At 40.2% G+C, this 71,758-nt stretch overlaps 3 protein-coding genes across 3 annotated transcripts; 2 read left to right on the top strand and 1 right to left on the bottom strand.

Annotated features, from left to right (window-relative positions):
- The first annotated feature begins 4,598 nt into the window (after positions 1-4,598).
- On the top strand, positions 4,599-13,091 carry LOC101974256 (rhox homeobox family member 1). The gene is made up of 3 exons (XM_078033980.1): positions 4,599-6,174; positions 9,204-9,249; positions 12,842-13,091. Exons 1-3 carry the CDS (start codon positions 5,756-5,758, stop codon positions 12,956-12,958), a joined length of 582 nt encoding a protein of 193 aa, XP_077890106.1. The 5' UTR covers positions 4,599-5,755; the 3' UTR covers positions 12,959-13,091.
- Positions 13,092-52,136: 39,045 nt separating this feature from the next.
- On the top strand, positions 52,137-58,555 carry LOC144371614 (uncharacterized). The gene is made up of 4 exons (XM_078033979.1): positions 52,137-52,353; positions 52,477-52,975; positions 53,455-53,500; positions 58,000-58,555. The coding sequence occupies exons 1-4, from the start codon at positions 52,209-52,211 to the stop codon at positions 58,426-58,428; spliced, it is 1,119 nt and encodes a 372-aa protein (XP_077890105.1). The 5' UTR covers positions 52,137-52,208; the 3' UTR covers positions 58,429-58,555.
- A 6,249-nt stretch (positions 58,556-64,804) lies between these two features.
- Positions 64,805-71,352, bottom strand: LOC144371613 (rhox homeobox family member 1-like). The gene is made up of 3 exons (XM_078033978.1): positions 70,828-71,352; positions 69,023-69,068; positions 64,805-65,068 (listed from the first exon to the last, which is right to left on the bottom strand). Exons 1-3 carry the CDS (start codon positions 71,262-71,264, stop codon positions 64,952-64,954), a joined length of 600 nt encoding a protein of 199 aa, XP_077890104.1. The 5' UTR covers positions 71,265-71,352; the 3' UTR covers positions 64,805-64,951.
- Between the last annotated feature and the right edge of the window lie 406 nt (positions 71,353-71,758).

Below are 71,758 nucleotides of genomic sequence, written 5' to 3'. Positions count from 1 at the left end.
TTACAATCACAGAGCTTGGAGGCCTGGAGGAAGGACTGGCAACGGAAAGCCAGGTGCTCCAACTCACAGCAGGAGGAACAACAAAGCTTCCAGATCCCAGGGAGTTTACTGGAGCATGGATCACCATCCAGGCACTGGCTATAAGTTCTTCCCTGTCCTGGTAGACTCCAGGTTCCAGTTCATTAGTGGCTTCAGCTGGGCTAAGACTCCATGCCCTGGGTGCTGTGGTCAAGCTGTGTGCCTTCCCAGACTCTGGGCTGTGATCCGCAGAGATCCTCCACAGACAGGAGAGTCTGGAAGAGTACTCAGTATTTGGATTTGGTCATCTTGTGACTGTTCCCGGTGACGAGGATGCCTACCTAAGGTTGGAAGCCAAGGTACTAATTCTTACTCACCAGCTACTGGCTGTTTTTACGTTGCTGGTCCTTAGAACTGCTCGTGTAAAGATGTAAAGACATGGCCATAAAATAAGCACAAAACATGAGAAAACGGAGTGCGAGTGGGTTGGGGGGTGTGTGTGCCCTCAGAATGGGAACTCTGTGTTGCAGAGCAACTTGTGGGGATACCCAAGCTGAGAAAGGGGCTTTGCTTCCTTCCTCCCTCCCTCCCTCTGAGGGAATGGGGATAGGAAGACTTCACACCACCGCTTAGTGAAACTTTTCCACTGTGCATTATCCACAGCCCTTCATATCCTACAGCCAATAATCCAGCAAGAGTCAGTATTTAAGTGGAGGTGATTTGAAAGCTGGCAGCTTGCTTTGAGTATTTGCGGTGATGCTCAAATCAGAGCCTTCCACACAGTCGGGAGCTCTGGGAGTGGAATCTTAGGGCTGGGTTTGCCCAGCAGTTAGTTATAGGGATCTCAGATGTCCTGTGAAAGAAAGTCAAAGAACCTCTTGAGGAGTACAAACCAAGTACTCCAGGTTTGTAGCAAGGAATTCAACACCTCATGGTGCAAGTGTAGACCCCTGCCCAGTGCTTAGTGCGTGGAGAATGCTCACGCTGCCCACACTCTGGGTGCAACAGTGGCACATGCGTTCTGTGCTGTACTTCACCCACGCACTTCTGGTTGCTGGTCCTCTACATTACCTCAGGTGTTCCCTGTGCTGGGCTTCTGCTGTGGACCAGGGTGAGATTCCACCCTTCCCCTGCCTCTTTCTCCTCCCACCTGCCCTTTCTTTCTCTAGAAATATTGACCTGATTTCTTGTTGAGAAATAATCCAATTTGATTGCCAAATAACAGAGCACCAGGACAGATGGAGGGCGTGTGGCTCTTCTTTTAAACCATGATTTGTGGATGTTCTGGGAGGTGTATGTGTCCCGAATATTGAAAATGACTTCTAATAATGGGCTCTATGCTCGATATCATACTTTGATATTGATTTCTCCTGTCTTCCCCTTCGTAACCACCTTTATCTTCAGCACCATTTTAGGAAATAAAATAAAACCATTTTGAGGAGCCCTAAAGTATCATGGGGCTTAGGGACCTCACCTCCTCTTCCTCATGCATAAGTGGTCCCTGCCTCATGTTTCTGCAGTCTGGCTAAGAAATCTGCTTACAAAAACTGGTGACTGACCAGTTCACACCCCAAAAGAGGTCAAGGGCTGGCAGTCCCACAGCCTCTCTCTGACTGTCATGCAGGTGCCTCCTCCTGAGTCTGGTTCTTGCTGGATTCTGCCTCCTCCCACTGTCTTAGCTGCTCAGTCCATGATCCATTTGCAGCTTTGGATCAGTTGTGACATGAAAGACCTCCAGGGGTTGTAATAATGGTAGACTGGCTGGGACATGTGTGACAGCTCAGTGTTCCCTCACATCTCAGACCTGCATGGTGCACTCTGGAGTTATCTAACCTTCAGTCACCCTCAGGTGCCTTAGCTGTGTGTTACCTTTGTGTCAACCAGGCATGCTAGAATTCACCAGAATGTTTAAATTGAATCATAATGTACATTTGAAATGTGAATCACCCTTTCAGTGTGTTAATTACCCAATGGATGTCCATCCTAGGCAAAATTTGCTGCAAATCACATTCTGACATAGAGGTAAATGAGCAGGCCCTGTATGCCCTGTATCCAGTCTGGTGATATATCAATCCTGCTTCACTCAGTACTTGCTGCCTGGCTAATCTGGTGAGTGTCCTATTCTAACGTTGCCTGAGTTTGATCTTTTTTGGGGGGAGGTACTGGGCATTGTACTCAAGGGTGCTCTATCACTGAGCTACATGCTTAACCCTTTGTATTTTTGTAATATTTTTTGAAGATGCAAATGATACCTTTATTTTATTCATTTATTTTTATGTGGTGCTGAGGATTGGGCCCAGTGCCTTGCATGTGCTACACAAACACTCTACCACTGAGGTACAACTCCAGCCCCCTTTGTATTTTTTTAAATTTTGAGTTAGGGTCTTGCTAAATTGCTGAGGGTAGCCTCCAACTTGATCATCCTGCTTTAGCCTCCCAAGTATCTGGAATTACAAGGGTGTACCACTGTGCCTGGCTCTGAATTTAATAATCTTTAAAATGGAGAAAACATTCATTCCTCATTCATGGATGTGCTGTGAGTATCAATTGAGGTGATGATTACAAATAACCATGTCATGCAGCCTTGCATTTCCTACTTCAGTCATTTGCATTTTCCTTAGTTTTATCTATTTATTTTTAACTTATAAGTGCTCAAGAGAGGAGAGAGAGATTGTGATCTTCTGGCAGTGTGTGCTAAAGAAAAGATTTTATTTTCTTTCTTACTTTTTTTTTTTTTTTTGGTACCAAGGATTGAACCCTGGTGTGCTTATCTACTCTGCAACATCCCTAGTCCTTTTTTATTGTTTATTTAGAGAGAGGGCCTTGCTAAGTTGCTGAGACTGGCTTTGAACTTGTGACCCTTCTGCCTTAGCCTTCAGACCGGCTAGGATTACAGGCATTCGTCACTGGGTCCAGCAAGATATTTCTTGTGGAAACACTGCATAGACCTGTCTGTGTTTTGATCAGGAAGCCTCTGTTGGCTGCTGTGTGTGCTGGCCCTGTGCAGCAAGTGTGCCAGGAGAGTGTGTGTCCCCTCAGCAGATGGACTTTCTCTCTTGACCTAATGCATTATATTCCTAGAACACAGAAAATTATACCAGTTACCAAGAATGTGGTGCCTTCTCTGGCCCAACCCAAGCAGCAGCATTATAAAAGTTGAAGCAGGGGCTGGGGCTGTAGCTCAGTGTCAGAGCACTTGCCTAGCATGTGTGAGTCACTGGGTTTGATCCTGCACAGCACATAAAAATAAATAAATAAATAAATAAAGGCATGCTGTCCATCTACAACTATAAAAAAAATTGAAAACAAAAAGTTGAAGCAGGAGCACGGCAAAGGCTCATTCATGTTTTTACTGTTGGGTCACTGGCTGCTAGTGGAGAATGGTGCCAGGATGAAAAGGGGGAAGCATGGGGACGGGAGGCTGATGCACTATTCCAGGCTTAAGGTGGTGGTGGTGAGTTCTGAAGTGTGTTGCAGGAAACGGGAGAGGTGTGGGATGTTGTTCTGAGGTGGAGTCAGCAGGGTTTGCTGACAGGTTGGATATGTGGAGTTGAAGGAGATGACAGTGTACAATCATATCTCCTTGACCCTCATAAATACTTGTGAGGTGGACACTGTAGATATACCTGTTCTTTAGATGAGAAAGTTGAGGGTCAGACCAATTCATCCCATGTCCAGGACATGCGGGGATACAGGCTTTAGACCTGTGCTCCTCCCTGCCACTCCCACAACTGGTGATCCTTTCTAGCTCCTCACAACACGCACCTCTTCCTATGCTTTTTTCTCTTATCAGTGTTCTTTTTTTTTTCCTTCTTCTTCTCTCTTCCTTGCCTAGGGATAGAACCCAAGGGTCTCATTTGTCCCATTTGGTGGCATTCAATTATTTGGACAAGTGGCTGAACCCTGATGTCCTGATATCCTGTATGCTGCAATGTGCAGAGGCCTGCCCATGCTCAGAATCACCCTGAAGACCAGAACTACCTCTATTGTTTGTCTACAGACTCAAAATTTTGCCTTTTTCTATATGCTGACAAAAAGTTTTTAAAAATCAAGTAACCAGTTTTTACAGACAGAATTTTTAGAACGTGAGTGTGACACCACTTGGACAAAATAAGGAACATATTCATTGTCTACCTTCAGAAACATCCTCCATATCCTTTCTCATGACAGACTCTCTTGGTTATTAGATTTGTTGCAGTAGAGATGTTAGACAGTTATGAAGCCCTATGGTGCAGAAGGTACCCCAAGTCTGGTAAGATTCATATCAATAGATATGCCAGGTCCTCATTGGTGATTTGTGGCAGATATGTGCTTACTGGGACTCTACTTGTACCAGCCCCCAGAATTTTTTTTCAGTAGGGCCATTCCTGTCCTTGAATCCTGCTTGCTTGTCCTAGTAGCACTATTTTCCATAAGTGCAGGACTCTCTTCCCTAGCCAAAGATATTCAAACTCAAGACTAGCATGTTTCAATAGCATTTATTCTCATCCAAAGTTTCTCTAATTTTTAAAATGCCTCCATCATCATACTTAACTAAAGATAAATCTTTTTAAAAAAATTTTTTTAGTTGTAGTTGGTACAATATCTTTATTTATTTATTTTTATGTGGTGCTGAGGATTAAACCCAGTACCTCACATATGCAAGGCAAGTGCTCTACCACTAAACTACAGTCCCAGCCTCAAGATAAATCTTTTTAAAGGTCAGAAAGCATCAGCTAGTCAGCAAACAGCTGTCTTGAAAAAGTCCATTTTTTCTGTGGTTTGGAGTTCACATATGCAGGATGAGGTATTAACACAGGAATATTTTTATGAATCATGGGGATTGACCTGCAGTTCCATGTTTCTATCACTTTGTGTTCCAAATAAGCTTCTCAAGCCTAGGAGTTTTCTATATTGACATCTCCCCACACCCTGCAAACTCACTACAAACCTTTTGTCTGCATTGATTGTAGGTGGGCAATATCCTCCTCATATTTATTTCTTTAACAGACTCTTTTACCTTCACTACAACAGAGGGAAAGATCCCAAGCACTGTAAGCATCCTTGGATGTGATCAGCCCTGAGCAAGTTACACTTGGTCTCCAATATAAACTGAGCATCAAGAATGTGGTGTATTTGTACTTCCTAAAGGACTCAAGAGGTTTTTCTTTTAAGGGTGTGTCTTGCCACATGATCCCACAGGGGTGCTTATAGGAGCTTGGCTTTGCTTTCAGTGTCCTTGTAAGAACTCTGTATGCAACCTCCTAGTGGGTCAGGTTGGTTTAATTCCTAGCCTTAGGCAGGTTGTGAATTATGAAGAGCAAGGCTAAAATTCTCTAGATGTTCACACAAAGGGTCCTGTGGTCAGTGTGAAATCTCCCCTTCTCCCCTCTAGGTCTGAGTCATCTTAGAATCCAGAGTAGTCCTTTCTGCAGGGTTACAACTCAGATCCAGGTGGCTTATTCAGCTAAGTGGCAAACTTGTCCCCCATTCCTTGCACATCCCCTGTTGGCCCATTTCCTCACCACACAATATTTTTTGGCTCCGCCCCATCATTTACATATCTCAGCAGAGAGCCAATAGTAATCCTGGAAAAGGGTTGCGTGTGCGCATCAACCGTTAAACATAGGAACGCCTCAGAACCCCTGTAACCCGAAAGAAGCTCATAAGCTGGGCTAGCTCTGCCCTGTGGCCTCAAATTTGTTGCCACACCTCATCACATTTGTAGAGGCCACAGAGCCTCTGGTGCTTTCCAGCCATGGCTAGCTGGTATCACTACTATGATACTGACTACTATGTTCTGGAAGAATATGAGAGGGAAATAAACCCTGAATCTGAGCAAAGTGCAGCAGCGGCAGCAGAAGGTGGCCACTTCAGTGAAGGAGCTGTAGGCCTCATGGACGACGTGAAGCCTGAGGGCCACCTGAATCAACTGGATGTGAACCAAGAGGGTGAAGTGAACCAGGAAGGAGAGGTGAACCAGGAAAACAACAGTGACCATGAAGATGATGAAGATGATGACGATGACCAGGATCCCCAGCAGGACCTTGAGGAGTCAGTGGCTCCTCCGTCTCGTCGCAGCAGGCGGCCACGAATCCCGTTTCAGTTCACACCCTGGCAGTTGGATGAACTGGAAAGTGTTTTTGAGGAAACTCAGTACCCTGATCTGCTCACAAGGTAATTGACTGGCTCCAGGAGGAACCTAGTCTTCCAAGGAGTACTTTTCCAGGGGGATTTTCCTCTCTCCTGTGCCCTTCAGGACCCTGTCTTCAGTAACCCCCTTCCCGCCCCACCTCTCCCCCCCACCGCCTCTCCCCCCCACCGCCTCTCCCCCCTCTCCCCCTGCCTCTCCCCCATCTCCCTTACTCCCCCCCTCTCCCCCTCTCCCCCCCCTCCCCTTGTGCCTCTCTCCCTCTCCCCGCCTCTGCCCCCCTCCCCCTGCCTCCCCCCTCCCCCCTCCCCCTGCCTCTCCCTCCCTCCCCTGCCTCTCCCCCTCTCCCCAATCTCTCCCCCTGCCTCCCTCCCCCTGTCTCCCTCCCTCCCCCTGTCTCCCCCACTCCCCCTGTCTCCCCCCTCCCCCTGCCTCCCCCTCCTCTCCCACCCCCCCTCTCCATGACAGGTGGGGGTATGCCATGTGATTTTCATGTAGGATTGGTATGAATTAACTCTCAAAACTGTTTGGTGCCAGTTGTTTATGTTTTTGTTTTGTTTTTAAATTGTAGTAAAATACACAGAAACATGAAATTTACTATCTAACTGAGTTGCTTTTCTTTTTTTCCGTACTGGGGATTGAACCTGGGAGTGCTTTACTACTGAATCATATCCCCAGACCTTTTTATTTTTTCTTTTGAGACCGGGCCTCCCTTAATTGCTGAGGCTGGCCTCGAACTTGCAGTCCTCCTACCTCACCCTCGCAAGTGGCGGTGGGGGTGTTACACTCATGTGCTACTGTGCCTGGCTCTAAATCACTTTTGAAGTACAACTTAGCAGTATTAAATATTTGCATGTTACCGTGGGACAGATCTTCAGAACTCTCTTCACGAGGCCAAAATGAAACTATACCCATTGAACAATACCCCTATAACCCTCCCCAAACCCCTGAAAACCAAATTTCATTCTATGAATTTGATAATTCTAGGTATCTCAAATAAGGGAAATCATATGGTATTTCTGATTGGCTTATTTCATTTTGCATAATCTCCTCAAGGTTATCCATGATGTAGCATGTGTCAGCATTTTTTTCTTTTTTAAGGCAGAGTAATATTCTGTCGTGTGAACATAACTATTTTGTTCATCATTTGTGGAGGGACATATGGCTCTCATGAATAATGCTGCTATGAACATGGGGTATAAAAATATCTCTTCATATCCAGGTTTTCAATATTGTGAGTATATACCCAGAAATAGAATTGCTGGATCATATGATATAATATTTTGAGGAAACTTCATACTCTTTTGTAGTAACTGCATTATTTGATATTTCTACCAAAGTGCACTAGGGTTCCACTTTCTCCATGGGCTTATTTTCTGGGTTTTAATAGTAGGTATCCTAATAGGTATGGTATAATGTCACTGTTGTTTTTTTATTTAAAAAAAGTTTTTTTAGTTATAGATGGACAGCATGCCTTTATTTTATTTACTTATTTTTATGTGGTGCAGAGGATTGAACCCAGTGCCTCACATGTGCTAGGCAAGAGCTCTGCCACTGAGCTCCAGCTCCAGCCCTCACTGTGTTTTTGATTTGCATTTCAAGAGTGATTAGTAATGTTGAGTATCTTTCCATGTACTTTGTGATCATATGTATATATTCTTTGGAGAAATGTCTCTTTATCTCCATTGCCTGTTTTTAAAACCCAGGTGGAAATTTCAATCCCCAACTTATCAGGGCTGCTCTGTAACCTATTGCAATACCAATTTGCAAATGTTTTCTCCCATTCTATGAATTTTTTCTAACTTCTTGATTATGTCTTTTGATATATAAAAGGTTTTCATTTTTCGAGAGTCCAACTTATCTATTTTTCTTTCATTGTGTGTGCTGTTGGCCTGATTTTGTAATAAAATTTTTTATTGAATTCAGGGTTAGGAGCATGAAGTCCTCTCATGTAACTGTAGTGCTATAACTTTCCTGTGTTTAGTATTTGTTCAATTTATCATGGGTTTTTCCACTAATTTTAAATTTTATGTTTTTATTAGTACATTATAGTTTTACATAATTGTGGGGTTCATTTTGACATATTCATAAATCCACATAGCATAATTTGCTCCATTTTAGTCCCCAGCACTACCCTCTCCCTCCCCTCCTTCCTCCCTGATTCCCTTCCTCTAATCTATTAGTCTTCCTTCTATTAATTTTTATTTATTTATTTATTTTTAAAATTTTTAATTTTTTAAAAATTATTTTTATAGTTGTATATGGACAGAATGCCTTTATTTTATTTATTTATTTTTATGTGGTGCTGAGGATCGAACTCAGTGCCTTACGCATGGTAGTCAAGTGCTCTGCCACTGAGCTACAGCCCCAGCTCTATTAATTTATTTTTAAAAATTGGATCATTATAGTTAAAAGTGGAATTCATTGTAATATATTCATATGCATATATAACATAGTTTGGTCAATTTCATTATTCAGTTTCTCCCCTTCCCATCCCTCCTTCGTCCCCCTTCCCCCCTCAATTCCCTTCCTCTACTCCATAGTTCTCCCACCTATTTTCATGAGATCCTCCCTTTTTTAAAAAAAAAGTCCATATTTTCTGTCTAGATTCCACCTCTAAGAGAAAACATTTAACACTTGACATTCTGAGTCTAGCTTATTTCTAATTTTTATTTTTAAAAATAGTACATTAGGGGCTGGGATTGTGGCTCAGTGGTAGAGCGCTCGCCCAGCATGGGCAGAACCCAGGTTCGATCCTCAGCACCACATAAAAATAAAGGCATTGTGTTGTGTCAATCTACACCTAAAAAATAAATTTAAAAAATAGTACATTAATATTATCTGTCTTGACATTGCATTGCTAACACTACCTTCAAGTTTGTGGTGAGATCAAACCATTTCTAAAGAGAGACTGGATCTGAGTATCATATAAAAATATATTTAGGGGGGATTTCAAGGAGAGATTGTATATTTGAGAACTAGCACTGAACCTGTATACTATATTTCATTTCATCCATAATACTGAATACTGAATATTTGTGTTTTTTCTCCACAGAAGAGAGCTTGGAAGACAAATGAATGTTCCAGAAGCCAAAGTGCAGGTCAGTAAATCTGAAGAAACAATTTGGCAGGGCAGTAATTCTACCTGCTTTATGACATGGATATTTTTATCTTAGACATTTGCAAAACGGTTTGTTTTTGTTGTATTTGTTAATTGGGCAAACAAATTTTGAAATTTAGTCTTTGTGGGTGAAAAATGGAATAAGTAAATTCAAGTTTGTGGTTCTTTTTCATTATTAGAGGGTATGTGATTTCCTATAAGAGAAAACAAAGGAAAAAGCTGTTTTTCCTATTTTGTGTACAGAATCAAAGATATAATTATATACACATATGATACATTAATATATTCAATGTAGTTCAAGTTTTTGACACTAGTATACTTTATGGAGCATTTTTTTTTAAGATTTTTGAATTTCAACTTTATTACTATTTGTATTTGTGTCATTTACAGAAGTTACTTAGCCTCTTTTTTTTTTTTTTTTGTGGTGCTGGGGATTGAACCCAGGGCCTTGTGCATGTGAGGCAAGTACTCTACCAACTGAGCTATATCCCCAGTCCCCTCTTTAAAAATAAATAAATAAATAAATAAATTATATACATATATATATATATATATAATTTATTTATTTATTTTTGGTACTGGTGATTGAACTCCGGGGCACTTAACCACTGAGTCACATTCCCAGCCCTTTTTTGATTTTAATTAGAGACAGGGTCTCACTGAGTTGCTTAGCATCTCACTGAGTTGCTTAGTGCCTTGCTAAGTTGCTGAGGCAGGCTTTGAACTTGAGATCCTCCTGCCTCAGCCTCCTGAGCCCCTGGAATTACAGGCGTGCACCATCACACCTGGCTTCACTTAACCTCTTTATGGAGCATTTTTATGTGGAGTCAGATTGCGGCATAACCTTACCTTGGAAGCATTCAAATTGATGGAGGAAGGAGCAAGTTATAAGAGGATTCAGTTGTACTAAATTATTTAAAACTAAGTAAGTATAAGCACTTTATTTTTTAAATTTTTTTGTAGTTGTAGATGGACAGAATGCCTTTATTTTATTTGTTTATTTTTATGTGGTGCTGAGGATCAAACCCACTGCCTCACACATGCCAGGAAAGCACTCTACCACTGAGCTACAGTCCCAGCCCAGCATAAGCACTTTAAATAAATGGATTTATAAATACTGGGATGAGACAGTAATTCATCCAAAGAACACATTCTATGAATAAGTAATGTATGTATCAATTGAGCTGAGACTGATGTGGGAAGATACCTGAAAAGCCCAAGTGTCTGATCCTCCTCCTTTTAGTTTGTAAATTTTTGGTAAGATGAAATGGAAAATGGCAATTTTCAATTTGAATTGCCCACATGTTATGATATGTCTACTTCAAATTATTGCCAAAGAAGTTACTTTATGATTGTGATAGGACAAAAGGTTTCAAGATTTGAAAATTTATCTAAAGAGTGAAATGAACAAAAAAATTATTGAATTAATTTTATTTAACCTAAGAAGGATGAGAAAGGTATAGACAAAGTTACAAAAGGCAAAATACACCTTGCAGGTGGAATGTTAAATGCATAGATGAATCCTCTCTTGAATATTTGCTAACTTGGAAAAATACGTTTTTTTCCTTTTTGGTGGTAGTATTTTGAAGAGGCAGATTTTGTGGAATTTGTTTTCCTAAACAGAGCCCTCATTTCAGGGTAAATTTGTACCTATCTTGGATTGAATACTTTTTATTCCTTCAGGCAGTGATAACTAATATGTAGGCAGGTCATGGAATCAAACAGTGATTACACAAGAGTAATAACCAAAGTGATAAATTCAAAACAACAACAACAAAAAAGGAAAGAAACATCAGGATGACCTTACTATTATTATTAGCTTTGTTGCAGCATGCATGTATGAATGCAGTGATGGAAACAGGCTGTGGACATGATGGTGGATGCCCAGAAAAGTAGCTTCACAAAGCAAGCCACTGAGCACTGGTGTACTAATGCCACATGCCAGGCTCCACAGTCAAACCTGGCTCAGGTGGGAGAAGTTGGGAAGTGGTTGTGAGCATTTCTTAGGGTGGTAAGGCACGGTCAGAAGAAAAGAAAATCTCAAGGTATGATGAGTTGCTTTTGCCCTCCCTGGATCACATGTCTCTCTGTGGAGTTCTAAAGGGAACTTGAGCTACAGGAGACAAAGGAGGGAAAACCCCAGATGTTCTCAACTACTTCCATACTCTGCAGGGGGAATTTCTCAAGATACTTAACATGTGATTTCCCCTTCTCTTTTGCAAATATAATAAAAGTGTTTTAGGAAACCAGTCTTGGGAATACCAACTTGATAATAGCCCACACCATCAGTCCATTGTAAGCTTTCTTTTTTTTTTAACTTTCACATTTTTTTTATACTTTGTTTTTATGTGGTGCTAAGGATTGAACCCAGTGCCTCATGTGTGCTAGGCAAGCGCTCTACCACTGAGTCACAACCCGAGCCCCTTTCTTTACATTTATGTAGACTTGACCAATGTACCTTTGTACCCCACTTCAATGTGAGCTCCTTTACAGTGACTTTCTTTAGATTATATGTTCTTGTGTCACCATTTGCAATTTGGGAACTTCCCAAATAATTAAATACAATGGAAATCTCATTTGGTAAGAGGATAGTGATATACAATAGGTTGATTTTTTTTTTTTTTGGTACTGGGGCTTGAACCCAGGAGCACTTAACCACTGAGCCATATCCTTAATCCTTTTTATATTTTATTTAGAGACAACGCCTCACTAAGTTTTTGAGGCTAGCTTTGAACTCAAGATCCTCCTGCCCCAGACCCCGCAAGCCACTAGGATTACAGATGTGCAAGCCATGCTTGGCTGACAGGTTTTTAAAAATCTATTTGCATTTTAATAATTGGCAAGAAATTTACAGAAGAGCCCATTTTGTGACTCCCACTCATCCCTCATTTTGGTCAGGATGCAGACTGTACTTTATCTGGTTACCAGACGGGTTATCATGAGTGACCAGGAGCAACTCACAAGCTAGACCTGCATTCAATACCTAAAGAAATCATTAAAGAATATTAAAATTGGAAGGAGGGAAACAAAAGTATTCACTCTTTTCCAGAGGGTACAGGCCTGGTGCTCACTAAGGATGAGCTAAAGAAGGTCAGTTGTGTTCTTATATTTCCTAATATTTTGGTTTTTAGTTTGTTTGTTTGTTTTTGTTTTTGTTTATGGTGCTGAGGATGGAACCCAATGCTCATGGATTCTACACAAGTATTCCACCACTGAATTATAGCTCAGGCTCCCTAAGGTATTTGAGTAATGAAAAATAATTTCTGACTGGTATAGTGGTGTATGCCTGTAATGCCAGCAATATGGGAAGCTGAGGCAAGAGATCATGAGTTCAAGGTCAGCCTCAGCAATTTAGCAAGACCCTGTCTCAAAAAGAGGGCTGGAGATGTAGCTAAGTGGTAAAGCCCCCCCTGGATGCAATCCCAGTACCAAAAATAAATAACAATAACAAAAAAGTTTCTGCTGTGCAATCCAAAATCTGAGTAGCCTATAAAGCTGCATGATGTGTTTTTTCCATTATGGCATTAACTGTTCAAAATACTAAATCGATCCCTTTTCCCCTCTGATTACAGACATGGTTTAACAATAGGAGAGCCAAATATAGGAAAAGTCAGAGGGAATCAATGCTCAGACGTATTCCGCCTGGTGTCCCAGACTACATTTTCATGACAGATGTGGAGGAACCCTAGATTGCCATCTTTCTTCAGGAGCCAGATTGGAGATGTGTTTATCTGTTGGCACTGAAATATGGGTGATCCATGCCACCCCTGTTGCCCTTATCTTTTCAGCACTTACATTAGCAATAAAGAGTTGAATTTTTCAGCATTATTTGTTTTCATGTGCCTACTCGGGTATGTAGGGTATCAAAGCAAACTGTTCAGGATATGCTATTTAAACAAAACAATCTGGAGCTATGCTTTCATGAGGTGATATCCCTGAGTCACCATCAGTAGACCCTGCACATCATAGTCTCCCAAGTGCTGTGGTAGGTTCACACTGACCCATAAATTCTTCTCTGTCCTCTCACCCATCATGCCTTGCTTACTCCTATTCTTGTCCAGTGTGTCTAAGAAGGGGCAGAACAAGTCTCTAGTGAGAGGACAGTGTGTTTCCACACAGGGTTGAGTTCCAGCCATGCTGACAAGTTCACTCCAATCCCAGTATACTGAGACTAAAACTTCCTAAGATGAAACTCACAGGATTTATGAAAAGGTGGCTAGTGAACATTCATTTCTTCAGTAACCAAGCACACCATGTTTGGCCTCACTTTTATATGAGCTTCTCTGGTCAAACTGCAAATTTTCTAATTCTTTTCTTTCTTTCTGTTCCTAATTCTCCAAACTCTGTTTATTGCCCTCCATTTTTGTGGTGCATGTGTCCACTAGGAGCTGTTCTGCTCCAGAAGTCCTATAGCTTCCAAAGAGCATAGGAATAAATCTTGTTAAGGCCAGAGTGAGGTTCCTGTCCCTTATTCTCTTCCATCTCCAGCCCAGGAGATGTGTCACACCTTCTTCATCTCAGAAGCTGATTAATACTGCCTCACAGTATTAGTCATCTTTACATACTTAGGAGAATCTCACTGCCAGTTCACTACTAAAAGGAAAGGAATCTTTTGGTTCAGAGGTGCTCAGAGCAAGAGTTAGAAGATGGTCCCTGAGGAAGATTCCAGAATAATTACTCACTGAAAAGAAGCTGTAGCTCTGCTTTCTTCCTGCTCTGTGCTTTGTGTAAAACAGACAGGATAGAAAAAAAAAATTCATGTTGTGGGGATGAAGAGACAAGGCCTAGTCTTTGAAAGCATTAAGTTCTTTTCATGTGAAACTCAACGTGAGTAATTTTGAGTTATGGGAGTTTCAATGGATGTGTATGTGAAAAGTGAATAACTGGATGGCATAGTCCTACTATTAGGTGATAGCAGTGACTTCAGGTCAAGTACCAAAGTGATCTGAGAATTCCCTCTAGTATGGGTTAGTCAAAGACCATTTCATAGCAGGGATTTCCTTGGCAAGCATGCCATGGCCTCAGCTAGTTTGTTTTCTTTCTTTCTTTCTTTCCTCCCTCCTCCTCCTCCTCTTCCTCCTCCTCCTCCTCCTCCTCCTCCTTCCATTTCCTCCTCTTCTCTCCATCTCCTCTCTCCATCTCCTCCTCCTCCTCTCTCCATCTCCATCTCCATTATAGTTGTACATATGTTGGAACCTGACTGAATACAATAGAACAATATAATTTGGCCAATATCATTCCCAGTATTTCTCCTTTCCCTTTCCTACTCCTTCCCAGTCCCTTTCTTCTACTCTACTAATCTCCTTTTGATTTTTATGAGATCCTCTACCTTCCTGTACCTTTTTCTTCTCTACCTTCTACATATGAAAGAAAACACAATCCTTGACCTCTCGAGTTTGGTTTATTTCACTTAACATAATGTTCTCAAGTTCTATCCATTTTTCTACAAGTGGCATAATTTCATTTTTCTTTATGACTGTATAAAACTCCATTGTGTGTGTGTGTGTGTGTGTGTGTGTGTGTGTGTGTATAATCACATGTTCTTTATCCATTCTTCCATTAATAGATACCTAGGCTGGTTCCATAACTTGAGTATTGTGAATTATAGTGCTATAAACATGGGTAAACATGTATTGCAACAGTATGATGACTTTAATCCTTTGGGATGAATGTGGTAGTTAGCAGGGTCATATGGTAGTTAGCAGGGTCATGTGGTAGTTCCATGCCTGGTCTTTTGAGGATCCTCCACACTGATATCCATAGTAGTTGTACTAATTTACAATCCTAGCAATAGCTTAAAGGTGTTCCTTTTTTTCTACATTCTCTCTCTAGCATTTATTATGAATTTACTATTGTTTGTATTCCTTTTTTTTTCTTTTCTCTCTTTTTTTTTGTACCAGGGATTGAACCCAAGGATGCTTACAACTGAGCCACATCACCAGCCCTTTTGTATTTCTTATTTTGAGACAGGGTCTCACTAGGTTGCTTATAGCCTCACTAAATTGCTGAGGCTGGCTTCGAACCTGCAGTCCTCCTGCCTCAGCCTCCGGAGCTGCTGGAATTACACCATACCTGGCTATTTGTATTCTTGATGACTGCCATTCTGAGTGGAGTGAGATGAAATCTCAAGTTTAGGGCTAGGGATGTGGCTCAAGCGGTAGCACGCTCGCCTGGCATGCGTGCGGCCTGGGTTCGATCCTCAGCACCACATACCAACAAAGATGTTGTGTCCACCGAGAACTAAAAAATAAATATTAAAAATTCTCTCTCTCTGGGGCTGGGGATGTGGCTCAAGCGGTAGTGCGCTCGCCTGGCATGCACGCGGCCCGGGTTCGATCCTCAGCACCACATACCAACAAAGATGTTGTGTCCGCCGAGAACTAAAAAATAAATATTAAAATTCTCTCTCTCTCTCTCTCTCTCTCTCTCTCTCTCTCTCTCTCTCTCTCTCTCTCTCTCTCTCTCTCTCACTCTCTCTTTAAAAAAAAATTCTCTCTCTCTCTCTCTCTCTCTCTCTCAAAAAATAATAAAAAAAGAAATCTCAAGTTTAGTTTTGATTTGTATTTCCCTAATTGCTAATGATGTTGAATGTTTTTCCATATATTTGTTAACCATTTATATTTCTTTTGAGAAGTGTCTGTTTAGTTCATTTGCCCATTTATTAGTTGGATGTGTCTGCTAATTTTCATTTCTGTCTTCTTCATTCACACCTTTGCTTGTGTCAGCAGAGTGGTTATGTGTAATGGGGCACCTTCACAAAAAGAAGACTGAGTTTGCTACCTGGAGGCTCCTTGCCCAGTTGGAAGTGCAGAAAATCCAAGAAAACACCTGTGTATGCCCCTGCCTCGCAGGATGATTTTGAAAACTTGTATTTCTATTGCGCAGTGTGGACCTCTTTCCTTATTTTTAATACTGTTGTTTTTTAATATTTTAAGCAACCTCAATACTAATGACAAGGCCTGTACAAATAAGTCTGGGACATTGTCAAGCCCAACCTTGATGCCCTATCTGTTGTGGCCCAATATGAAAATGAGAGCCCAAGAGCACTCAGCACAAATCCATTAATCCTCAACATCCATTCTGACTCACAGCAGCAGAGGATATTCTTTTCACATTTCAGCTACCTAGAAGAAGGCAAAAGAAGTGAATCACTTTCACATATCTGACTACATCCAGACAGGTATAATATAATCAGAACCTAGGAGATCTAACTTGGAAGTGGCCAAGAATCAAAATTCAAAATGTCTATTTAACTGCAAGTACTTAGAAACAAAGGGCAGGTGAAAGGATAGGGCACCAAAAATTCTTCATTGGACAAGAATGTGGTCTCCATGTAGACGTGGAAAGGGATTTCTGAATGAAGAGAAGAATTACCTTCCTTGAGTGTCTCTGGGCTGAGTATAGTGAAGTCAATTCTGGGGAAAAGCTTCCTAGGCATCCCTGTGTGAGCAGGGTGCCCCCAGCATCTCCAAAAAGAATTTTTGCTTTTACATCCTTGAGCTCTCCAAGTGTATGGTCTTGCTGATTCCTGAGATGCTCTCAAGTCATCTTTCCTATTGTCTCTGTGCAAAATAATTTAACTTCTCTTTAGTGGTTGTAAATTCTTCAATAACCATACTGTGCTTGGCCCTACTTTTACATGAGCTTCTATTGTCAAACTGCAAATTTTCCAATTCTTCTCTTTCTGTTCCTAATTCTCACAGTTAACCTGTCTAAAAGCTACCAGTAATACCCATGCCACCTTTGGAATACTGTGCTGTCTTGAATTTTCTCTGCCAGATTAATTAGTCCCTCACTTTTGAATTCAGCCTCAGGTCACAAAGTCTCAGGACATGGGCAAAATGTTGAGAAGTTATTTGCTAGGATCTAACATGAATAATGGCCCCTAGTGCAATTTCCACTGGAGTCTTCATTCCCATTTGAAACCTCATGAGTGCATTCTTTACTGTCTGTGTTCCTCTTGGCATTCTGGTCTTTTGAGCTTTCACCAAAATTGCCCATTAAACTCTGCTTATGATATTCTAAGTCTTCTCTAGCCTGCATCTCCAAACTTTTCCAAACTCCTCTCAGAAACCAGTTTCAAAGGCTTCTGAACCACACAGTCAGATTAGTCACAGCAATGACTCCACTTTTTGAAACCAATTTCTTCTTTTTTTTTTTAAGTGTTTCAGGTGGACACCATGTCTTTATTTACCATTTATGTGGTGCTGAGGATCGAACCCAGGGCCTCATGCATGCTAGGCGAACGCTCTACCACTAAGCTACACCCCCAGCCCAGAAACCAATTTCTATGTTAGTTTTCTGTCACTATAACCAAAATACCTGACAAGAACAACGTAGAGGAGGAACTTTACTTTGGGCTCATGGTTTAAGAGATTTCTGTCCATCATCAGCTGCCTCTATCACTCTGGAACTGAGGTAAGGCAGAAGATCATGGTGTAAGGGTATGGCACAGGAAAGCTGCTCAGCTTGTGGCAGGCAGGAAGGAGAGAGAGATGGAAAGGCTATCCAGGAACATAATAAAAACCCCAAGTCACATTCTCATGACAAACTTCCATCAGCCATGCCCCATTTGTCAACAGTTACCACTTAGTGATCAAATTATTAATCCATCAAGTTAAATCCACTAAGTAGTCACAGCTCTCATAATCCAGTCATTTCGTCTCTGAACATTCCTGCATCTTCTTACACATGAACCTTCAGGGAATACCTCATATCCAAACCATAGACTGGAACTGAAGCCAGGGGTGCTCTAACACTGTGCTATATCCCAGCCATTTTTATTTTTCTTCTGAGACAGGGTCTGCTATGTTGCTCACAATGGCTTCTAACTTTCCATCCTCTGCCTCAGCCTCCCAAGTCACAGGGATTACAAGCCTGTGTCACCTTCTACTTCTTTCAGGTTCTAGATGTCTCAGGGCACATGGTGATGTGAGGCAAAATAGATAAGCCAAATATGGCTATGGATGAAACTTTATACATAGTCTAGATTTTCAAAGATAAAATTCTAAAATTAATCCCACAAAGAGCATTTCTCATAATGTATACTTCAAATATCTAAAAAGCATTGCATACAAATCAGTATAAGAAAATACCTCTTTTTTTTTGTATTTTATTTAGAGACAGAGTCTCAATGAATTGCTTAGCATCTGGCCATTGCTGAGGTTGGCTTTGAGTTTGCAATCCTCCTGTCTTAGCCTCCTAAGACACTGAGATCATAGGCGTGTACCATCACACCTGGCCAAGGAAATAACTTTTGATTCATTTTCTAAAGTCTTTAGAAAGTGGTAAACAGGGAGCTGTGGTTGTGGTTCAGCAGTAAAGCACTTGCCTGGCATGTGTAAGGCACTGGGTTTGATCCTCAGCACCACATAAAAATAAATAAAATAAAGGTATTATGTCCATCTACAAATAAAATTATTTTTTAAAAAGTTATAAACAACATATAAATTCACCTGACATATGTTATCTTTGGAGAGGTAAGCTGGTTTAGGCTGAAAAATTATAAATACACTATCATGAGGAATGTAGTAGATCGAGCATTTTTAGAGTAATCTAGAAGTTCTAGATGGGTACTTGCTTTCTATAGTGCTTCACCATGAAGAAAATATTGTCAAGAGGTTTCCAAATATGAATGCTAATGGTGAAACTAAGTATGAAGGAAGTATGGTCTATGTGAGTACAGCAGGTCTGTTGATTTAAAATAGCTGTATATAACAGATTTAGATTTTTAAAAGTATAATCAGAACTTTGGACACCTAACTTGGAAGTGCCTCAGGAACAAAATCTGAAACAACAATTTTAACTACATATACTTAGAAACAAATGGCAGACAAATGGGACATCAAAAATTGTTTATTGGACAAGGGTGTGGTCTCTCTGTAGATGTGGAAAGGGAATTTTTGAATGAAGAGTTACTATGAATGTATACAAAGTAGGGAATGGAGTTTGTTCCAAGTTGTTTTCACAAGAGCCAAAGTACATTTACCTGTATTCCATCCAGCTAAAGACATGCCTGGATTCTTTCCAGAGGTGGTAGCAGGGGAATTCCCCTAAAGGACTGACCATCCCAGATGGGGCCATTCGGGACTCCCAAGAAAGGAACGCTAAAGGGCAGGCAGATCAGACCAAAGCACTGATTAGGAACTCCAGCAGTCAGAGGGGGTTCTGCTTCTGCACAAAGAACAGTTACATGAGAGATGTTCGTAGCTAGTTCCAAATCAAGGATGTTGGGTTATAGAGCTTAAAGGGGGGTTTCAGGAGTGTGTCTCAGGGCTAGGGCTGTTTACTCTGGGTTTGCCAACATGTTCTATCTTTCCCTGTTTCAGGCCATAACCTACACAAGTGTACCCATGGCTGGATGTTCAAGGTCCCAGATTGTGTTCTGGCCTACCAGGGAAAAAACAAGCTTCTGTCCAGGTCACATAGCCATGCAGGCCTCTGTGGTTCTCAGTTTGGACACAGAGAGATAACAGGGGAGAGTTGAGGATCCCACAACCTGAATTCTGATCCTGGGTGTCGTACTGATAATTGGACACTGCAAACATATGGTTGTACTGTTTTCTAAACTTTGGTTGGTTCTGATGTGACTCCTGGGGAAAGATTGAATCCTGAAAGTCAAGTGAGGGGAGTTGCAATAGTGTTCCTCGTGGCCTCCACTTGTTCTGGTCTGACTTGGGCAGGGGCTAGGGCTCTCATTGCTTCCTGCATCCCCTGTGGAATTGGTTGCTAGGGTGACAACTCTCATCACTTGGCCCTCATCCTAAGAATGATGCACATCACTTGTACTCTGGGATTCACCCCAGATTTCTTATGCTCCTGTCCTGTAAGCCAAGGCTGTAGGGATATCCCCAGGAGAGCAAATCCTTGCCTCAGCCACCTCCTCTTCTCAGAAACATTTATTTTTCTTTTCTGAACCTCTTACACAAGAATACCATCATTAGCAAGTGAGGCAAATGATCTTGTGTCCTGCAGCAAGAAGTTGGCAATGACCCACAAGCTGTCCCTTCTTCTTCTTTTTTTTTTTTAAGAGAGAGAGAATTTCAATACTTATTTATTTATTTTTTTTTAGTTTTTGGTGGACACAACATCTTTGTTTGTATGTGGTGCTGAGGATTGAACCCGGGCTGCACACATGCCAGGCGAGCATGCTACCGCTTGAGACACATCCCCAGCCCATGTCCCTTCTTTTAATGCTGCCTGTCCCAAGAAAGTGCCTCTGTCTTCTGGAGGATGCCCAGTTAAAAAGAAGAGGACAACGACGTTTCTACAGTGTGGGTGGCTTTCCCTGGCATCTTGCTGATACAGAAGAAGGAACCAAGCCCCTGAAGTGCGGGCCTGCAGGAGAGAGCTCACAGGATTCATGTGGAGGAGACAAGGTTCTGGGAGGGTGGCACACACAACTCTGCAGTGCACACCCAGCTTCAGCTGCTCACTTCTTAGTACCACCATAGTGCCCAGAACTTTCCTTCAAATGGTGCAGATTCCAGGTTTCTCACTCAACACTAAGCCTCCTCCCCTCAAGGAATGCGGTATCCTGATGTTCATTCTTAAATGTGACACTTTAGAGCCCTGAGAGAGTGATGGAGTTTACATCTTGTTCACACAAGGCTGAGGGGGGCTCCAGCGCAATGGCCATCATGCCCTCCATGTCTTTGCAAAGCCAAGCCTGCCAGCTGGCCACACAGCCCATGAGGAAAGATCAGCTCTATGCAGGTGTCGAATGAACACTTTTAGAAAAGCAGAGTGATAGCTGGAAAGCCTTCATTATGCCAAGAATCATACAAAGACTCCTCTGGAAGGACATTCTATAGAATTTCACAATAAGGGGACACAGTGCCTTAACAGGGCACTGTGGCATGTGCAGTATAATGGATACACCTGAATCCCTGCAAAGCACAGTTGCCAGACAAAACCAGAACCTCTAGGTGAAATGCAGAGGTGGAAAATGATTTTAATTCCAGGCCTATGAATTCTGGTTTTGAAAGAAAAATGGAGTGAAGCAAGGGTTTTTGATTTTGTTTTGTTTTTTACTCTCTCAAAGCACACTGTTTTTTCTTACAAGGGACTTTCTCCATCCTATTTTGTAGACATATGTGGTCCTAATGGGGCAGGGTGGAGGAGCGTTTGGAGTAAGGCATGTCAAGACAGTTGAATACAATTTGTATTGAATGGATCATGACACTTAGGAGACTTCTGTGATGTGCATGACCTATTGATAGTAAGTCAGAAATGCCATTTCATGAAAGGAGGACTCCTAACCAGAAAATATGTACTTTTATTGAAAATAAAAAAGTGAAAATGTGTCCAAGAAAAGTTGAGATATGACTGTTGAATTCAGTAGACATTTGCTCTTAAGGATATGCTATGTAGTATTAGAATCTAGCAGAAAAAAATTTTGGAAAATTATCATGGAGACCATACCTTAAAAATGGAACCAATAAGATTATTGATGACTGGGGCTTTTGTTAGGCCAAAAGGAGGTAAAGGTGCAGGAAGCAATGGCAATGATATAAAGGCAAGACGAGCAGCCCAGGCAGTAGTGGCACCAGAAAAAAATATGTCTAATCTGGTTCCTGAACAAGGATGGAATTATATTACCCATTCAGGATTATTATTTTTTTTATAGTTATAGATGGACATAATAACTTTATTTATTTTTATGTGGTGCTGAGGATCGAACCCCATGCCTCACGCATGCTAGGCAAGTGCTCTGCCACTGAGCTACAGCCCCGGCCCCAGGATTTTTTAAAAAATATTTTTTGTTGTTGTTGTTGTAGGTGGACATAATACCTTTATTTTATTTGTTTACTTTTATGTGGTGCTGAGGATGGAATGTAGTGCCTCACACATGCGAGGCAAGTGTTCTACCACTGAGCCACAAACCCCAGCTCCCATTCATGATTTAAATAGCAGAGTGACCTAGGGTAACTGGAAACATATTTCTGAACATTAATACTATCTGAAATCTCCTTTTTTTTTTTTTTTTTTTGCTGTTCTGGGGATTGATCCCTGGGCCTGTCACTAGGCAAACACTTTACCACTGAGCTTTATCCTCAGTCTAACCCTAATCCTCCAATCTTTTTTTTTTTTGGTACTTGAGATTGAAGCTGGGGTCCCTGTACCTGAGCTACGTCCCCAGCCCTTTTATTTTTTATTTTGAGACAGGATCTCACTAAGTTACCTAGAGCCTTGCTAAATTGCTGAGCTTGGCCTCAAAAGTGCGGTCATCCTGCATCAGCCTCCTAAGCAGTTGGGAACACAGGCATGTGCCACAGTGCCTGGTAAACACTCCATTTTTTTAGATGATGATGGACCTTTATTTTGTTCATTTATTTATATGTGGTGCTGAGAATCAAACCCAGTGCCTCACACATGCTAGGCAAGCGCTCTACCACTGAGCCACAACCCCATCCCCAAATCCTCCAATTTTTTTAAACCAAACTTTCAATCAGAGAATAAAACTATTGGTTTAGTATATTGAACAGTTAATGTCATAATAAGAGAGTGTGACATGCAAATGTGTATGCCATTGAGATTTTAACCTACAAGAGGAAAAACTATTTCCTTGTTGTTAAATTATCTTGGAAAGTTAATACCATGTTTTTCCCCTTAAGCTTCTCTTTAGAGTGCATCTACTATGTGCAAGCTCTGGAATTGGCCAATTGCTTTGTCTTTCCAGATAGGAATTTGGGATAAAGAGAGAGACATACTGAGTCTCAAAAAAAAAAAAAAAAAAAAGAAAGAAAGAAAAAAATGCCCATGAGCTACTGAGATGCAAAAAGTATCTAGGAACAATTGCAACCCTTGTAAAATGAGGGCAATGTGCATGCTCAAGGAAAACTGGCAAGAAATTGTATAGCTCCACCCTGGCTCCACCTCTAGTCCAGCCCCTAGCAAGGAAAGATTGCTATCTTTCCTTCTGGAGACAGCCTGCATTCTCCCTTGAATGCATATACCTTGCTTTACCCCAAACGCCATTCTCTTTTGAGATTGCCCCCATTCTGCCTTGAATATATCTCTACATCCATAAATTAACCTCTCTCTATGCCTCTGACTGGCATGTTCTGAAATTCTTTTCCATCGTGTATGCCAAGAATCCTGCAGGTCCTGAGTCAAATTCCCCCTTCTTGCCGGGAACTACTTGGACCCTTCTTCAGAGACATGTCTTCTCCCATAACATTTTTACTTCCACTTTAATATTCTTTAATGGAGTTTTCCTGTTCTTGAATCCACGTGTAGCTGATGCAATGTACCGGGTCCCTGATGTTAATGCTGTGCCCACTAATAGGATAATGACTAGTTGGTATTTTGACAGCTGATCATCAGCTACTTAGTAGTCACTATAGGGATAGTGTCACCCTGTTTTGGAGGAATGCTCATCATGATAAAAACTAGGCCCCTTTAAAAGCCATGTCAAGGTGAATGGCCCCTTATTTGAAAATCCTGCCTTCAGTATAAAGTAAATATTCTATAGTAGCAGGTTGGATTTTGAAAACATTTCTTTCAAGGATGTCTAAAGGATCATTTATCTTTTAAAGTTTTGAGAGTTAAAATGTGGTTATGTAGCTGGGTATAGAGTGGTACATACCTGTAATCCTTGTTACTTGGGAGGCTGAGAAAAGAGGATTTCAAGTTCAAGGCCAGCATGGATAATCTAATTTTTTTATAACTTTATTTTATTTATTTATATGTGGTGCTGAGGATCGAACCCAGGGCCTTGCATGTGCAAGGCGAGCGCTTTACCACTGAGCCATAACCCCAGTTAGCATGGACAATCTAGCAGGACCCTGTCTCAAAAAAAAATTTTTTTAAATGTTGTTATGGCAAAGGATGTTATGGGGACTGAGGTTGTTTATGGCTTGTCGTGTGGCTTGACATGAGAGTTGCATAAGCCCTGGAAAGTACCATGATATTTTGTTGAGGAAAGTTAAAACTATGTTGGTCCATATTCACTAAAATGCTCAAAAATCTTTGTATAGCCAAAACTTGTGGGTAGGGGGAAGAGGCATACCACATCAGCATGGTCAATTTTGCATGCTCCAATGTGCTCTGACTCCCAAATCTTCCTGGGTTCAGGACTCTATTTGTTCATTCAACTATATCTACACTTTTAAATTCCTGCGAGGAAGCCACTATTGCCCAACGTAATGGTGCATAATAGGACTTGTCAATCTTATTTCTCAACCAGAAGACTCCAATCCCGTTTGTGAGAAGTAATGAGATGACACTAGAAGTAAAAAATATGCTCAAAAGTGGGTGGGCAAGGGCTGGTTTTGTAGCTCAGTGGTTGAGCTCTTGCCTCGAATGTGTGAGGCACTGGGTTCGATCTTCAGCACCACATAAAATAAATAAAATAAAAGATATTGCATCCATCTACAACTAATTTTTTTGTTAAAGGGTGAGCAGGCAAGACAAACGTTTATTTCTGGCAGAAAGGTGTGTACTGCTAGTGCAGGCAGTCCACTAGCTTATATCTCTAACCTAATGCAGCATTGCTCTTCATTCTGATTGGTGGAGTTCGGGCTTAAAATCTATGCAACTGGCTGATTTTAGAATTAGAGTGGGCAAAAGGGAAGGGGTATAATCTGAAACAATTAAGGCTGAATACTATATTCTGAAAATGGATCACTGACTTTCTATTTTGCACACATTGAAATTCCTGAGGCAGGGGCTGGGATTGTAGCTCAGTGGTAGAGCGCTTGTCTGGCATGTGTGGGGCCCTGGGTTCGATCCTCAACACCGTACAAAAAAATAAATAAATTAAACAAAGGTATTGTGTCCATCTACAACCATATATATATTCATATTCATATTCACAAGGCAGAAGAGTAGAAGTAGGGTGTTTTAGGAACATGGTCAATAATAATGCAGACGAGGGGCCACAAAAGAAAAATTCCTCCCTCAATGCCTGCCAACTATTAAAAACCCCAAATCATACCTGCCAATTAGGCTTCACTGTCCCTCAGCATTCTTTTGGAAGGCCAAAAATTGCAAATTGTGGATGATACAAATGGCCTCCTCTCTCTGCCTCATGACTCATTTTTTAAAAATATTTTGTTAGTTGTCAATGGATCTTTTATTTATTTATATGTAGTATCAACTATGTAGTGCTCACACAGGCTAACCAAAAGCTCTACCACTGAGCCCCAGCCCCCACCCCCTTGCCTCATTTTTAACTCTCCTATTGTCACAAGAAAGCAGGGAGCTGAAACTCCAAACCTCGGTTCTTGTGTTCCCATAAAAGAAAATTTAAAGTAGACACAAAAAGCAATTCAAGAGAACTTTGTAAGTGAAAGAAAAGTAAAAGCAAAGTGAGGCTCAAGCGGAAAGTGCTCTCAAGAGAGCGAGTGGGCTGCCTCAGAGCAGAGAATGACAAAGGAGACAAGGCTGTCTCCAAATTTATTGCTGTTTGATGTTTACCAGGAATGCTAGGAACCACCTTCTGAACTTTGCCAATCAGGTGTTCAACTCTTCCTTCAAGTCACCGTGGAGTTTTTGACCTTTGTTGCTCCTCTCAGGGAATGTCATGGTGTAAGGGTCCGGTGAAAAGTCGGAGGAAGAGACCACCAAGAGACTGACTCATGCAATTGCAGAAGGGGATTTATTGAGGATCCAATTCAGCGCGCTGAGGCTCTAGGCTCACTCAAGAAGTGAAAGCAGCCCAGAGCCCAGAGCAGAGGCTATGCAGTGCTTAAGTACACTTTTTGGGGAGGGCGGGGACTTTGAATACATCAGAACAAATCAGCATGAGGCGCGGGAAAATTGAACAACTCTCATACATGATTAGCACATTCATTGGCAGGAACAGGTGGGGCAGGGGTGATTGGTCACTCCTAAGCGGGGTGGGGGGGTGGGGTTGTGTGTGTGTATGTGTGTGTGTGTAGCAGAGTAACTTAACAATACCTGGTCTTTCACTTTTTAATTCAGGCTTTGCAGCTTAGAAACTTTACCCTTTCAATGGTGGTTATTCTATTTAGTGAATATCATGTTAATGTGGGTACTGGTGTCAATAGCTGGTTGGAAGTGACCTTAGTGCTCCTAGGCTACTAAAGGAATCTTCCTTCCCAGACAAATAGAGATGACACCGATAGCCACGATTCCTAGCTTCATATCAACATCAAATGGACCCTGTGAAAAGTTAGTCCCATTAATCCTTTTCTTTTGATGTATTTTCCCATTAGCTCCTTTGCTTCTGTTTATTTTCTACAAATTACCACCTACCCTTTGCTTTCTAGTCTGCTTGGAAAATAGTTTAAAGAAAATCCTAAAGTAGAGCTGGGATTGTGGCTAGCATGCGTGAGGCACTGGGTTCGATTCTCAGCACCACATATAAATAAATAAAATAAAGATCCATTGACAACTAAAAAAATATTTGGAAAAAAAAAAGAATGCTTGTGACCTTGCCTGCATATTACTGCTCATTGCTAGCTACTATCTAACACCATCTTAACATTTGGGAGTCATTCTCTTGGATGAATATATAGGCCAGTGAAGTAGATAGAGCTCATTTTGAGGAGTTTCAAATGTACCAGTAGTCAAATGTCCCTAAACATAACCAAACCCAAATCAGGCCTACTGAGGTATGGGTCAATATTAGTTTCTTATTCCTATTACCATTTCATAGTGATAGAACCATCACAAAAGCGAGAGAGAAGAGTGCTTATAGAAATTTCTAAAGAAATTCACTCTGAAGAGTTTAAAAGTAGGAGAGAATATTGTCTCTTTCCTTATTAGTGTTGATCATTTTTCCTTTAGAACTCCATTGAGAAACAAGATTAAACTCAGGGAGAGGAACTTCAACTCACCAAAACAAGTTTTTCTTTTCTCCCAAGTTTGCATTGCTTGCCTAAGAAAGTGGCCTCCTTTGTGGTGTTGCTTTTCTGGACATCCCATCTTCTGATCTGCAGCTCATTTCCATAAATGCATTCTGGAGCAAAGCTAGTAATGTCATCCTAATTTTTGTTTTAATTTTCAGCAATACTTAATTTTTTTTTCTTTTTTGGTCCTAGGGTTGAACCCAGAGGTGCTTAATCACCGAGCCACATCCCCAGCTCTTTTTAATATTTTATTTAGAGACAGGGTCTCACCGAATTGCTTAGGGCCTCACTAAGTTGCTGAGGCTGACTTTGAATTCATGATCCTCCTGCCTCAGCCTTCTGAGCTGCTGGAATTTCAGGCATGCACCACCCCACTTGGCTCAGCAATACTTTTGATACAATTTAGGGTTTCCTATGGCCTCAATTCATCACCTTTGGATCTTTATCATTAATGCCTGAGGAAATGAAAAAGTATTTCAAATAGACACATTAAAATCTACTTTGTAGGGCTGGGGTTGTGGCTCAGTGGTAGAGGGCTTACCTTGTATGTGTGAGGCACTGGTTTGATTCTCAGCACTGCATATAAATAAATAAATAAATAAAAGATTCATTGACAACTAAAAAATATATTTTAAAATTAAAACAAGGCCTGGGGCTGTGGCTCAGCAGTAGTGCACTTGCCTAGCATGTGTGAGGCACTGAGTTCGATCCTCAGCACCACATATAAATAAATAAATAAAGGTCTACCAACAACAACAAAAAAAAAAACCCCAAAAACTTGCTCTGTAGGGGCTGGGGTTGTACCTTAGTGGTAGAGCACTTACCTAGTACATGAGAAGCACTGCTTTTTTGTTTTAAATATTTTTTGTTGTTGTTTTAAACATTTTTAGTTGTCAATGGACTTTATTTATATGTGGTGCTGAGAATCAAACCCAGTGCCTCACACATGTTAGACAAGTGCTCTACCCCTGAGCCACAACCTCAGCCCCTCCTCAATCCCCAAAGCACTGCTTTGTTGTTTTATTTTTATTGTTGTTGTTTTTGGTGCTGGGGATTGAACCCAGGACCTTGTGCGTGTGAGGCAAGCACTCTACTAACTGAGCTATATCTCCAGTCCAAGGCACTTGTTTTAATCTCAAGCATAATAAATATAAATATAAATTATAAATATAAATAAAGGTATTGTGTCCACCTGTGATGGCAAAACCAGACCTAGTTGTGAAATGGAATTATAAAAATGTTATAGTAAGACAACAATGCCTGGGGAGGAGGTCAGTTCTCCTCCCCTCAGCCTTTTTCCAGGAATCCTGATTTACCTTGGGCCCCTACCTTTTGGATTGTAGACAACTTCCTCTGGGAGTCTGACTTTGAGATGTAAATGCACCTGTGGAGGCCCTGGGCCCATTCTTCCCCTATCACACTCTGTTCCTGTAAACAAGTTCTCAGGTGGAAATCCCAGGCACACTGGACTGGGACTGTGGCTCGGTGGTAGAGCGCTCCCCTAGCACTGCTCCCCTAGCACGGGCGGTTCCATCCTCAGCACCACATAAAAAATAAAGGCATACTAGTGACTGTTGTCTAGTATGGCAATATGTAAAAACGTAGATGTGTAACCGATGTGATTTTGCAATCTGTATATGGGGTAAAAATGGGAGTTCATAACCCACTTGAATCAAATGTATGAAATATGATATGTCAAGAGCTTTGTAATGTTTTGAACAACCAATAAAAAAAATGGGGAAAAAAATAAAGGCATTGTGTTGTGTCCATCTACACCTAAAAAATAAATATTAGAAAAAAGAAACCCCAGACTAGACAATATATGACACTAGATAGCCTGTAAATATTGTGAGAAATTGTGGATAGGGGCTTAGAATTTGGAGTTTTGTTTTTCCTCTGGCCCGCCGGCATAAAATAAAGTTTGGTGTTTTCCTCCTCTCTTGAGTGCTGCTTGCTGCTTCTTGAACAGTCTGTTTTCCACAACACACCTACAAATACAAAAATAATCTAAAAAATCTACTTTGCATTGACAGCTAATCCCCTACCCACCAAACAAATTCCAAAAACCCACTATTTCCAATAGTACCACCAAAAAGAAAAAGAATTCTTTCATGTTAGAAATTCCTCAAGTGATTGATCACCTATGTATTTCACTGTTTCATTTCATTGACTTTATGAATGATCATCAAGTCATTTTTTTCCGAGGGGGGGTGGTTACTGGGGATTGAACCTAGGGATGCTTAACCACTGAGCTATTTGTTTTTGTTTTTTGAAGGGCATTCCATGTGCACTTTAAAAATTTTTTTTTAGTTGTAGATTGTCACAATGTCTTTATTTTTATGTGGTGCTGAGGATGGAACCCAGGGCCTCATGAGTTTGAGGCAAGTGCTCTACCTCCAAGCTACAACCCCAGCCTGAACTATTTGGATTTTGAGACAAAGTCTTGCTAAATTGCTCAGGTTCTTGTCAAATTGCTGAGGCTGGCTTTGAACGTGTGATCATCCTGCCCCAGCCTCCTGAGCTGGGATTACAAGCCGCACCCTGTGCCTGGCCAGTAAGTCATATATATATATATATATATCTGTCTCCCCACAATTTTTTTATTTAATTGTCTTCTACTTTACACATACATGTGATAATTATGACTAAAATATAACATATTTCACCACCCAAAATTCAAGTCAATCATTTCTATCAGTAGCATTTTATATAAATCAAATTATTGTAACTGACACAGAAATACATAAAATGCACAAATATGAAAAACCACATCTACCAAATTTTTGTTTGTGCAAGTTTGAGCTTAAAAATTTGGTTTAGTTAATTTTGTTTCTTTTCTTCAACAATATTTCAACAATAACACTTTAGTCTTAGTTTCTTCTTCATACTATGGAATTTGAGCATTTTTTTTACCACTTTTGCTTTTTTTAAATTAAATTTTTATTTTTTTTAGTCACACATGACAGCAGAATGTATTTTGACATATAATACATACATGGAATGTACATACATCAATCATATTGTCTATTCTATTCTGCTGCCCTTCCTATCCCCTCTACTCCTCCCCTCCTCTCCCATCCTTTCTCTCTATCCAATCTAATGTGACACACTTTTTTTTTCTTTTTCTCATTACAACATCATACATGTATTCTGTATAACAATGAGGTTCTCCTTCCATCTTCCATGCAACTCCCCTTCTCCCTCTTTTTCCCTCCCACCTCTCTTCCCTATTTAGTGGTAGTCTTCTTTTCATGCTCTTCCTCCTATCCCATTTTGAGTCACACCCCCCCCCTTATAAATCAGAGAAGACATTCAGCATTTGTTTTTTAGGGATTGGCTAACTTCATTAGCATAATCTGCTCTAATGCCATCCATTTGCCTGCAAATGCCATGTACCTTCCCCCCCCCCATCCTCGGCAGCACTTATTGTTGTTTGACTTCATAATGGCTACCATTCTTATTGGAGTGAGATGGTATCTTAGAGTAGTTTTAATTTGCATTTCTCTGATTGCTAGAGATGGTGAGCATTTTTTCATGTATTTGTTGATTGATTGTATATCCTCTTCTGAGAAGTTTCTGTTCAAGTCCTTGGCCCATTTATTGATTAGGTTATTTGCTTTTTTGTTGTTTAACTTGAGTTCTTTGTATACTCTAGAGATTAGAACTCTATCTGATGTTTGAGGGGTAAAAAATTGTTCCCATGATGTAGGCTCCCTATTCATCTCGCATATTATTTCTCTTGCTGAGAAAAAAACTTTTTAGTTTGAATTCGTCCCATTTGTTGATTCTTGGTTTTAACTCTTGTGCTATAGGTATCTTATTAAGAAATTTGGGGGGCTGGGGATGTGGCTCAAGCGGTAGCGCGCTCGCCTGGCATGCGTGCGGCCCGGGTTCGATCCTCAGCACCACATACCAACAAAGATGTTGTGTCCACCGAGAACTAAAAAAAAAAAAGAAATATTAAAAAAAAAGAAATTTGGGAAAGACTAACATTAAACAGAGACATGAGGTGGGAAAGAAAGGGAGAGAAAAGGGAAATTGTATGGAAATGGAAGGAGACCCTCATTGTTACACAAAATTACATATAAGAGGTTGTGAGGGGAATGGGGAAAAAAAACAAGGAGATAAATGAATTGTAGTAGATGGGGTAGAGAGAGAATATGGGAGGGGAGGGGGGATAATAGAGGATAGGAAAGGTAGCAGAATACAACAATCACTAATATAGCATCATGTAAAAATGTGGATGTGTAACCAATGTGATTCTGCAATCTGTAATTGGGGTAAAAATGGGAGTTCATAACCCATTTGAATCTAATGTATGAAATGTGATATGTCAAGAGTTTTGTAATGTTTTGAACAACCAATCAAAAAAAAAAAAGAAATTTGGGGCCTGCCCCTACGTGATGAAGATTAGGGCCAACTTTATCTTCTATTAGACGCAGAGTCTCTGGTCTGATTCCTAGCTCCTTGATCCATTTTGATTTGACTTTTGTACATGGTGAGAGAAAAGGATTCAATTTCATTTTGTTGCAAATGGATTTCCAGTTCTCTCAGCACCATTTGTTGAAGATGCTATCCTTTCTCCATTGCATGGTTTTAGCACCTTTGTCTAACATAAGTTAGTTGTAATTTTGTGGATTTGTCTCTGTGTCCTCTGTTTTGTATCATTGGTCTACCAGCCTGTTTTGATGCCAGTACCATGCTGTTTTTGTTACTATTGCTCTATAGTATAGTTTAAAATCTGGAATCGCGATACCACCAATTTCACTCTTCCTGCTTAGAATTACTTTAGCTATTCTGGGTCTCTTGTTTTTCCAGATGAATTTCATGATTGCTTTTTCTATTTCTGCAAGGAATGTCATTGGGATTTTGATGGGAATTGCATTGAATCTGTAAAGTGCTTTTGGTAGTATGGCCATCTTAATAATATTAATTCTACCAATCCATGAGCAAGGTAAATCTTTCCATCTTCTAAGGTCTTCTTCTATTTCTTTCTTCAGGGTTCTGTAGTTTTCATTGTATAGATCTTTCACCTCTTTTGTTAAGTTGATTCCCAGGTATTTTATTTTATTTTTTGAGGATATTGTGAATGGGGTAGTTGTCCTCATTTCCATTTCAGAGAATTTGTCACTGATATACAGGAATGCCTTTGATTTATTGGTATTGATTTTATATCCTGCCACTTTGCTGAATTCATTTACCAGTTCTAGAGGTTTCTTGGTTGAATTTTTTGGGTCTGCTAGGTATAGGATCATGTCATCAGCAAATAGTGATAATTTAAGTTCTTCTTTTCCTATATTTATGCCTTTAATTTCTTTCGTCTGTCTAATTGCTCTGGCTAGTGTTTCAAAAACTATGCTGAACAGAAGTGGTGAGAGAGGGCATCCCTGTCTTGTTCCAGATTTTAAAGGGAATGCCTTCAATTTTTCTCCATTTAGAATGATGCTGGCCTGAGGCTTAGCGTATATAGCTTTTACTATTTTGAGATAATTTCCTGTTATCCCTAATTTTTCCAGAGTTTTGAACATAAAGGGATGCTGTATTTTGTCGAATGCTTTTTCAGCATCTATCGAGATGATCATATGGTTCTTATCTTTAAGTTTATTGATGTGGTGAATTACATTTATTGATTTCCGTTTATTGAACCAGCCTTGCATCCCAGGGATGAATCCCACTTGGTCATGGTACACAATCTTTTTGATATGTTTTGTATCTGATTTGCCAGAATTTTATTGAGGATTTTTGCATCTAAATTCATTAGGGATATTGGTCTGAAGTTTTCTTTCTTTGAAGTGTCTTTATCTGGTTTTGGAATCAGGGTGATGTTGGCCTCATAGAATGAATTTGGAAGCACTCCCTCTTTTTCTATCTCCTGAAATATATTATAGAGAATTGATATTAGTTCTTCTTTAAAGTTCTTGTAAAACTCTGCTATATATCCATCTGGTCCTGGGCTTTTCTTGGTTGGTAGTCTTTTGATGGCTTCTTCTATTTCCTCACTTGATATTGGTCTGTTTAGGTTGTTTATATCATCCTGACTCAATCTGGGTAGCTCATATGCCTTAAGAAATTTATCGATGCCTTCACTATCCTCTATTTTATTAGAGTATAGGGTTTCAAAATAATTTCCAATTATCATTTGTATTTCTGAAGTGTCTGTTGTGATGTTGCCTTTTTCATCCCGTAAGCTAGTAATTTGGGTTCTCTCTCTTCTTCTCTTTGTTAGCATGGCTAGTGGTCTATCAATCTTATTTATTTTTTTAAAGAACCAACTTTTAGTTTTGTCAATTTTTTCGATTGTTTCTTTTGTTTCGATTTCATTGATTTCAGCTCTGATTTTAATTATTTCTTGCCTTCTACTGTATTTGCTGCTGATTTGTTCTTCTTTTTCTAAGGCTTCAAGGTGTAGTGTGAGGCTTTTCCTTCTTTTAAGGAATGAACTCCATGAAATGAATTTTCCTCTGAGTACTGCTTTCATAGTGTCCCAGAGATTTCAATATGTTGTGTCTGAGTTTTCATTTACCTCTAAGAATTTTTTAATTTCCTCTTTGATGTCTTCTGTAACCCTTTGTTCATTCAGTAGCATATTGTTTATTCTCCGTGTGATGTAGGATTTTTTTTCTTATTTTATTATTGATTTCCAATTTCATTCCATTATGATCAGATAAAATGCATGGTAGTATCTCTACTCCTTTGTAATTGCTAAGATTTGCCCTGACATAATATATGGTCTATTTTTGAGAAGGATCCATGTGCTGCTGAGAAGAAAGTGTATCCGCTTGATTTTAGGTGGTATATTCTGTATATATCAATTAAGTCTAAGTTATTAATTGTATTATTGAGCTCTAGGGTTTCTGTATTCAACTTTTGTTTGGAAGATCTGTCCAGTGGTGAGAGAGGTGTGTTAAAATCTCCCATGAGAGGTCAGGGATGCTTCTGCAAGACAGAAGCCCTGGAGCCAAGCGCGCTGAGTCTGGCGGAGTCCCAGGAACAGAAGAGTCAACCACATGGAAGCAGGTGAACCTTGTAGCCAATGGGCAGAGGACAACGCACGGCAATGCCTTCAGGCTCAAAGGGAAAATGAATCTAGAATTTTTACACAACCAAACTGTTAAGCACAAATATAAAAACAGAAGCAAAGGTTCAGGAAATGTGTCTGCACGCATTCTGAGAATCATTCTCAGCATCTGTTTTAGTAAAACCAAGAAAACAAAAAGGAAGGCCAAAAGCCAAATGGGAGTGGGCCTCAGCAGGAACTCAAGAGAAAAGGGATTCCAGGGTCACATCTATGCTGTAGAGCTGTCACCAAAAGCTCAGTTCTTTGTCTCCAAGTCCAATCCAATAATGAGGACGGATGTTGAGAAAAAGGAAAAAAGTTTCATTGGCTTTACTAGCAAAGAAGCATAGGAGACCCCCATCCCAGAGGCTGTGATTCTGCCAGTCAGCAGGAATAGGGGGCTTTTAAAGGGTCGACTCAAAGGGTACACTCAAGGGTTCTCCGTTGGAGTTGTAATTCACTTGTTAATTGGGGAGACTGTCATATCTGAGATCTGCTGGAGGACTTCACTGGTGTGGTGGGTGTGTGCTCAAGGACAGATGGCTGGGGAAGAAAGGTAATCCTGTTTCCCCTGAGATTAGGGAAGGGGAGAAATTAGGAACAGGGATAGAGGAAGAGGAAGAGATGTTCCATTTAAAAATAAGTCTCAGGCTGGAGCTGGGGAGATGCAGAATGAGACAGACATTATTACCCTGCATGCACATATGACACACTACAGAGGGACTCCACATCACGCACAGCCAGAGCAAGCAGGAGTTGTGCTCCATCTGTGTACAATGTCAAAATGCATTCTACTGTCAAAAAAATTCATTGAACTAGACAAAGAGGAATGAAGGGAAGGGAGAAGGGATAGTAATAGAAAAAAAGGCAGAATAAATTGAACGTATCTTAACTATCCTCATTTATAAATATATGACCAATATAAATCCATATCATGTACAATCACAATAATGTGATACTAATTGGAACAAGTTCTTCTATGTATAATATTTCAAAATATAATGTCACTTTTAAAAATTGAAAAAGGAGAACTCAACCAAGGGTACTTTGCATGGAAAATTTAAAGTGCCCCTAAAAACTGATGCAAAAAACCAACTACTTATTAGAGAAATGTGTAAAAATTTTAACAGGAATTTAAGGAAGAAAAAATTTGTAAGGGTAATAAATGCATGGAAAGTATATGAGCTCACACGTAATAAGTACATAATCAGAGAAACATAAACTAAAATAACACCACTTTGGCACCTATTGAATATAAGCAAAATTAAGTGTAAAAAAATTCCAGAATGCTGATGAGGATTTGAGCAACGGACATTCTAATGCAATCATCTTGGAGAATAATTTGGAAATATTTAGTAAAGATAAGTTACAGTGTAGCAATTTCACTCTTGGGCATACTCTAAGTCAGTAGTTCTTAAACATTTGGTACCAGAATTCCGTAAAACTTTTAAAATTTATTTGAGAATAACAAAAAGCTTTTGTTTTTGTGGGTTTTGTCTATTGATATTTGCCATATTAGAAAACAAAATTGAGAAATTAAAAATACAATGTACTGTCATTTAAAGGTCAATAAAAGATCCACATTAATGTAAAAAATAACAATCAGTCTTGGGTCTGGCACAGTGGTGCCTGCCTGTAATCCCAGTGGCTAAGGAGGCTGAGGCAGGAGGATGGAGAGATCAAAGCCAGCCTCAGCAATGGTGAGGTGCTAATGAGCAACTCAGTGAGACCCTGTCTTTAAATAAAATACAAAATAGGGCTGGGGATGGGGCTCAGTAGTTGAGTGCCCTCAAATTCAATCCCCGGTACCCACCACCCCAAATAAATGGTGGGCTGCAGTTGTAGCTCAGCAGTAGAGCACTTGCCTTGCTTGTTAAGCATTGGGTTCAGTCCTCAGCACCACATAAAAATAAAAGTATTGTGTCCATTTACACTTAAAAGAAATGGTTCAAACTAAAACAACAGAAGATTGAAAAATATTGTCTTAGAGAAAAAAATTGGATTTATGTAAATAGTGTAACAAGAAAATGAATCTTTGTGATAATGGAACAGTCACCTCATCCTCTCCCCTGCCAGTGACCTCATTTATTCCGAAGTCATGGTCTGTACCTGACCTCATAACAGTGGTCCACTTTATGCTTTAAATATAGCCTTGCTGCTCTCAAACGCTGTGACTTATTTTTAAAATGGACGTGTTTCTTTTTTCTTCTCCCCCTGTTCCTCCTTAATCTCAGAAGAAACAGGATTACCTTTCTTCCCCAAAGGCAGAGTGGTCTGTTCCTGAGCACACACCCACCATGGGAAGGAAGTCATCCAGACTTTGGGGATGACACCAGCAGATCTCAGGAATGACAGTCTCCCAAATTAACAAGTGATCACAACTCCAACAGAGAACACCTGGAATGTAGCCTTTGAATCACCCCTTTAAAAGCTCCATCAGCCTTCGGGATAGAGTCCCCTGTGTTTCAAAAACTACCCCTCCTCAAAACCATGGCCTTGTTATTGGATCAGTGTGGGAACCAGGACCAAGCTTTCTGCCACACTCTGAGGCTCTCCCATCCCACCCTCCTTCAGCTCAGGAAACACCTTCATCTAGTGGAGGCTCCTCCTATTCTTTTTTTTTTTAAAGAGAGAGTGAGAGAGGGAGAGAGAGAGAATTTTTTAATATTTATTTTTTAGTTATCAGTGGACACAACATCTTTGTTTGTATGTGGTGCTGAGGATCGAACCCACATGCATGCCAGGTGAGCATGCTACCACTTGAGCCACATCCCCAGCCCTCCTCCTATTCTTCTGACTAGCACTTCAACACAACATTAGTCTCTCTTCTTTTTGTACTGGTGATTGAACCGAGGGGTGCTCTACCAATGGGACACCATCCCAGCCCTTTTTGTGTATTATTTAGAGATAGGGTCTTCCAGAGTTGTGGAGGGTAGCTCTGAACTCTGATCCTCCTGCCGCACCCTCCTGAGTCGCTGGGATTACTGGTGTGCATCACCACGCCTGGTAGTTTGTCATCTTATTTTTAACATCCTCTCCCCCAAGCAAACTTTAAAAATGTCATTCAAAGCTGTGCAAGGTGTTACTTGCCTGTAACCCCCAGCACTTGGGAGACTGAGGCAAGGAGTATCACAAGTTCAAGGCCAGCCTCAGCAACTTAGTGAGGCCCTGTCTCAAAATTAAAAAGGGCTGTAGTATAGAAAATTAAAGGGCTGGGCATGTAGCTCAGTGGTACATGCTTCTGGATTCAACCCCTTGTGCCACCCCTGAAATTCACTTGACTGGGTTGTAGCTGAGCAGTAAAGCATGCACTTAGCAAGCAAGAAGCCATGGGTTCAATCTCTAGCACCGAAAATTAAATAACTATGAAATTTAAAAACGAGAACACACCAGTGGGAAGACATTCAAGTGAAAATCTCACCTTTGACTGGGGTGCAGCTCAGGGTAAGACACCGGCTCAGCACATACGGACACCCAGCTTACCAAAAAAAAAAAAAAAAAAAAAAAAATCTCCCATGATCATTGTGTTGTGGTCTATTTGACTCTTGAACTTGAGAAGAGTTTGTTTGATGAACATAGCTGCACCATTGTTTGGGGCATATATATTAATGATCATTAAGTCTTATTGGTGTATGGTTCCCTTGAGCTGTATGTAGTGTCCTTGTTTATCCCTTTTGGTTAACTTTGGCTTGAAGTCTATTTTATTTGATACAAGCATGGACACCCCTGCTTGCTTCCGAGGTCCACGTGAGTGGTATGATTTTTCCCAACCTTTCATCTTCAGTCTGTGTATGTCTTTTCCTATCAGATGAGTCTCCTATAGGCAGCATATTGTTGGATCTTTTTTTAAAATCCAGTCTACTAGCCTATGTCTTTTGATTGGTGCATAAGCCATTAACATTTAGGGTTACTATTGAGATATGGTTTGTACTTCCAGCCATATTTGATTATTTATGTTACTTAACATTATTTGTTTTTCCTCTATGATTAGTTTTTCCTTTACTGTACTGCCTCCTGCTGTTGGTTTTCATTGTTATTTCCATTTCCTCTTCCTGTAATGTTTTGCCAAGGATGTTTTGAACAGCTGCTTTTCTAGCTGGAAATTCTTTTAACTTTTGTTTATCGTGGAAGATTTTTATTTCATCTTTAATCCTGAAGCTTAATTTCGCTGGATACATGATTCTTGGTTGGAACCCTTTTTCTTTCAGCGTTTGAAATATATTGTTCCAGGATCTTCTAGCTTTCAGAGTCTATGTTGAAAGATCAGCTGTTATCCTGATTGGTTTACCCCTAAATGTAATCTGTTTCCTCTCTCTTGTGGCTTTTAAGATTCTCTCCTTATTCTGTATGTTGGGCATCTTCATTATTATGTGTCTTGTTGTGGATCTCTTAGGATTTTGTACATTCGGCGTCCTGTAGGCTTCTAGTATTTGGATTTCTTTTTCATTCTTTAAGTCTGGGATGTTTTCTAGTATTATTTCATTTAATGGTTTGCTCATTCCTTTGGTTTGGACTTCTATATCCTCTTGTATCCCAATAACTCTTAAGTTTGGTCTTTTATGTTATCCCATACTTCTTGGCTGTTCTGCTCATGATTTCTTAACATTCTCACTGAGCTGTCTATGTTCTTTTCAAGTTGAAAAACTTTGTCTTTGTTGTCTGATGTTCTATCTTCTAAGTGTTCTACTCTGCTGGTAATACTCTCATTTGAGTTTTTAATTTGGTTTATTGTTTCCTACATTTCCAGGATTTCTGTTTTTTTTTTTTTTATATCCTCTATCTCCCTAAAGAGTTGATCTTTTGCTTCTTGGATTTGTTTATGTAATTCATTGTCTGATCTTTCATTGTCTGAATTTGCTGAATAATGTCTTCCTTGAGACTCCAGATCATCTGAAGCATGTATATCCTGAACTCTTTATCTGACATTCCATCAGCTGCAGATATTACCTCATCTAATGTTGAATTGACCTGCATTGTTTGTGGTCCTTTCTTTCCTTGTCTTTTCATACTGCTCATGTTTCTTTCTAGCTTTGTGAAATTGTTGTATTAATGGTTTTCTCCTTATATATTTATATTGTTCTTGTATAGCTCCAAAATCCCTCTTTTGTGGATAAAGACAATGTTAACAGTTCCCAATATCAACAGTACATCATCTAAGCACAAGTTTTCATTATTAATACATTTATAGTTAGATTCTAAGTCTATAGATATTGGTTTCAATTATTATTTAAAAATATAGGGCTGGGGATGTGGCTCAAGCAGTAGCGCGCTCGCCTGGCATGCATTCGGCCCAGGTTCGATCCTCAGCACCACATACAAACAAAGATGTTGTGTCCGCTGAAAACTAAAAAATAAATATTAAAAATTCTCTCTGTCTCTCCCTCTCTCACTCTCTTTAAAAAAATTTTTTTAAAAATAAATAAATATATAGTCATTAGTTTCATAAAAGGCATACCATATGTGGATCAGCCACAGAACCCTGCTGGTAGCCACACCCCCATTGATGGGTTTTAAGGGTTGATGGGCTTCCTCCAGACTAGCACGGAGGAAGGGTGGGGCAGGCTTCCTCCTCTAGTCTGGGCTGGGTGGGTGCCGGGCTTCCTCCTCCCTCATATTTTGACTAGATATAATTCTTCTCTAATCTTTCACCTCTCTTAGGTCAGTAGAATTTTATTCACTTTGTTCTTTTAATTTGCCTGATTAATTTTTTAGTCATATTTCCAAGGTTTGCAAACAGTCTTCCTATTTTCACCATAATTGATTATTTTTAGTAATGCTCCCAGGCTGATATATCAGAATCAGAAGATTATAATTTATGGCAGTCATTCTCTATACTCCTTAGTTTTCTCAAATACTTAACAACAGAAGGGACAAAGAATGTGCATTTGACTATTGAAGTGCTCCCACACATGTAAGTCTCAGCTTAACTAAATATATATTACTCACATGGTATGTTCTCTATGTGAAATATTTCCTCACTCCACTATCTAAATATTTATAAGTTCAGTCATTTAGCAGAAAGGTGGTTTTAGATATTTAAAATAATTTAGTATATTTGAACCTGTACTAACCTAGCTCATACATAGGTGCATTAATTTGCCTACTTCCCATGTCAGACTGAGCTCCAAAATGACACCACACATAAATCCTCCCTAAAGGATACCATCGTTAAAAAGACCTTGTATTTATTTGTTGGCTGTATATTTATATAAAATAAATTTTATTTGTACAATATATTATTTTATATATTACTCATAAAATTATATGTTTGCATGAACATTGTATTATGTGTCTCTGTGTGTATTGTTCTCTGGTGATGTGCAATTTCCATTAGCTTAAGTTGACATATCTTTTTCCACTCTCAAAGCACACAAAGTTCAAAACTTATTTGCCAAACATAGAATAAGTCACAAAAGCACACTGAGTTGAAACTGTCTTCGAAAAACCATTGAAATCCTGCAGGGGGCCTGAGAATAGCTAGCTACCTTCACAAATTAATTTTTTTGGAAAGCTTACTGACCTGCATCCTGGCTTCAGTCACATGCATGACTTATAAGCTCCTTTCTGAGTAGAGAAAATTGCAAATGTTCAGTATTTGAAGTTTTGGATGAAATGAAATGTATGATGCATATTTCATGCTTGTTTTAAAATTTCTACCCCCACCACAGTACACTATTTTACAATATTCAGCTTGAGCCTTGCTTAGTAAACACTCTCCAGTTTGAGCCCTTCCCTGAGAATAGTACCTCATGCTGAGAGTAAAGGCTGGGGAACTACATCCCCACCCCACCTGGGAGACTCCAGGAAGTAAGAATGGGGATCATCCTCCTCTTCAGGCCTCTCTAGTCCTTGCTAACTCAATCTGCATATGTATATATCCTGCCTTTTGTCCTGTTCTGCCTCCTCTATGGGCCAACTAAATCTACATAGTATGAGTGGAGGCTGCACTAATTGCATTTAAGTAGTGGGATACCCACCTTACCCTCCAGAAAGAAAGAGAGAAAGATGCACCTCAGACAGATAGATATGGGGTGCGTGGAGAGGCACTTACCTCAGTGTAGAATCTCAGTTTGGGAACCTCCAATATGTTACCGCTGTTGACCGGTGACGGTAAGGAGTCCTTGCTTCCCCAATGTTGAAGAATAACACCAAAGAAGCACGCTGAGGCAAGGTCAGAGTAGAAATTAGAAGTTTATTAAAGGACAGCAGAAAAGACTTCTCCCGGAGGAAGAAGGGGACCCAAGAGGTGGAATTGGTGGAAGAGCGGTTGTTTCCCCTTTTTATAGTTTTTGGTGATGGAATGTAGGTGGGAAGGCCCGAGGGGTGGGACAGAGGTGGGCCAAAGAAGTTATAGGGGCACTTCTTCATCTTTAAGTTTGCTGTTTATTAACATTTCTTTGGGATGGGCTATCTTCAAATCTGCTGGGGCTGTTCATTAACATTTCTTTGGGATGGACTTTGGGCCTAGGGCTTTTCTCAGGACTTCATTAACATTCCATGAGCTGTCCTGCATTTCCAGGAATTCATTCTCAGCATGGCCTCCATTTTAGATTTCATTCGATATTAGACCCAATTTACCTAACTACACTGACTACCTAATTTTAAATCTGGCTTCACTTATAGCACCTAGATTTTGTTTCTACAAATTTTAACTGCTTCGAAGTTTAGCTTCTTCTCTCCAGTTTAATCAAACTGCATAAATTTGATTTATCCTTTTTTTGTCATTCACTTATTTCTAATGTGGTCCAACCGTCTGAAGGATTGTCTAGCCCCCTGGTGAAACAATTGAAAAGAATTTCTAAAAACATCACATTTTTCAGACTCCAAACATTTCCCCAGTATAGTCCTTGTTTCAGTTATCAGTCCCTAGCAAAAGAAATAGACTGTGGGTTAAACACTAATCAGTGCCTATGACAGTTTGCAGTGAAATAAGAAAGTTTCTAAAAGAATTTGGACATTAGGGGAATGGAGAGAGGAGCTGTCCACTCCCTTTATCTCCCTCCAATCTTTAGGAGAGGATCTAAACAGAGTGACTTTGGTTGTAAAGTAAGGAAATGTACTCATAAAACATGTAAAGAAATCCACCTATTCTATGTTTCCCCTGCTTGTAGGCACAGTGCAGCCCTCCATGTAACCCAGCCTGCAATCGTCGAGAAGTGAGTAAGTAATAAAATGTCCAAAACCTCTCTGTTGAGTCCTCCAAGTTCTTCCTTTGGGATTGATAAACAGTATGCTTGGGGGTGTTTGCAGCCCTGGGGCTGAACACAGGCAAAATGTATTTGTGATCACTTTATTTTAAGCTCATTTTGTTTGTTTATTTGTTTCCTGGTGAATTCACTTCTTTTTTTTTTTTTTTAAATTTTGTGTGCTTAAATTATGTAGTTTTATTTTGTCTGGTTGTCTTCATTTTCTCTATCTGAGGTTTTGTTACCAAAAGCTCAGTCTGTGTCCCCTGTTTTGAGAAAAAGGAAAAAGAAGTTTTACTAATTTGCTACCAAAGGAAAAAAACAGGACTATGCCAGAGACCATAATTGTGCCTATTATAGAGAAGAGAGGATTTTTAAAGAAACGATCCAAAGACTAGAGTTTCCAGGTGTTTCCTGCAGGGGGCTTGTGATTCACTTGTTAATTTGGGCGACCCTTTTGAGATAAGCATCAGTAGCAGAACAGCAAAGACTGTATTCAGAGGATTAAGTGGACCACTGTTAGTTTTTTCTCTGTTCTGAAAAGAAATGAATTCAAGCTTCGCTGGCCATAGTCTTTAAGATGTAAATGTACCTGGCCTCAGTTGGGAAATACAAATTTAACACTTAAAGACATGTTTTCTACATCTGACCTAAAGTCTGGCTTTTAAAACTAGCAAATGATAAATCTAAACTTGAGGTTTTTTTCTTGTGTATACCTATATGGTTATGTGCTTATTATATTGTTTGCTTCCATCGTACTAAATTAACTTATTAAGTAAAAACTGTTCAGTTAGCCCATAACTGTAGTAAATACGTGATGAGTAATTTCAATCTGTTGGTAATGATGAAGTCTTTTTTTTTTTTAAGGAGAGAGAGAGAGAGAGAGAATTTTTTTAATATTTATTTTTCAATTTTCAGTGGACACAACATCCTTTATTTTATTTTTATTTGGTGCTGAGGATCGAACCCAGCACCCCACGCATGCCAGGCGAGCATGTTACCCCTTGAGCCACATCCCCAGCCCAAAGTCTTTAAAATTTAGTAACTTGTTTTCCTGGCCTAATGAACAATTGGGATATGTGTCTCTAGATACTTAAGATGCAGCATTTTAGGCCTTTTTTAAAAAATATTTTTAGTTGTCAATGGACCTTTGTTTTTTAATTTACTTATATGTGGTGCTGAAGATAGAACCCAATACCTCACACATGCTAGGCAAGTGTGCTACCTCTGATCCACAGCCTCAGCCCTAGGCCTTTTTTTTTTTTTTTTTTTTTGGCCAAGAAATACCTTAAATGGGCTGTGGCTGTGGCTCAGCAGTAGAGCACTTGCCTGGCATATGTGAGGCACTGGGTTCAATTCTCAGCACCACATATAAATAAATAAATAAAGGTCTATCAACAACTAAAAAAAATTTAAAAAAATAAATACCTTAAAGTGTTAACTATGCTTAATTTCCATGATTTTTTTAAAATCTAAAAATAACTATTCAAACCCGTAAATTAAATAAATATGCAGGACAAGCATTTATAAAAATTCATTCTGTTTAAAAAAAAAAATTTGGGATTGTGGCTCAAGCGGTAGAGCGCTTGCCTAGCACACTGGGTTCGATCCTCAGCACTAAATAAAAATAAAATTAAAATATTAAAAATAAATAAAAATAAAAACATTTGTTTTGCTATAAAAGCTCTTCACTAAAGGCTTTCTAAAGAGAATTAATGGCTACCAAATACGTTTGTTTATTTAGCATAATGCCAACAGTCTATGATTAAAAACTGAAAGAACTCACATGCTCCTTTGTACTAGGTGAGCTACTGCTATTTTTCCTGTCCTTTGCCTAGATTGGTTTCTCTAAAATGAAGCCTTTTAAACCAGCCATCATTGCATACCTGTAATACCAGCAATCCAGGAGACTAAGGCAAGAGGTTCATAAGTTCGAGGCCAGCCCAGGCAATTTAGTGAGGTCCTCAGCAATTTACCAAAACCCTGACTCAAATTTTAAAAATTAAAAAATGATTGGGGGTATAGCTTGGTGGTAAAATGCCCCTAGGTTTGTTAAGTAGTAGTAATGAGCAGTGGAATGCATACTGAGGTCACAGGTTTACTTTAAGTTACTCTTAAAGTTTTCTTTGTTACTGACAAGGCAGATGAGTAAATAACTTGTAGCAGATAACCAGTAGAAAAACATCTGTGCACAGACCTTGAGAGTAAGCAAATAGAAACAAAAGGAGCTAATTGGGGGGCTAGTTGGTGAAATGTATCAAGAAAGAAGGATTAATGAGGCAAATTCTTGACAGGGTCCACTGAGGTCAGGATAAAGCTAGGAGTTATGGCGCCAAGTATCTCCTATCTCAGAAGGGGGAATTATTTAGTGGTACAGATGCCCTAAGGTAAATTCTGACCTACCACTGACCCCAGTGCCCACATTAACATGGGATTGACTTTTAGATGAAGCTCTCCTGAATACAATGACCACCATGACAGTTCTGGAGAGAACCAACTAAGGTCAAAAACTCCACCGCCTACTCCACTGAACACTTTTTTTAAATAAATATTTTTAGTTGTAGATGGACACAATACCTTTATTTGTTTGTTTGTTTGTTTATTTATTTATATTAATCTATTTATTTAATATGGTGCTGAGGAGCAAACCCAGTGCCTCACTGTGCTAGGCAAGTGCTCTACCACTGAGCTATAATTCCATCCCAGAATTGAGCATTTAACCAAGTAAAGAGGGCGGAAAGTGGTCTCCAGTTCTCAAATATCAAATGGTAATAAATTTGGAAACAGCACTGTTTCCTTTGTTCTCTGCTCAGAGATGGCAGATCCACTCTCTCCCTTGAGAGTGATCTCAACTTGAGCCTTACTTTCACCCTACTCTAACTTCCACTTTACCTTCACTTATAATACAGCTCTGCCTCAGTGGTGCCTCAAGGTCTTGTCATAGGAAATGTCACCAAAGAAGGGTCCAATGAGTTCCCAGAGAGGAGGAGAAATTTGACTCATGACCAGTGGGGTTCTTGGTGTAAATGACAGAAAAAGGGCTGGGGTTGTGGCTCAGCGGTATAGTGCTTGCCTTGCATGTGCGAGGCCCTGGGTTGGAGCCTTAGCACCACAAAAAAAAAAAAAAAAGAAAAAAAAGAAAAAGAATTTCAGTACACACCAGTCAAAGGCATAAACAGAGATTTAAGTATGTGAAAGTAACATAAGACAAACATAAATTGCAGTGCTCAAAAGCCATCCTGAATGTGGCCTCTTATTTATGTAATTTTTAGTAGAATACACTTTTTTTTTAAAAAAAAAAACTAGGCCTCAGAAAAGAAATTCTTTATGAAGAAAAAAAGTAATTAAAAGAAGATCCCTGGGGCTGGGGATGTGGCTCAGTGCCAGAGCGCTTGCCTTGCACATGTGAGGCACTCGGTTCGAGTCTCAGCACCTCATAAATAAAATAAAGGTATCATGTCCATCTACAACTAAAAAAAAAAAAAAAAAAAGAAAAGAACATCCCTAAGGTCTCAAGTAATCTAGATGTACTTAAGAACTTAAAATTTTTGTTATTATTATTACTGTCATCATTATTATGTTAGATAGCAAAGACTCTTAGAGAACTTTGAGGCACTTTGAGATAAGTCATAGTCAAGTAAGTTCTAATAGAAATTTGTCTATAGCTGATGTTTTATCTCATGGCCAAGAAGGATAGATGCCAGGGCTGGGGATATAGCTCAGTTGGTAGAGTGTTTGCCTCACATGCACAAGGCCCTCACATGTTCCAGTGCCACAAAAAGAAAAACAAAAAAGTATAGATGCCTTGTGGCAATTGTCTCTCTTTATGTTGAGGTCTAATCAAAATAAACAGAAAATATACATAGACTATTAGCATTTTAAAGGAGCTTTATTTCCTTTGGCTTACTTCTGAACTGAAATACCAAATGGAATTGAATTCTTAAGAATTCTGACAAGGGGCTGGGGATGTGGCTCAAGCGGTAGCACGCTCGCCTGGCATGCGTGCGGCCCGGGTTCGATCCTCAGCACCACATACCAACAAAGATGTTGTGTCCGCCGAGAACTAAAAAATAAATATTAAAAAATTCTCTCTCTCTCTCTCTCTCTCTCTCTCCCCTCTCTCACTCTCTCTTAAAAAAAAAGAATTCTGACAATATGTTTTGTTTTATTTATTTTTCTTAAAATACTTATTTTTTAGTTGTAGTTGCACACAATATCTTTATTTTATTTATTTATTTTTTTATGGTGCTGAGGATTGAACCCAGGGCCTTGCGCTAGGCGAGCGCTCTACGACTGAGCCACAACCCCAGTTCTGACAATATGTTTTATTTTTTTTTTTTTTTTTTTTTTTTTTTTTTTTTTTTTTAAAGAGAGAGTGAGAGAGGGGAGAGAGAGAGAGAGAGAGAGAGAATTTTTTTTTTAATATTTATTTTTTAGTTCTCGGCGGACACAACATCTTTGTTGGTATGTGGTGCTGAGGATCGAACCCGGGCCGCACGCATGCCAGGCGAGCGCGCTACCGCTTGAGCCACATCCCCAGCCCCCTGACAATATGTTTTAAATAACACTCCACTATGAACTTTTTAGAACTCAATCCAAACTTAGTGTAGCCATTTTAGTCTATAGGCTTATTTATAAATTTTGAAATCTATCAAACAATATTTTAGACAAACCATGAATGTCATAGATAGATATAAGCATTACATATCTATCAGGAGAAAACACGACATTTTTAAGATGTGAAAAGCCTAAGATTTCTAGCCCTGGATTATGGTTTTCTTGTAAAAATGATTTAAACTCAGGAGGCTGAGGAAGGAGGATCAGGAGTGCAAACCCAGCATCAGCAACTTAGGGATGCCCTAAGCAACTCATCTAGACCCTATCCCTAAGTAAAAATAAATAAATAAACAAATAAATAAATAAGGGCTGGGGATGTGGCTTGGTGGTTAAGTGCCCCTGGGCTTAATCCCCAGTACCCTCCCCCGCAAAAAAATTAAAAAGCTGTATTTGGTGCGGTACTAAGGATTGAACCAGTCATAGGAGTGCGGGGAGCTGAAGCTCCAAATATTCTGATGGAAGAAAACTTCCAAGGTCACAAAACTCAAAAGAAGAGATTTTGTTCTTAGTAGCCATGGAAGAAGCAGTTTTGTTTTTTGTTTTTGTTTTTTGGTACTGAAATCTCCCTCATAGATCACAAGATAGGTCTGATTTTGGAAAACAACCAGGCTATGAGTGACATCCCAGTTAAAAGGAGGTAGCATGAATAACCCCAAGAGGGACCTAATACAATGCTTGTCTTGGGGAATCCACACACAGCCAGTATGGCTAGGACAGTGAATGCATGTAAGTGTGACCTTGAAAGGAAACTGGACAGGGAGTCTGAAGAGAGTTCTGTTAAGGGTCAGAAGTATAGTTTAAAAGTTAGTTTGGGGGCTGGGGATATAGCTCAATTGGTAGAGTACTTGCATTCACAAGGCCCTGAGTTCAATCTCCAGCACCACACACAAAAAAGAGTTAGTTTTGGGGGTTGGGGTTTTAGCTCAGTGGTAGAGGCTTGCCTCACAAGTGTGAGGCACTGGGTTCGATCATCAGCACCACATAAAAATAAATAAATAAATAAATAAATAAATAAATAAATAAATAAAATAAAGTGAAAGGAGCAGGCTATAAGCACACAAAATCTGTGTCCTCTATAAATTAAGGAGCATCCTGTTTTTTGTTGTTTTTTTTTTTAAGTTAGGTTGGAATGAATTCATGGAAGGAACTAGAATGTCAGCATTTAGAATTATAGGAAACTGTAATAGTTTTGGATAGAAAGTGACTTAATGAAAGCAGTGCCACAGAATGTGGAGTAGAGGGGGTAAGTCTATAGGCCAGATCTTGGCTCAGTTAATTGCAGTTATTTGAGCGGGGCACATGGTCCAGACCTAGAGTCTTTTACTTGAGGGCCAAGGGTAATTATGAGTCTTTTTGATATTTAGCATAAAGTTCTAGGTATGTACCATCACGAGAGTATACAACCATCATTAGATAATGGAAGTTGTCTGCAATGATCACCCTCCTCCCCTAGTCCAGCAAAATAGTGAAGACCAAGGAAGGATTCCAGTAAAGAAGCCAGGTTCTGGAGTTAGACCACCTGAATCTGGTTTCAGGGCAAAGCCTTGTTCTTTCCTCCTCATAGAAAGAGCTTTAGCCACATATTATCTCCAAGTTACACTGAACCTCATCTTCTCTCTGAGCCTCAGTTTCCCCCAGTGGGAAAATGTGGCAACTATTATTACTATTTGCTAAAACAATCGTTTTAGAGAATATTGTGATGCTTGAATTAGATAAAGACAGATACGCAAGGCTCTGGGTTAAATAACCAGAATATGCACACACACATGTGTGTGTGTGTGTATGTATGTAATATATATTACAAACATACATGTATGTAATATATGTGTTATATATATTACATACATACACACACATACATGTATGTATATTATATTTATATATATATATAATTTGTGTTATGGGTTTTTTTTAATTTTCAAAAATCTTTCATTATGAAAATTTTAAACATTGAGCAAAAATAGTGTAATGAGCCTATAAACTCATTATCCGGATTCAAGAGTATGTTAGCTTTTCTTTTTTCTAATTTATTTTTTATTAGTTCTACTCAGTTATATATGACAGCAGAAAGCTTTTCAATTCATTGTACACAAATGAAGCACAACTTTTTATTTCTCTAGTTGTATACAATGTAGAGTCACACCATAAGTGCAATCATACATTTACCTAGGATATTGATGTTCATCTCATTTTACCATCTTTCCTACCCCCATGCCCCCTCCCCTTCCCTCCCTCCCCTTGGCCCAATCAAAGTTCCTCCATTTTCTGCACCCCCCATTATGGATCAGCATCCACTTATCAGAGAGAACATCTGGCCTTTGGTTTTTTGGGATTGGCTTACTTTGCTTAGCATGATATTCTCCAACTCCATCCATTTACCTGCAAATGCTATAATTTTCTTTTCTTTCAATGCTGAGTAATAATATTCCATTGTATATATGTACTCCAGTTTCCTTATCCATTCATCTACTGAAGGGCATCTAGGTTGGTTCCATACTTTAGCTGTTGTGAATTGTGCAGCTGTAAACATTGAAGTGGCTGTGTCACTGTAGTATGCTGTTTTTAAGTCCTTTGGGTATAGACCGAGGAGTGGGACACCTGGGTCAAATGGTGGTTTCATTCCAAGTTTTCTAAGGAATCTCCATACATGTGTTAGCTTTTCATTGCTGTGCCCAAAAGACCTGACAAGAACAACCTTAGAGGAGGAAAAAGTTCATTTTGGACTCAGTTTCAGAGACCTGTGTCCATAGTCTACTCTATTGCTCTGGACCCAAGATGAGGTAGAACATCATGGCAGAAGGGTATGGCAGAGGGAAGCTGCTCAGCTCATGGCAGCCAGGAAGGAGAGAGACAAAAGGAGGGGCTGGCAGGAGAAGATACAGTCCAAGGGCACTCTTCTAATGACCTACTTCCTCCAGCCATACCCCACCTGCCTACAGTTACCACCCAGTAGACCACTCAAATATCTTAACCCACTGAAGAGGTTACAGCCCTCATGATCTAATCATTGCCTGAAAGCCCCACATCTGAACCTTGCATGAGTTTTTGGTGAGACATTAATGATCCAAATCATAACAGCTTTCAGATCTTTGTCTGACTTCATCAACCCTCCTTCCCTTCCCATGCACACTGTTCTTACTGAAGCAATTTAAAATAAACCAAAACAACATGCCTTTTATGGCCTAGATCAATTATGTGTACTCTCTAAAATCTATAGACATTTGCTTACACAACAAGGCATACACACAACAATAATCCCCTGGAATTCTCACTCTGCCACCTGTATTCAGACTTGGCTCTGAATGCCTTAAAAATGTATTTTTACTTTTTTTTTTTAAATATAAGTTTTTCTATGTCTACACTGATAAAGTAGAAGAAAACTCATGGAAGCTATTTGCATATCATACTAGGTAGAAAGAGTAGAAGGGAGGGAAAGACAGCCAAGATATCTATTGCTGCTAGGGATTTTATGCAAATAAAAGTAATTCATTTTTGCATTCATTACCCTGTCTTATAACATCATGGCCCCTACAAGTTTGCTTTATGTACACATTAAATCCCAATCTAGAGTTTGGGGCAGTAAGTCAAGGGTAAAATTCTATCATTACAATTCTTCGTGTGTGTGTGTGTGTGTGTGTGTGTGTGTGTGTGTGTGTGTTGCTGAGGATGGAACCCAGGTCTTCACACATATTAAGCAAGTGCTCTACCTCTGAGCTACACCTCCAACTCTAAGTCTTCACATTTTGCCTAATTTCTTTGGCCATTAATACCAGAAACTTAGAGTCACTGCTGTTTGTGACTACATGCACTGATGCAGGAATCAGACACCATCTCTAAGGAAAGCTTTACCTAGGGTACTCTGGTATCAATCCTCAAAATACCTGTTTCTGTATCTGCATTCTCTATAGCAATCCTTCAGAGGGAAACTTCACATGACCTTCTTGATCCTTGATATGATCAGGAAGAATCATTTATTTTAGTCCACTTGATGGTGAAATAAAAATACAATGTTCCATTTATTGGTGACTTTTTGGGGGTGGAGTTACTAGAGATTGAACCCAGGGGTGCTTTACAGCTGAACTACATCCATCCCCAGACCTGTTTATTTTAAGACAGGGTCTTGCTAAGTTGCTGAGGTTGACCTTAAACTTACAGTGCTGCCTCAGCTTCTCCAGTTGCTGAGATTCCAGACATGTGCCATAGCACCCAGCTAAAAAACACTTCTATAAAGGAAGAAACTTAGAGCCCTTAATCTGTCCAAATCTATTTCTATGGCAGTAAATAAAACATATTCCTAAGCAAGAGCTCAGAAAGATATTTCTAAAAAAAGGAGGAGTAGAGGGAAAGGGGAGGAGACGGCATCAGGAAAGTGTGTAACTCATCCCAGGTTCACATCATCAGTTCCCCACAGGGGACAAGTGTACTTTTGTAGAGGGTCCGCAACAAGAAACATAGAGGTTGTATTTTCCACAGTCAATGATTAGGGGAAAATGAAAGACTCCCTACAGTTTATATAATCTGGGATTCTCTAAGCACTGTGCACTTTTCTATTCTTGCATTTTGCTGTAGATGCATTACTAAAAATTTAGAGGCCGTGGACTTTCTCTAGGTTCATTTTTTTTTCAAAGTGTATAGATAGGAGCCACTGGCTGCTCTGGAAAACCTGGCCCCAAGCTTTGGTTCCTGGAGACCTGGGAAGCATGGCAGGCTTTGACTTCAACCTCTACAAAAGTTCAGAGCAATAGCCTCCTAGATGATCCTAGATAATCATACATGTAGTCACAAACAGCAGTGATTCTATAAACTTCTGGTATTAATGGCCTCCTAGATATTAGCTTAACTACTGGCTGTTGGATGTGGAGGGTTAGTCCAAGAGGTATTCTTCAAACATTTCTCCGAAGCCTCTGGAGAGATCTTTCTCTTCCTCCCTGAAAATTCATCTGCACAGTTCAGTATTGCACCTTCCCAGGAAAGATACCTCAGCAAGGTAGGATTAGACAGCTAACCTGCAATTTAGAGACCCCAATTCTGCACTCACATAGGCTCACCTTCCTGTCCTCCTTGCAAGCACACCCTGCTCATTGCAACTCCAAGCCCCTGTACCTTATACGCCTTGGAGACTCAACCCACAGCAACTGATACATTGTATCGAGATCTTGGCGCCAAAAGAGAACCCTTGCAGCCTCATGTCAGGGCAAACACAGGGGGCACTAGTTTAGAATCTTCAGAAGCCCACAGCTTCATCCATAGCACCCAGAGTATGGAGCCTCCTCAGGGCCACAGTCATGATGCCGGCGGCTTGCTCAGCCTAGGAGCTAAGGAAAATGGGGAAGAACAGCTTGGTCCGTTCCTGAACGGCATGAGTGCTTTAGTGATCTCCAGAAAGCGAACATTTCCTGGCAGAGGCGAGTGGACGGATTCTGTCCCCCAACCCCCGCCGCCCTCGTGTTGTGCGGCGCCTTCCCAAGTACCCTAAGCCCCAAAGCCTTGATCTTTCACTTTTTCTCTTTATGCTTTTTCCTTTCCAGGTGGAAAGCCAGTGGTGACCACCATTGCTGTAGAGGAAGAAGAGAAAAAAGAAGGTGTACAGAGTGAGCCTGAGCAGGGAGCAGAACAAGGAGAGGAAGGAGAAGAGGAGGAAGGAGCAGAAGATGAAGAGGAAGATGAAGAAGAGGAGGAGGAAAGAGAAGAAGAGGAAGAAGGAGAAGAAGAAGAGGAGGAGGAGGAGGAGGAGGAAGAGGAACGAGAAGAAGAGGAAAGAGAAGAAGAGGAAGGAGAAGAAGGCCATGTTGGCGCCAGTGCTCAGGGCCCAATTGACGACAAGAACCTTGAGGGTGGTGGCGCCTACAGTGGTGATGAGGAGCACCAGCTGCAGCAGGAAGAGGGAACCCCTGAGGATGAGGGCGACGGGAGTGTACTGCCTGCAGACTTGCAGCAGCCCCAAGAGCACACCAGGTTCACCCCCGGGCAATTGCAGGAATTGGAGAGCATTTTCCAACGCAATCAATACCCCAACGGCCCAGTGAGGTAAGCAGATTGTCCTTCTGAGTGCCATTTGCTGGAAGCACATACTTTGGCTGTCTCCTGGGTCCTTCTCTTCCTTTCCTGAAATAAAAGTCCCCTCCTTACTGCCCAGCCTGTTCTCCTGCATTTGGTTCTAGGGTGGGAATGTGGTTATGCCAACTGGGAATGAAGGTAAATATTTCCATACAGTATTTAAATGAATCAAGCTGTTTATTGTAGATTTTTGGCATTAATTTTTATATTTGTAAATACATTAGAACATTATTTCTCATGATTATTGATGTTTTGGCCACCCAGTAAAGTTTGCACCTGAGAGAAAACTATCCCTAAAGCAAGCCTCAGAGTGGATATTACAGAGTAGCACACACGGGGTTGGGGGAGGTTTGATGGCACAAACATTTAAAAACAAACATGAAATGTACTTTGCATATTTTTTCATCCACAATGCCAGATATTTAATATTTGCAATGTTTTCTCCTCAGAAAGGAGATTGCAAGACAGATGGGTGTGACTGAAGCCAGAGTGCAGGTCAGTAAATGTGGAAAAAAGCAATCTGGGCTTTTGCTGAGGCCCATGCCTGTGATCCCAGTGATGAGAGAATTGAAAGTTCCAAGCCAGCCTGAGCAACTTAGCAAGACTGTGTCTCTAAATAAAAAATTAAAAGGGCTGGAGATGTGGCTCACTGGTATAAAGCACTCCTGGGTTCAGTCCTTGGTACCAATAAATAAATAAATGGGAATGTAGCTTCCTGGTAGGGTGCTTGTCTCCAATGTGTGAAGTCTTGGGGATCCCCAGCACTGTGGGGGTGGGGGAGAAAAGAAAAAAGCAGAACCTGCTTCAGTTTGAACTCATTTGTCATGAACATTGTCATGTCATTGACATATTTTGTTGCCTTCCCTATGTTTAGGAAATGAGGTTTGAACTTTGGGGATTTTTTGGGTGGAAAATGAAATGAGAAACCCTCAGCATAAGGAAATTTCCATCTCCAGAGGGTACATGACTTTCTAAAGGAACAAAAAAAGTCTGAAGTACTTTTTTTGTTCCTTACATATATATGTCTTAGTATAAATTATAAATGAATTCTAAATTAGAAGCATATTTATATATTACAAGTACATAAAATATAAATTATACATATGTATATAATAAATTTCAATTCCTTCTAACACTGGTTTCCTTTAGGTAGCACTTCTGAATGGAGTCATGTTGAGGTTAATTCTGACATGAGAATTATTCAAGTTAGTGTACCAAGAAGCTCCATGATATTAAATTATTTAAAACCAAGCATAAACTTTTTGTTTAAGGAGTGAACTTATAAATATTTAGGCATTGGAGTGAGGGAATAATTCACAGCAAGAACACAACAGATGTGTAACTAATGTGTGTTTAGATAAACTGAGACTGATAGGAACTGGGAGAGTATAAAGTCCAAATGCCTGGTCCTTCTCCTTTTTTTTTAATGGTTATTACTGGTACATTACAGATATTTATAACAATGGGCATTTATTGTGACATTCATATACACACATAACAATTTGATCAATATCATTCCTTAGTACCTCCCCTTTCCCTTCCCTCCTCCCTCTCCTGATTCCCTTCCTCTACCTTTACTATCTCCCTTCCAACACTTTTTAAGTGGGATTCCATGTGGTATACATGGATATATCATAATTTGGTCGATTTTGTTCCTTAGTATCTCTCCTTGTCCTCCCCTCCTCCCTCCCTCTGGATCTCTATTGAATTCCCTCTGGTTTTGTGAGATCCCTTTTTTTTTCTCTCTCTCTAGCTTCTGCATTTGAGAGAAAATATTTGACCTTGACTTTCTGAGTCTGGCTTATTTCACTTAGTCTTTTCCAGTGCCATCCATTTTCCTACCAAAGCCATAATTTCATTTTTTTTATGGCTGAATAAAACTCCATTGTGTGTATATACCACATTTTCTTTATCCATTTATTTGCTAATGGATACCTAGGCTGGTTCCATAACTTGGCTATTGTGCACTGTGCTGCTGTAAACCTCAGTCTGTAGAATCACTATAGTATGCTGATTTTAGCCCTTTGGGGTAAATACCAAAGAGTGGGATAGTTGGGTCATTAGGTAGTTCTGTTGTAGTCTTTTGAGGAATCTCCATACTAATTTCCATTGTGGTTGTACTAATTTGAAGCTCCACCAACAATATATGAGTCTGAGTTTTCCACCACATTCTCATTTCATCAGCATTATTTGTTATTTGTATTCTTGATGGTTGCCATTCTGAGTACAGTGAGATGAAATTTCAGTGGAGGATGGTTGCTTTTTAAAAAAAATTTTTTTGCACCTGGACGGGAACATATCAGTGTAGTTTTGATTCACATTTTCCTGATTGCTAAGGAGGTTGAACATTTCTTCATATATTTGTTGGCTATTTGTAGTTCTTTCAATAAATGTTTAGTTCATTTGCCCATTTACTGATTGGTCCTGCTGTTGTTTTTAAATCTTGGTAAAGCCAAACAGAGAGTGGCAGCCCTACATTTAACTTTTCTGGAATATTTTGATGCATCAGCCTGAAAACATTACTAACATAGTAGGTTTTATGTTAAGGTGAAGATGAGAAGAAGATATACAATCTTTAGAAATGTGTCTAAAAAACAACTAAAAACGATTTTGGACAAATTTCCACTGACCTAAGAAAGGTAGAAGTGTTAGGCAACTATTAGAAACAGACATATGTCTTGGAGAAACTGCACACATTCAACTTTTTGAAACTACCAAATGCATTAGTGGCTGTTTTATTGAGCAGTTTCTAACATCTATATTTTTTCCCTTCCTTTTTGTGGTACTCCTATGAAGAAATGTGTTTTGTGGAATTCGTTGATAGTGGGGGCTGGTTGTCAGTTCAGGATAGATTCTGACCTGTGGTAATATGAAATACTTTCTCATTTGCTCAGACAGTGATAACTAATTTGTATGTCATTGGATCCCAAGGTGATTATTTGGAGGCCGTAGAAAACCATAAGTTGTATCAAAGGAGTATTGGGAAAAAAAGAAAAAGAAAAAAAAAGATCAGGATGATATTATGCACTTTGCTCCTGAGGAGTACTGTGGTGATGGAAAGGTGTTGCAGATCAGGTGATGGTGTATAGAAAAGCAGCCCCACAAAGCAGGCCCCTGACCACTGGCATCCTAATGCCACAGGCTGGGCTCACATCTGTTGTCAACCATTTTGACATGACTATCTCCAAAAAGCTTTAATAGACCCCCCGGCCCCCACATTCTGTAAAGATAGCAAGAGCTCTTTTATGAAACCAATATTGGGAATAGGAACCTAAATGTCAGTCCATACCATATTTAGCTCACTTTTGGCACTGGTTATGTTTATGAACCTTTAGCCACTGGTACATTCGAATCTCCCCAAACAAGTACTATTTTAATAGATTTTTCAATCTATATATTCAAAGGGAACTCCAGAGAGGAAGATGGGAGGGAGAAATGAGTCATTGAACAGGAAGAAGAGGGTTTTTTGTTTGTTTGTTTGTTTGTTTTTTTGGTTCTGGAATTTAAACTCAGAGCTCCATTACCAGTTCTTTTTATTTTTTATTTTGAGACAAAGCCTTGCTAAATTGCCGAGGCTGGCCTCAAGCTTTCTGTCGTTCTGCCTCAGCCTCCTGAGTCACTGAGATTACAGGCATGTACCATGCCCAGCAAGAAGACATCCTTTGTCTCCCAGATTTGTTGTTTGGGAACTTCCAAAAGAATAATAAAATGGAAACCTCATTAAATAGGATACTGAAGGGATAGTGCAGTTTAATTGACAGGTTTTACTTTTGATCTTTAAATAGTTAGCAGGTAGTCTTTTTTGATACCATCCCTATATTATTATTGATTGTCTTCAGAAATGCCTGTTTGGATTTCCCTGCTTTAGAAATGTGGATAGGATTAGAATCTCCTATTTGAGTAGTAGGGCTAGTTGGCTGAAGGTGTCTAACCATGCTGAGAAACCATGTCTGTTGTCTCAGAACATGAGAATGTAGGGAGCTCAGAATCACCAGATCCCAGGAGACTCTGGAGGGTAGGATGGGTTAGAGCATGCACAATTGACAGTGCCTTTTCCCCTAAGAACTCTTGGCTGGGCAAAGGGTGAAGTCTAAATATTCATTACTCCTAAAGTTTAGAACATGAAAACAGAGTCCAGGGCCTCAACTACACTCGTGTCCCAGTAAGGCAAGCCACACACTCCATGTGGCCATAAGACCAGGCTTCCCTCAATATCATCTTTTTAATTTTCAAGAAGTTTCATAGGATAAATGACCTCATATATGCCCTTGAAGATCTTTTGTTTAAAATTCCTACTGAGGTGGGTGCATTGGCAAATGTTTGTAATCCTGGCAACTTGGGAGGCTGAGGTAGGAGGATTCAATTTTGAGGCCAAACTCAACAACTTAGACCTTGTCTCAAAAAAATATTTTATAAGGGGCTAGGGAAGCAGCTCAGTAAATGGGTTCCATGTCTAATATCCTCCCCCCCAAAAAAATCCTGTTGATTATTTCTTCACACTGAATATAGGCTTTTCAAAGTGGGGGCCATTCCCTTTGGTATGACTCTAAAAGGTACCCGCTTTTCATCAAGTGTAGCTCAGCTTCTCTATAACCATGATGACACCTGACTAGTGAGTAGGGGTTGGTGGCAGCTAGAGAGTGGATGGTCAACCATCATGGAACAGATTGAGCAGACATAGCAATAGCTGCAGGGACCAAGTCCAATTTATCAGCTACAACTGCACAGTATTAAAGGAAGACAGTATTAAAGGAAGGAGGAGAGAGTCAAAGCAATAAGCCAAGCCAGAGTTTGGCATATAGTTGGAGCTCACTAGAAGAGGGTTATGGCATTAACTTTCCTAGGATATTTAGCAATAAGGAAATAGCTTCTCCTGATGCAATTGAAAATAATAAGGACATATGGAGTCACCTGTTGAGTTGTGTTGTTTTGCCTATGATGACATTAAATGCTAGATACACTCAATCAATCCTTTTTTCTCTCTCTCACCAAAGGTTTGGTTCAAGAACAGGAGAGCCAGGTGGAGGAGACGACATAGGGCACCAAGATTCAGAAATATGCCCTTCATGTGCCCAGGCCACCCTGTCACCATAATCTCGAGTGGCCCCTATAATGCCATGTTCATTCTGAAGCCAGATGGGACATGGGTTCGTCTGGAGCCACTGCCGCTCTGGTCGTCCCTGTTTCCCCTGCCACCCATAATGCCTCTGCCACCTATGATGCCTGTGCCACCCCTGATGTACCTGCCTCCTCTGATTCGCCTGCCGCATCTGATTCACCTGCCGCCCCTGACACCCTTTCCTCACCTGTTATTGCCTCCTCTACCTTTGTTTCTTCCGCCTTTGCCTCCTTTTGGCCTGGCTTCATTTAACTTGGTCTCTATTGTCATTGCCAACAATTCATTTGTGGTCCCCATTTACTGAGGAGTAGTCTGTGGGACCTGTATTTTCCAAAGTGCTTTGCAAATAGATACAAATTTTTCATAGAACACCATCAAGAGCAATTTACCAAATGCATGTTAGATGTGTTAAATAAAACTTTAGTCATTGACTCATTTAGCACTTGTTTTTTGCATTTCAATAAAGATATGAAATCTATGTATATTTGTTTTGTGTGCCCCTTGGGATTAGTAAGCTATGGATGGAAAGTGACATTCAAACCAAAGGTGAAGAGGCCTCTATTCATGCAGTTAGATCTTGGGGTCACCATCAGGTTGTGCAACCACACAAGCTTCCCAAGTGCCCATGGCAGGTTTACAAAGACACAACCTCTTCCATCCCCCTCCACCATTGCATACTCACCCCATCCTACCCCATGGGGACCACATGCATGTGCAAGATACAGGAGGCAGGGGTCCCTAAGGAAGAAATGTGTTTCAAGGCAGAGTCAAGATCCATTCGTGCTGATGAGCTCAGGCCCAACAGACTCTAGGGGAAGCTGTCTAGGGGGGCTACTGTTAGGGCTTTAGAGCCAGGCACTTACCTGGTGCCCGCCAAGTTCTATTCCCTGCTCTGCTTTTATTCTGTGGAGGAGACATGGGAGTGGAATCCATGCTTGCAGGAGGATCCTGCCTCTTCAAAGGAAACCAAAAGATACTCCTTCCAGGTAAGGGTGAGGTTTTTTCCCCTTCCTGATCCACTACCCCCAAGACATGAAGCAATATTACACCTTCCCCAGCTCAGAAGTTGACTGTCAACACCTTCAACATCTTTTCAAGAACTTTAGTTCCAGCTAATTAAACCCTGAAAGGGGACCTCTTGGTTCAGTGCCATTGGAAGCAAGAAGATGGTCCCTGATAAATGATCAGGAATAATCCTTTCATTTAAATGAAGCATCTTGGCTTCATTCATGCTATCTTCATGTAAAACTGCCATGGTGGAAAACAACTAAGACGAAATGAAAGTATCATGAAGGAAACCAAACCCATTTTTTTAGTTGTAGTTGGACACAATACCTTTATTTTATTTATTTATTTTTATGTGGATTGAACCCAGTGCCTCGCACGTGCTAGGTAAGCGCTCTACTGCTGAGCCACAATGCCAGCTCCCAATCCCACTTTTGAAAATCATTAAGTTCTCTCTAGCAGTGTCAGGCTTCGTAAAGATAGTTGTCCATTCAAAATGCCAATGGAGGGCTGGGGTTGTGGCTCAGTGGTAGCATACTTGCCTGGCATGTTTGAGATACTGGGTTAGATTCTCAGCACCACATATAAATAAATAAAATAAACGTCTATCAACGATTAAAAAAAATTTTAAAAAGTGCCATTGGAATTCATGACACTGAACTGTGCACTTTATAATGGTTATAATAGCAAAACTTATGTTAATTATATTTTACCACAGCAAAAGGAAAGAAAAATATACCACTCAAATTTAAGCAATTAATTGGGAACACCATAGCCGTAGTGTAAAGTGATTGCCATGTCTGCAGATAAGGAGCCATAGCTCTTCTGGAATTTACTTTCATGGGAATTAATCATAGGCCAATTTCACAATGCTTGTTTCCAACCTGAAGGAAGGTTCTGGTGGGAGTGCATGTAGTTTTTGCTTACCTGTCAGTGTTTTTCATTCCTATCTTCTCTCCTACCTTTATGATTGTGGGCATGAAGTGTCAGCAAAGCAATTGCTTATAATGTACAACCTTTGCAGATAGGAATTCATTACTACACCAGAGAGGCCTGAGATCCTAAGGGTTAGTGAGGAACGTCCATGAATACACTATGTACTCATGTGATTGTTTGTTTTTGACAAAGAGATTATTTTTGTTGTTTTTTTGCTATTGTTCCCATTATATTGTGCTTTGTATAACTGTTTATAGAAATCCTGAATGTCAGTATATATTCAGTCTGGAAATGGTTTCTGCTTCATATTTTTTATACCATTTGACTACTTCCTGTCTTCATCATTGAAATACCTAGACTTCAGGGTTGGAGATGTGGCTTAAGTGGCAGTGTGCTTGCCTAGCATGTGTGAGGCACTGGGTTCGATTCTCAGCACCACATAAAAATAAAATAAAGACATTGTATCCACCTAAAACTAAAAAATAAATATTAAAAAAAAACACTTCTGGAGAAATTCCAAAAAGGACAAAGAAAGGAAACAAGAAGAGGATAGAAATTGAAATCATACTCTCTTCTCCCCTCCCTGGAGTGATCAAAATCATAAAACTTTTACAGTATCTAAAAACTTTCCTATATATCCTAGAAAAGGAGATTGCCTATAATAACTTGGCTTTATTTTTCACCTGTCTCATAAGTTTCCTCTTAGGACTAAATCTGACAAGTTGTCTGGCTTTTGGCAGACTAAATTCTAAACTTCTAAGGCAAAACTCTTGTACCTTAAACAAATAAAATCAGTAGAATTAGAGTCAGGATACCTTTTCACTTCAAAAATGTATTAAATAAATTGAAAGAGAACTTGAACCACTTATTGTTGAGGTAGTATATGATGGAACTTGTTCAAGGTGCTGGGTAGGGAACAGGTTACAATTTCTATATGCTAGGGCATATTGGTGGAGATAGTTCTGTTTAAATTGTCACCTCCATATTTAAATATATATATATATATATTTTTTTAGTTGTCAATGGACCTTTATTTAATTAATTTGTTTATTTATATGCAGGGCTGAGAATTGAACCCAGGGCCTCACACATACCAGGCAACTGCTTTACCCCTAAGCCACATCCCAAGCCCACTCCATATTTTTATTAGTATTTTGCATCTGTTACATCCTTTACTCTGTGGCAAGCAATTAAATGATTTTCTTGGATGATTTTATTTGGTAGTCATACACTATTAGGATTTCCTAATAATGAGGTACTAGTATCCCCATTTAAAGAAGAGGAATTGTTTGCCCACCATCTCAAAGCTAATAAAACAACCAGGATTGGCAGCACCACATAAAAATAAAGACTGTATCTATCTAAAACTAAAACATAAAATATTAAAAATAAATTAAATAGGCCTGGGGATGTGGCTCAAGCGGTAATGCGCTCGCCTGGCATGTGTGTGGCCCGAGTTCGATCCTCAGCACCACATACCAACAAAGATGTTGTGTCCACCGAGAACTAAAAAATAAATATTAAAAAAATTCTAAAAAAATAAATTAAATAAAGGTATTGTGTTTATATATTAAAAAAAGGCTTAGGGAGGAAGGGGGAGCCCAGGGACAGGGATGGGCAGAGCTGCTTCAGAGCCTCCCCATAGGTCCAGAAACAGTGATCTGCCAGGGTCCCATGGAGTGATATGGGTGGGAAAACAGCTATACAGATTGCTGCAGTGGGTCTTGCAGTGTGGGGAGAGATTGGGCTCAGCTTTAATACAGCATGACTAAATGAGAATTAATTTTCAAGGAGCACGGTGTGGTTCAGTGGATGGAAAACTACGAAGTGCAACAGTGGTCCATGGAACGTTTTGAATATAGTTATGGCTCTGCCTCTGAGACTTGTTTCAAAATGAACAGGTTTTTTCCTCTTCTCCCTCTCCCTACCCACCCCCCCAGCCTCTATCCCATCATAGGCCCCCTTAAGCACACACCCACCAAAGGAACACAGTAATTCAGACTTCAGGGATGGCCCAGAAGACCTGAGAAATGGCCAGTTTCCAAATTAACAAGTGAATTACACACACCCTAATCTCAGGGCCCACCTAGAATGTAGCATTTGATTCACCTCTTTAAAAATCCTGGGGTCATGTCCCACCCTGCCCCAAAGGTTGGGATAAGCTTATTCCAAAATCACAAAAGAATCACAGCTTCTGTGACCACAGTGCCCTGTGTTTCTCCTTTGCTAACAAAGCAGTAAAACTTATTTTTCCTTTTTCTCAAAACCATATCCTCATTGGGTACAAGGACTGAGCTTTTGGTAACATCAGCAGAGAGAATTTTTGAGATTTTTAAAATTTGGATGCTGAGTGTGTGTGCCTGCAGTGGGGGCAATGGTCCAAATTGAAGTGCATATATTGTCTGACTTACTCCTGGATTAAAGAAAAGTCACAATTGGCTACCAAGAAAAAGGACAGATTATTTTAAAATTCTCTAAGTAACTGACAATATCTTTATTTTACTGTTGCAAGATTAAGCAAATAAAACAAAAATACATAGCTCACATTAAATTTGTATTGCAGAAAAAATGCATTTTGGAATAAGCTTATCCCAACCAATATTTGTGAGGGAATTATAAAAATATTAATCATTATTTATCTGAATTTCAAATTTATTTGTCAGTCCTGTGCTTTATCTGGAAGTTCAAATTTATCTGGCATTATTCAAACTCAATGAAATAAAAACATCAACATAGCTTTTAATTTTTTTTTCATATTTTTATCCCTTGGCTTTTGTTGTCGAACCCAGTGCCTCACTTAAACCACATCCCCAACCTCTTTATTTTATTTTTATGTGGTGCTGAGGATCAAACCTTGCGCCTCATACATGCTAGGCAAGCACGCTACTGCTGAGCCACATTCCCAGTCTCCCTGTGTCTATCTTGATGTTTGCCTTTGACTGAAGTCTTCCTTACCATCTGTAGCAAATGCAAAAATTTAAAATTTAACAGATGCCATGACTTGGGTAAAATCAGACTGATCATTGGACTCCTGGACCTCTCACCCAGGACTCTGCAGATGCACATTTGAAGCTTTTTTTTCCTCCACTCCTGGAGGTGTGGGACCCATTGCTCCAGGCAAACTTCTGTTAAAGATGGAAAGGACAGATTTGATGACTAAGATTTTGAGTACCCTCTGAAGTTGGGCTAGAAGGCCTCTTCTAGGCCTTTTTAAAATTTATTTTTCAGTTTTAGATGAACCCAGTATCTTTATTTTATTTACTTATTTGTATGTGGTATTGAGGATCGAACCCAGCACCTCACACATGTGAGGCAAGCGCTCTACCACTGAGCTACAACCCTAGCCCTTCCTGACTTCCTTAAGTGGGGAAATTCCTGAGCTGGAAAATGTTTCCCTTGGTCTTAATGAGGCCTTTCTATTTTATTTGATCCTGTTTCTCCCATGGGGACATTTCAGCTAACTTAAACCTCCTTATTGAGCCCCTACTGACCATATATTCTGCCAGTTCTGTCTACTTCCTTTTTAAGGCATGATTTGGCTGAGGAAAATTTGGAATATCATTGGACTCTTGGGGACCTCTCCCTTCCTACTGGTTCTGCTCCTCCTTCCTCCTCCTATCTGGCCTCCATGAGATTGAATTTTGTTTCTTTGGAAGCAGCAGGACCTCTGGGCAACAGCTGCTAGTGGCCATGTGCACCACAAAAATGGGGGGCAGTGAGGGGCTGGGATTGTGGCTCAGCGGTAGAGCGCTCGCCTAGCATGGGTGGGACTGGGCTTCGATCCTCAGCACCATATAAAAATAAAGGCATTGTGTTGTGTCCATCTACACCTAAAAAATAAATATTAAAAAAAACTTTTAAAAAATGGAGGGCAGTGAACAGTTTGGAGCTAACAACATGAATGTTCAGTTGCCACCTTTCCATAAGTCCTGTGAGTTGCCCTTTAGGGAATTTCTCAGGCCAGGATTCACAGTGAACTCGTCAGCGTGGCTGGAACTTGGCCCTCCGTGAAGACACACTGTTCTCTTGCTAGAGACTTGGCCTGCCCCTCCTTGCACATTTAGAGGTTCTGCTCCTCCTGAGATGGAACCCAGGACCTCAGGTACAGAAAGGCAAGTGCTCCCCTATTGAGCTAAAGCTCTAAGCTTAGAAGGTATTTAAACAGAGTGGGGGTGACAATGGCATGATGGGAAAGGGAACATAGATGAATATATGGATCAGTGTGGACCCCCATGAAACTTGGGAAAAGGTGAAGTGCAGGGCCTACTGATGGTGACCAGGCGTGTCACCTCATGAAAGAAAAACTCCTTGTTATTATGCTGAAACATCCCTGTCAGTTCGATGGAGGTGGCTCAGGAACAAAGCACCAAGCAACCCGCACGTGTGAAAAAACTCAGGCACTGATAGAACCACATGTCAATCAGTGCCAATCCTGGATCTTAGCCAGCTCCCCCAACCAACCCCAATAGGACAAGGGACTCTAAAAACCCTTTTTCCCTGTCTCAAACCCTGCCTTCAGCCCAGTAAAAGTTCCAGTCTGGTCAAGCCCCCTGCGCTTCTCCTTAGACCCAATATGTTGGTCTGAGGGTACTGCCTGGGAGTGAAATCTCAATAAAGCCTCTATCAGCGGCCTTTTTAAATCTGCCTCCTTTTGATTCGCTGCTGCCTGACCTTACAGTCCCTCCTGGAAAAATTCACATCACGTTTTAAATACCCCAGCATGCACATGAAAACAAATATATTGATAACTCACTTCTTTATTGCTAATATAAGTGCTAATATAAGTGCTTTATTGCTAATATAAGTGTCTTGGGCATCAACAATAGCCCATGTATCAGTTACAACAGGTAAACCCATCTCTACTCTGGCTCTTGAAAGATGGCACTCTAGTTATTTTTCATGTTTGCCAGGAACATGTGGTCCTGGGAACTAGATGATGCATCTTCAAGCATTAATTTCCTCTGATGTTTCCTATATTTGGCTCTCCTGTTGTTAAACCAAACCTGCAATAAGAGAGGAAAAGGTATTGATTGGTTTAGTATATTGAATAGTAAATGTCATAATTCGAAAAAAAAAACCCATTCAGCATTATAGTTCACTTAGATTTTAAACTGTACAGTAGAAACTATTCCTGCAGGGAATGGAACTCCAAGCCTCACATAGGGAAATGCTCTTGCACTGAGCTATATGCCCATCTCCAGAGGCTGTTGTGTTATTGTTTAAATACCTTCTAAGCTTAGGGCTTTAGCTCAATAGGGGAGCACTTGCCTTGCTGTACCTGAGGTCCTGGGTTCCCTCTCTAACACCCTACACCCCCTCCTTTAATTCACCCTTTTTGTTGGGAGAGGGTACTGGGAATTGAACACAGGGGCACTCAATCACTGAACTACATCACCAGTCCTATTTTGTATTTTATTTAGACACAGGGTTTCACTGAGTTGCTTAGCCACTGTTGAGGCACGCTTTGAACTCACAATCCTTCTGTCTCAGCCTCCCAAGCCGCTGGGATTCCAGGTGTGCACCACCATGCCTGGCTAGCTCACCCTTACTGTGCACCAGGTCTAGCCCTGCTCTAGAAGATGCCAAGTACTTTGGCTCTCTCTCCTCTATTTTATTTTTTGATAATGGGGATTGAACTCATTGGTGTTTTTCAATGGAGATACATTCCTGGCACTTTTTTAAAATTTTTGAGACAGGAACTAGCTAAATTGCGGAGGCTGTCTAGGAACTTGCCATCCTCCTGAGTCACTGGGATTACAGGCCTGCACCACAACACTCAGCTATTCTCCCAATTTTAATATTCTTTATTGGTTTCTTGCATGGATTGGATACAGGTCTAGCTTGTGAGTTGCTCCAGGTCCATGATTCTAATTGCATGCCTTTTAATCAGATAAAGCACATTCTGCATCCTGACAGCTATTGGTCTGTCCAGCTATCCTCACTAGGAATAGTTTTATCCTATGTGTGGGGACATTAAGACACCACAACATGTGGATCCTATTTAAAGTAGGATGGAGGGGAATGGCTCCATGTTTGAAAAGCCCATGTTCAGTGTATCTACGTTTCCTAAATAAATCTGTCTATGCCTTTCCTTGGCATGTGCTGAAATTCTTTCCCAACATAAATGCCAAGAACCCCACTGGTCCTGAGTCAAGTTCCCCCTTCTCTCTGGGAACTCCTCAGGCACTTTATTGGAATATGTCCTCTGTAAAGTACCACAGACCAAACCTCTATAAAAACCAAAGCCCATAGTGTGTTGGGGGGCATGGGCTGATATTAGGTCTGTAATTCTAAGATTGGTTTCCTAAAGGAGAAGGGGAAACCATGTACTGAGTTTCTCTGGGAAATCAATGGTACAGAATTTGGAAATGGATAATATTTAGACTTTTCCCTCCTTTGTCTCCTGTAGCTCAAGTTCCCTTTAGAACTCCACAGAGAGACATGTGATCCAGGGAAGGCAAAAGCAACTCATCAAACCTTGAGATTTTCTTTTCTTCTGACTTTGCCTTACCACCCTAAGAAATGCTCTCAACCACTTCCCAACTTCTTCCACCTGAGCCAGGCTTGACTGTGGAGCCTGGCATGTGGCATTAATTAGTACACCAGTGCTCAGTGGCTTGCTTTGTGAAGCTACTTTTCTGGGCACCCACCATCATGTCCACAGCCTGTTTCCATCACTGCACTCACACATGCACGCTGCAACAAAGCTAATAATAAGGTCATCCTGACGTTTCCTTTTTTGCATTTATCACTTGGTTTTTGTTCTTGTGTAGCCACTGTTTGACAACATGACCTGCCTACATATGAGTCATTACTGCCTGAAGGAATGAAAAATATCTGTAATTAATACAGATACCCTGAAAAGAGGGCCACACCCTCAAACCTATTTCACAACACCTAAGTTTAAAATAGAACCACAAAAAGAGAAAAATAACAGGGCACCGTGGTACACCGCCTATAAACCCAGCAGCTTGGGAGGCTGAGGCAGGAAGATTGTGAGTTCAAAGCCAGCCTCAGCAAAAGTGAAGTGCTAAGCAACTCAGTGAGACTCTGTCTCTAAATAAAATACAAAATAGGGCTGGGGATGTGGCTCAGTGGTGGAGTGCCCCTGAGTTCAATCCCCAGTACGAGAGAGAGAGAGAGAGAGAGAGAGAGAGAGAGAGAGAGAGAGAGAGAGATATTGATTCAAGATTTATGTATGCATTTAAAACCAGGACAGGTAGAAATTCACACTAAAATGAGGGCTATGTTTGGGAAAAGATATTCCACACAACCCACCTCTTCAAAATACTACCACCAAAATAGAAAAATACATCTTAGAAAATATTGACTGAAGGCCACTTATGCACTTATTGTGGAAGCTACAAGGTTTATTTTAACCATATGCAAATTTTGTTCTTGAACATTTTTGTCCTTCTTAGCTAAAGTGAAATTAACTCAGTATTTTTTTGTTGAGTCACTCTTTGGACAAATTTCCCAATTTTTGCAAACCTTTGCCCTATTGCTACCATAATATTACCATTTGGGTAATGTTTTCAGGTAGATATGTCACAGAATACAAGAAAATTAAAATTGAGGGCTGCCCCTGTCTGTCACTTTATCAACAAGTACAAACACAAGTAGAAGAACTAGGCACTTGTGCTTTTCAGGTAGCTTCCCCCATCAGTCTCAGCTTAATCTATGCTACTTAAATATAGAGTGTGTGCTTTCAATGAATTACTCTCATCACAGCATTTATACATTCATTCAGCAAACTTAGGGCTTATACTTGGTTCAAATAATTTAGTACAAGTCTCTTAATTCTCTCCTCTCCCTCTCCCCCTCTCTTTCTCTCTCTCTTTTTTGTGGCACTGGAGATTAACCCAGGGCCTTGTGCATGTGAGACAAGCACTCTACCAACTGAGCTATATCCCTAGCCCTCCCTCTTTTAATTCTCTCCATAAATTTGAATACACCCAAGGTCAAACCTAGGCCCATCCTTACTCCTCACAATGGATGGCAAGGTAGAAGGTGAACTTTATTTTTGAATATGTATCTACATATACTTACTATATATGTAGTTATACATGTACATTTTATTTATATATAATTTTGTACACAGAAATGCAGAAGTAGTTTTTTTGTTGTTGTTGTTTCCTTGAGGAAATAATATTCCCTCTGGTAATGGGAAAGAACCACAAATTCACTTTTTTTTTGTTTTGGTACTGAGGGTTGAAACCAGGGGCACTTAAACACTGAGCAACATCCCCAGCCCTTTTTTGTATTTTATTTACTGACAGGTTCTTGCTGAGTTGCACAGGGCCTCACTAAGTTGCAGACGCTTGCTTTGAACTCACAATCTTCCTGCCTCAGCCTCCCAAGGCACTGGGATTACAGGTGTGCACCACCGCACCAGTACAAGCTCACATTTATCATCCTATTTTCCATCCATTGAAACTCCAAAGTTCAATATTAGTTAGTCTACTTCAGCAAGACAATTAAAATAACACCAAATTAAAATATCTGCATGTTTGATTATATCAAAATGAACCCCATTATTATATATACTTATAATGAAATATTTTATTTATTTCTAAAATTTTTTTAGTTGTTGATAGACCTTTATTTTATTTATTGAACCCAGTGCCTCACACATGCCAGGCAAGTGCGCTACGGCTGCGCCCCAGCCCCAGCCCTAATGAAATATTTTAAAAATTAAAAATATTTTAATTAGGCCTGGGGATGTGGCTCAAGCGGTAGCGCGGTCGCCTGGCATGCGTACGACCCGGGTTCGATCCTCAGCACCACATGTTGTGTCCGCGGAGAACTAAAAAATAAATGTTAAAAATACTCTTTCTCTCCTCTCTCACAAAAAAAAATATTTTAATTAAAAAAAATGTCAAGGCCAGAGCTTTGCACATACTGACGCAGGTTTTAGTATGACTGCCTCACAAATTGCTTTTTTCAGATTTACTAACCTGCACTTTAGTGTCACTCACATTGATGCATCTTGCAAGTCCCTTTCTGAGGAGAGAAAACAACAGACATTCAGTATTCAGTATTGTGGATAAAATATAATATAGCATGTGCATTCTGTGCTTAAATTAAAATTATAATCTCCCTTCATAACTCCTCAAGTATACCTTTCCGTAACTCCCTGGAAAATTTTCACATTAGAAATAGGTTTACCTCAGACCAATGGTACAGAATAGAGAACACAGAGACTAACTCATAAAGTTACAATTATCTTATATTAGACAAAGGTGCCAAAAACATGCACTGGAGAAAAGATAGCATCTTCAACAAATGGAGCTGGGAAAACTGGAAATCCATAGGCAATAAAATGAAACTGAACCCCTATCTCTCACCATGCACAAAACTCAATTCAAAATGGACCAAGAATCTAGGAATTAGGGCTGGGGATGTGGCTCAAGCAGTAGCGTGCTTGCCTGGCATGTGCGGGGCACTGGGTTCGATCCTCAGCACCACATACAAATAAAATAAAGATGTTGTGTCCACCAAAAACTAAAAAATAAATATTAAAAAATCTCTCTCTCTCTCTCTAAAAGAAAAATCTAGGAATTAAATCAGAGACTCTGCGTCTAACAGAAGAAAAAGTAGGCCTTAATCTTCATCATGTTGGATTAGGCCCCAACTTCCTTAATAAGACTCCTATAGCACAAGAATTAAAACCAAGAATCAATAAATGGGATGGAAACAAACTAAAAAGTTTTTTTTTTCTCAGCAAAGGAAACAAAATATAAGGTGAACAGAGAGCCTACATCCTGGGAGCAAATTTTTACCCCTCACATATAAGATAGAGCACTAATCTCTAGGTATATAAAGAACTCAACAAGCTAAACATAAAAAAAAAGACACCCAAATAATCCAATCAATAAATGGGCCAAGGACCTGAACAGACACTTCTCAGAAGAGGATATATAATCCATCAACAAATATATGAAAAAATGCTCATCATCTCTAGTAATCAGAGAAATGCAAATCAAAACTACTCTAAGATATCCTCTCATTCCAGTCACAATGGCAGCTATTATGAAGACAAACAATGAAAACCTGGAGTTGGATATTTGTCCACCTATGTTCACAGCAGCCCTATTCATAAGAGCCACATGAAAAAAAAACATCCCATTTGCCTTCCACACAAATGCTCAAACAAATGAAATACATCCACATAATGGAATATTACTCAGCCTTAAAAAGGAAGGAAATTCCAACACATGCTACAACATGATTAAACCTTAAGGACATTACACAAAAAGATATAAGGCAATCACTAAGAGACAAATGCTACATGATTTCACTTATATGAGGTGCCCAGAGGAATCAAATTCATAGAATAAAAAAGAATGGTAGTTATAGGGCGCTGGGGAGGGGAGGTGTTTAATAGTACAGAGTTTCATTTTGTCCACATTTGGATGTTTCTGGAGTTCTGTCCCACAACAATGTGCAAATACTTAAGGCTGCTGAAGGCCAACTTCAAAAGTGGTTTAGATGCTAAATTTGTTTTTGTATTTTACCACAATTTGAAAACAAAAACCAAAAGGAGCAGCCACCAACTACGTCCAGACTTAATTCATGACAATACTGCATGAAAAAATTGACCTGAATCCCACAAGGTAACCCGCACAGAGCAGAAAGGCAGGTGAAGAGCCCAAGGGCTTTTGCTCAAGGTGGGTAGGGCAGAATAAGGGCCAGAGAGAGAAAAGTGACCCCCAAAAGATTCTGAACCCCTGGAGACTGTAGACTCAAGCCAGTCACCTACCTGGTAGCCACGTCAGGGTATTGAGTAACTTGGAAAACACTTTCCAGTTCCTGCAACTGCCACTTCGAGAATTTGTATTGGATTCGTGGACGGGTGCCCCCGGGCTGCGGAACTGCAGCAGTCTCGTTTGCAGACTGTCCGGCCTGTTGCTCCTGCCGGGGCTGCTGCTGCTGCATGGGCTGCTGCTTGCCACCATTGGCCTCAAGGTAGTCAATGCCTCGGTGGTTAACAGCGCCCTCGTGGTTGAGGTAACCTTTTTGAATCACGTCTTCCATGAGGCCTATAGCGCCTTCACGGAAGTGGCCACCTGCAGCAGGGGTCGGTACATCCTCTGCAGCTGCCGCTGCTACACTTTCCTCTGCTTCAGCTGCTATTTCTGTATTATAAGCCCCCAGACCATAATAGTTGGGATCACGGTACTGGTACCAGTTTGCCATGGCTGCAATACAACAGGTCCCAGCTGGCCTCTACAAGCGCACTTTGGCCAGGGACAGAATAGAGCGGTAACTCAGGGTGGAGCTAGTCCTAGAGATTTGTATTGGCCCACGGGTTTACGGCACGTTCAACGTGCACGCGCTACTCTTTTGAGGACTGCTATTGGCTGCATGATTGCCGCCATTTGTGATGGGCGGAGCTAGCTAGGCGCGAAGTAATGGGGCGGGACCACAAAGAAAGACTGTGTGGAGAATTGTGCCAACCTGGGGCGTGTGCGGAATGGGGGCCAGATTGGCCTCTTAGATCACTAACCACGAATGAGCTACAAATGGCCTTCCAAAGGGACTTTGTAGAGGATGAGAGCTCATTCTAACCACAGGTCCCCCTGTGTGGACATCTGGAGAATAATACCTCAGGACCACCGTGCCATCTGGAATTCACCAGGTGGCACGAGAGAGGAATTCACTTGACCTGACCCGCTAGCGGGTGGCTTGCT

The sequence above is a fragment of the Ictidomys tridecemlineatus genome, chromosome X (genome assembly GCF_052094955.1).
Source record: "Ictidomys tridecemlineatus isolate mIctTri1 chromosome X, mIctTri1.hap1, whole genome shotgun sequence".
In the NCBI taxonomy this organism is placed as follows: domain Eukaryota; kingdom Metazoa; phylum Chordata; class Mammalia; order Rodentia; family Sciuridae; genus Ictidomys; species Ictidomys tridecemlineatus.
This window is presented reverse-complemented; position numbering and strand designations above follow the sequence as displayed.

Bases quoted from the DNA above. Each gene is read 5' to 3' on its own strand.
- LOC144371613 (XM_078033978.1), bottom strand. From the start codon at position 71,264: ATGGCAAACTGGTACCAGTACCGTGATCCCAACTATTATGGTCTGGGG. The intron at 69,069-70,827 runs GTAGGTGACTGG...TTCTCTCCTCAG, and splicing joins TACCCTGACGTGGCTACCAG to AAAGGGACTTGCAAGATGCA. The intron at 65,069-69,022 runs GTTAGTAAATCT...CTCTTATTGCAG, and splicing joins TGAGTGACACTAAAGTGCAG to GTTTGGTTTAACAACAGGAG.
- LOC101974256 (XM_078033980.1), top strand. From the start codon at position 5,756: ATGGCTAGCTGGTATCACTACTATGATACTGACTACTATGTTCTGGAA. The intron at 6,175-9,203 runs GTAATTGACTGG...TTTTCTCCACAG, and splicing joins TACCCTGATCTGCTCACAAG to AAGAGAGCTTGGAAGACAAA. The intron at 9,250-12,841 runs GTCAGTAAATCT...CTCTGATTACAG, and splicing joins TTCCAGAAGCCAAAGTGCAG to ACATGGTTTAACAATAGGAG.
- LOC144371614 (XM_078033979.1), top strand. From the start codon at position 52,209: ATGGAGCCTCCTCAGGGCCACAGTCATGATGCCGGCGGCTTGCTCAGC. The intron at 52,354-52,476 runs GCGAGTGGACGG...TTTCCTTTCCAG, and splicing joins GCGAACATTTCCTGGCAGAG to GTGGAAAGCCAGTGGTGACC. The intron at 53,501-57,999 runs GTCAGTAAATGT...CTCTCACCAAAG, and splicing joins TGACTGAAGCCAGAGTGCAG to GTTTGGTTCAAGAACAGGAG.